The 69,877-nt window shown below is 43.3% G+C and overlaps 1 protein-coding gene, 1 long non-coding RNA gene, 1 other non-coding gene and 1 pseudogene across 3 annotated transcripts; 2 read left to right on the top strand and 2 right to left on the bottom strand.

The window, feature by feature from the left end:
- Positions 1 to 19,137: 19,137 nt before the first annotated feature.
- On the bottom strand, positions 19,138 to 19,991 carry LOC100429801 (adenylate kinase 4, mitochondrial pseudogene; annotated as a pseudogene).
- A 4,794-nt stretch (positions 19,992 to 24,785) lies between these two features.
- LOC114672796 (uncharacterized) lies at positions 24,786 to 36,933 on the bottom strand. Its single transcript, XR_003723282.2, has 4 exons — positions 36,742 to 36,933; positions 34,626 to 34,683; positions 30,499 to 30,599; positions 24,786 to 24,934 (listed from the first exon to the last, which is right to left on the bottom strand). It is a non-coding gene; the product is annotated as an uncharacterized LOC114672796 (long non-coding RNA).
- A 13,694-nt stretch (positions 36,934 to 50,627) lies between these two features.
- LOC114672930 (small nucleolar RNA U13) lies at positions 50,628 to 50,734 on the top strand. The gene has a single exon (XR_003723455.1). It is a non-coding gene; the product is annotated as a small nucleolar RNA U13 (small nucleolar RNA).
- Positions 50,735 to 51,156: 422 nt separating this feature from the next.
- On the top strand, positions 51,157 to 69,520 carry MLANA (melan-A). Its single transcript, XM_015117719.3, has 5 exons — positions 51,157 to 51,208; positions 52,719 to 52,820; positions 57,899 to 57,995; positions 66,594 to 66,707; positions 68,345 to 69,520. Exons 2-5 carry the CDS (start codon positions 52,744 to 52,746, stop codon positions 68,411 to 68,413), a joined length of 357 nt encoding a protein of 118 aa, XP_014973205.1. The 5' UTR covers positions 51,157 to 51,208; positions 52,719 to 52,743; the 3' UTR covers positions 68,414 to 69,520.
- The last annotated feature ends 357 nt before the right edge of the window (positions 69,521 to 69,877 follow it).

Genomic DNA, 69,877 nt, shown 5'->3' with positions numbered 1-69,877 from the left:
GACAGGGTCTAACTATGTTGCCTAGGCTGGACTTGAACTCCTGACCTCAAGCAATTCTCCTGCCTTAGCCTCCCAAGTAGCTGGTGCTATAGGTGTGCCACTGCACCTGGCCAATTGGTTCTTTTGGGGAAAAAAATCAAATTAGAATCTCATACCATATTACACACCCACCCACATACATACACAATATTCAAGTAGAATTCAGAATCAAATATCAACAACTTTTTAACTAGTACAAAAATAAGATGAATGTAATTAAATATTTATAATAATTAAGATGCAAAAGTACAAGGACTCTAATCAAAAGACAAATGGAAGATACCATAAAGGGAAAAATCACATATTGGCTACACAAAATTGAAAACTTCTATACATCAAAAAGAGTCATCAAGAAGATGAAAAGTCAAATGACAAATGGAGGACATAATTTTCAAAAAAATTTTTTTAAAAAGGGGATAATATATGTTATATACATTATTCTCTCTCACTCTCTCTTCGTGTGTGTGTGTATATACTATATATATAGGTGTGTATGTGTATATGCATGTGTGCACAAAAATCAGTAAGAAAAATATCAATGCCTCAATAGAAAAATACGTAAACCATTCACTTTTAGTAGCAAAGGAATGCATGTGAAAATGTGTACCATTTTTATCACATTGAAAAAGCATTTTTTCACTGGGCGCAGTAGCTCAGCCTGTAATCCCAGCACTTTGGGAGGCTGAGACAGGCAGATAACTTGAGGCCAGGAATTCGAGAGCAGCCTGGGAAACATGGTAAAACCCCATCTCTACTAAAAATATTAGCTGAGCATGGTGGCATACACCCGTACTCGGGAGGCTGAGGTGGGAGGCAAGAAAGGGCATTCCAAAAGGCACATAGGCCAGGACTTGCAGTGAGCCAAGGTCATGCACTGCCCTCCAGCCTGGATTACAGAACGAGACTGATCTCCAAAAAAAAGAAAAAAAGCTATTTTTTTAAAATTATAATATGCACTGCTGGCAAACATTTAATTTCTAGGCATTTTTATGTGATGCTGGAGGAATACATTTTGAGAAGACCTTTCTGGAAAGCAATTGTGTAAGATGTACCAGGAGCCTTAAAAGAATTCACAGGTAGGGTGCAGTGACTCATGCCTACAACTCCAGCACTTTGGGAGGTCGAGGTGGGTGAATCGCTTGAGTCCAGGTGTTTGAGACCAGCCTGGGCAACACAGCAAGACCCCATCTCTACAAAAAATACCAAAAAAAATTAGCTGGGTGTGGTGGTGCACATCTATACTCCCATCTACTAGGGAGACTGAGGTGAGAGGATCGCTTGAGTCCAGGAGGTCAAGGCTGCCATAGCGCCACTGCACTCCAGCCTGGGCGACAGGGCAAGAGCCTGTCTCAAGAAAAAAAAAGAAGAATTCATGGTTTTTGACGTAGTAATTTCACATGTAGGCATCTATCAAAGGTGTGATTTCAAAAAATGCAAAAGGATGCTCATCTATAAAAATCAAATATATGGAAATGACTTAACCATATAAAAATAAAAGTTAAATAAATTATAGTACATTCAGAGTTCGGAACGTCATATAGTATTAAACACAACATTACAAAAGTCTCTTTAATAACATGGGGGAAATGCTAACATTATAAATACTAAGAGAAATAAAAAAAAAAGATACAAAATGGAAATAGATAAGAATATACTAGTGAATCATAAATAAATGAAAGGAAAGAACACTGAAGCAATAACAGTGGTTTTCTCTGGGTGATTTTCCCCCTCTATTCATTTCTCTGTTTTCCACCATCTCTGCCATGAGTTCAGTGTTCCCTTTAAGAGCCATGAGTCTGGTGTCAGTCTCCAGCAACCTTGTGCCTAGGAAGGCACTTGTCTGTAGATCACCATCATTTTAAGCCTTAGGAAGGCAGTTTATAAATTGATTCCAACATGGATGTGATCCAGGAGGGGAATGCAATGTCAAAAAGCTGATCTCCAGCCTGTGTTCCTCAAGCACATTCCTAGACTAAAAAGTTTAGGGTCAAGATTCAGTAATTAATCAATTGCTGAACCAATTTAAAAAAAACTTGAGAGAATTTTCACTTAATCATTGTTCTTTAAATTCAGCCTGTGACCTGGGAGAAGAACTGGTGCATATACTTTTTAATGGCTTTGGACTTTGAATTTACTTTTCCCTCCTTCATAGCACATTCCTCATACCATAGGAGAAGAACCCATGAACCCGGAAGTCTCTAGGGATTTATTTGAGGGTCATACACCCAGAGCTCTGTTTGACTTTCTTCACTGGGCTGCACGGGCAGGTGAGTTAGGACACAGGAGGTGACTCAGCAGTTTGGGAACGAGAGTCACTGACTCATGTGAATTTGCTCCATGCTGAAACTCGATTGCTTTAGTGTACTAAAACATTAATGAGAGTTTACATTGCCAGAGCTCAGCACATCTAGGTGTGCGCACCTGGAGACCCCCAGCTCTTCCTGAACCCCCCCTCTAAGTAGCTATCTCCTCCTGCAGACCCCAGAAGCCCTCTTGCAGGCTGTGTCCTGGAACGGTTTCACTTGGCCTTCGGGCTGCATGACCTTCTTCAGGTCTTTACTGGCCTGAAATAGCCTCTGCAGCTGCTGCTTTCCAAGATGCCCAAAGGAGAAAAGAGACAATGGATCTTGTAGGAAAATGGCAAATAACTCTCAAAGTGTGGTCTGAGGACCATGTAATATGAGAATCATGTGGGGACTTGCTAAAAAAAATCATCTTCCTGTGTCCTACCCACCTACCTGGTACATTAGCAATCCATAGCAGAAAATCTAGGCCGGGTGCAGTGGTTCACCCCTGTAATCTCAGCACTTTGGGGGGCCAAGGTGGGCGGATCACTTGAGGTCAGGAGTTTATGACCAGCCTGGCCAGCATAGTGAAACCCCGTCTCTACTAAAAATACAAAAATTAGCCAGGCATGGTGGCACATGCCTGTAATTCCAGCTACTCAAGAGGCTGAGGCAGGAGAATCACTCGAAGCTGGGAGGCAGAGGTTGCAGCGAGCTGTGATCGTGCCACTGCATTCCAGCCTGGGTGACAGAGTGAGACTTTCTCAAAAAAGAAAGAAAGAGAGAGAGAGGAGAGAGAAAGGAAGGAAGGGAGGGAGGAAGGGAAGGAGGAAGAGTTTACTGCATCCAACTCTTTAGAGGTAGGATCCTGTAATCTGTGATTCCTACATAAGCTAAAATGGTAAACTATGCCATAGCCAAGGGTTCACATGTCCAAGAGGGATGTAGGCCAACTGTGATGATCCTGGGCCAGATCACCCCTTCTGCAGCTTTATGAATGTCAGATCTGCATTGCCATCTTCTCCCTCCCTGCCCATGCCCACTGCCCCTCCCCGGCCCCCAGGGCCAGAAGGACTGTGTAGCACCTTGCCACACCACACTGGAAAACAGGGATGCAAGAGGCTGTACGATGCCGCAGTTCAGAGCATGGGTGTTGCGCTGAAAGCACTCCAGTATTTACTTCTCTACCTCTAACCTGCGGTGTATCCTCCAATCAATGACTTAATTTTGTTATGCCTGTTTCTTCATCTGAGAAGTGGGGTTAATAAGGTTGTTGTGAGGCCCTAGATCAGGAGACCTGTGTCAGCTGTTGCTATTATTCTGTGGTTGGAACCTTCATTTGCATGGCATTAAAACCTTCATTTGCGTGGCATTATAGAGGCCAGTCACTCCTCCGCTCTGTAGCTGGCTAGGTGGATGAAAGGCAATAGAAAATGCTTGGCCAAGTTCTTTCATAGCAACCTAATTTAAAGTTGATGAAAGGCAACTTGTGACATGAGCCTGAGGCGAACTTGATTTATATTTTACTTAAAGGGCAACTTTTTAATTGTTAAGTGTTACTGTTCTGCTCTCCCTACCCCTAGGAATGTAACATTCATACCCTTGCAGGTATGTACCTCTTTATTAGTTCCTTCTTGGTGAAAGGTGGTGTAAAAAAACCTGTTATCCTTTCTCATCTCAAGTCTTTAGTTCCCCTTGGTACATTAGTCATCCATAAGCAGAAAGCCAGAAGTACCAAGAATAGGTTATTCTAAAAAATTATAAAAACTTGTTCGCAATATGATTCAGCTATAAAAAGGAATGAAGTACTGATACATACTACAATGGGATGAGCCTTGAAAACATTGTGCTAAGTGGAAGACACCAGACACAACAGGTCACATATTATCTGATTCCACTCATTTAAAATATCCAGAATAGGTAACTCCATAGAGGCAGAACACAGGTTGGTGGTTACCATGGACAAGGCAGAGAGGAGAATGGAATCAACTGCTTAAAAGGTATGGGGTTTCCTTTTGGGGTGAAGAAAATGTTTTGGGGCCAGGTGTGGTGGCTCACGCCTGTAATCCCAACACTTTGGGAGGCTGAGGCCGGTGGGTCACTTGAGGTCAGGAGTTGGAGACCAGCCTGGCCAACACAGTGAAATCTGTCTCCACTAAAACACACAAAAAATTAGCTGGGCATCGTGGCATGTGCTTGTAATCCCAGCTACTCAGGAGGCTGATGCACAAGAATCACTTGAATCCAGGAAGCAGAGGCTGCAGTGAGCCAAGATTGTGCCACTATATATCCAAAATTAGTTCCTTCAGGTGGGTTCTTGGTCTCACTGACTTCAAGAATGAAGCCCTGGACCCTCGTGGTGAGTGTTATAGTTCTTAAAGATGGTGTGTCCGGAGTTTCTTCCTTGTGGTGGGTTTGTGGTCTCGCTTGACTTCAGGAGTGAAGCCACAGACCTTCGCAGTGAGTGCTACAGCTCCTAAGGGTGGTGCATCTGGAGTTGTGTGTTCTTCCCGGTGGGTTCCTGGTCTCACTGACTTCAGGAGTGAAGCCGCAAACGCAGACCTTCACAGTGAGCGTTACAGCTTATAAAGGTAGTGCAGACCCCTCATAAACGTAGTGCAGACCCAAAAAGTGAGCAGCAGCAAGATGCATTGCAAAAAGCGAAAGAACAAGGCTTTCAAAGTGCGGAAGCTGACCCAAGCAGGTTGCAGCTGCTGGCTCGGGAGGCCAGCTTTTAATCCCTTACTTGGCCCTGCCCACGTCCTGCTGATTGATGCATTTTACAGAGTGCTGATTGGTCCATTTTACAGAGTACTGATTGGTCCGTTTTTACAGAGTACTGATTGGTGCGTTTACAAACCTTCAGCTAGACAGAGCACTGATTGGTGTGTTTACAATTCTTCAACTAGGCAGAAAAGTTCTCCAAGTCCCCACCAGACCCAGAAGCCCAGCCGGCTTCACCTCTCAACTGCAGTCCAGCCTGGGTGACAGACAGAATGAGACTCTGTCTCAAAAAAAAAAAAAAAAAGAAAAGAGAAAAAAGAAAATGTTTTGGAACTAGATAGCTGTGGTTTGCACAACATTGTAAAGTACTAAGTGCCACTAAGTTGTTCACTTTTTTTTTTTTTTTTTTTTTTTTTGAGACGGAGTCATGCTCTGTCGCCCAGGCTGCAGTGCAGTGGCCGGATCTCAGCTCACTGCAAGCTCCGCCTCCCGGGTTCATGCCATTCTCCTGCCTCAGCCTCCCAAGTAGCTGGGACTACAGGCACCCGCCACTTCGCCCGGCTAGTTTTTTGTATTTTTTAGTAGAGACGGGGTTTCACCGTGTTAGCCAGGATGGTCTCGATCTCCTGACCTCGTGATCCGCCCGTCTCGGCCTCCCAAAGTGCTGGGATTACAGGCTTGAGCCACCGCGCCCGGCCTGTTGTTCACTTTTAAAACAAGTTTATATTATGTAAATTTCACCTCAATCAGAAACAAACATTAATTGTATATTATTCGCAGCTGACTGTAGCAAGTAGCCTATAAAAAGAAGTCTTAATTCCAGAGACAAATGCCTTCCCAAGTTCACTTTTAGTAAGCCATTTGCTACTCTGTTGCTGTTATAAATTGTGATGACATTAATAAGTGCCTTGGATTTCAGTAGTCTCTTACTTCCAAGCAATTCAAAGTACTAAATCAGGATTTCTGATCTCCATTTTTTAAAGAAAATCAATAAACAGATCTGTAGCAGAGATGCTGATTCTTTAGAAAAGGCTAAGGAAATTGCTTAATTCATAGCCTAAAGTTTTAAAAGCCGTTTCCCTCTCAGATTCCTTCATGATTCTAATAGCCAGAGATAAGGCTAATCTTTAAGAAGCTTCACAAAGTTGGGAGCCCAAATTAAGAGATTCAGATACAAAAAGCCAAGTGACAAATCAACTTGTTATTCAAAAATGCTATTATGTCAGCAAGGTAACTGGGACTCATTTAGGGAACAGAACAGAGTATTTACAAACCATTTCCTGACATGGGCAGATAAGGAGATAGAATAAAACAAGTCAGGTTAAGGTTAGAAGGAGTGGTAAGGACTGGCGTGAACTATAACCCTGGCTCCACCTAAATCAGTAACAGTAACCATAGCTCTGTGGAATTTGGGCTCAGCACAGCCAAATCTGCTATTTTTTCAAGAAATGACAGAAACTCAGATATTTATGTGAAACCTTCTGCTCTGTTAATGTTGGAAACAAATTTAAAAAGAGAAGACCATTTTGTGTGCCAACGAAAACAGTTGTGTAAACTGGATTCCACCCACCGGCTGCCAGTTTGAAACCTCTGAGCCCTCACCTTTAAGCCCTCAAGGACATACCTGCTTAAAGATAAAATATTTCCCTGAGCAGGGATCAGGTTATTCGTGGGATTCTTATCTCCTGATTTGGGGGAAAGTTTACAGTGCTAGAATATATCAGATGTAGCTAGCTAGCCAAGTCTCTTTCTTCTCTCCTTCTTAGTTGAGAGGTCAGTCTTGTCAAATGTCCCCCTCCCCGCTTGTAGCCACTGCTCTGTTTATTTTGCAGGAACAGTGAATAAGTAGTAGAATGCTTTCTTAAGTTTTCGCTGATGCAGAGCTGAAGATCTCTGCTACAACAAATGTTCTGAAACGGATTCTTCTCTCTCATCCCCATCCCCTACCAAGGACAGTGTTGAACACATTGGGGTTGTAAAACTCAAAGTCAGAGTTACAGCCCTCCTAGATTTTAGACCAACCCTGGGGATATGCAGCTGTATTTACTCTTCTTGTGTGTCCTGGTGGGAGGAAGGATGGGAAGAGCAGTGCATCCTGGAACTGTGGCTATGGAAAATAACCAGCACTCCTCTACCCGCTGGCCAATACTGGCACAGACTTAATTTGAGGGGTAATCTTCTGTGAAGTATGATGGGATTTCCGGGAGAAGAATCTCAGTCAGACCTACAATCAAACATACATTTCCTTACCAGTGGTAAGGAAAAAAATCTTTCCTCTTAAAATTAGACACCCTGTCCTGGAAAACACTAACTTCCTACATCCTGATACTTCCTTCCTGTAGCCTTCCAGCTCTTTCTGCCCAGACTCAGATATAAGTGGCCAAGTAGCCACAAGCTGCCTAGCAGAGGAGTATTTTTTTTTTTTTTTTTTTTTTGAGACGGAGTCTCGTTCTGTCGCCCAGGCTGGAGTGCAGTGGCCAAGTCTCAGCTCACTGCAAGCTCCGCCTCCTGGGTCCACGCCATTCTCCTGCCTCAGCCTCCTGAGTAGCTGGGACTACAGGCGCCGGCCACCATGCCCGGCTAGTTTTTTGTATTTTTTAGTAGAGATGGGGTTTCACCATGTTAGCCAGGATGGTCTCGATCTCCTGACCTCGCGATCCGCCCGTCTCGGCCTCCCAAAGTGCTGGGATTACAGGCTTGAGCCACCGTGCCCGGCCTCTTTTTTTTTTTTTTAAGACAGAGTCTTGCTCTGTCACCCCAGACTGGAGTGCAGTGATGCGATTTCAGTTCACTGCAACCTCTGTCTCCCAGGTTCAAGTGATTCTTGTGCCTTAGCCTCCCGAGTAGCTCTGATTATAGGCATGTACCACCATGCCTGGCTAATTTTTGTATTTTTAGTAGAGATGGTGTTTTGCCATGTTTCCAGGCTGGTCTCAAACCCCTGGGCTCAAGTGATCTGTCCTGCTTGGCCTCCCAAAGTGCTGGGATTACAGGCGTGAGCCACCACGCCTGGCCCTAGCAGAGACGATGACAGTCAATCTTCGTGAGAGCTAAAGAGAAACTTCTGCTGTCACCTTTGCAGAGACCTGTCAAAGAGCCACTTGGTCAGAAGAGCAGGAACTCCTCTGGAAGAAGCCTGGGCATACTTCCTGCACCCCTCCTCATCCCCTTTTTGTTTATGTATGGGTGGATTTTTCAACTTTATCAGCCTTGCAGGAAACCATAAATATATATCCAGTTGACAGTCATGTTTTCTGGTTGTGAACCTCAGGTCTTCCAAAGTCACCATCTGCTACAGAAACAAAAGTCAACAAATATCACATTCTTCCCAACTGGTCTACCATAAATTATGGCTGCTTTGAGCATGTCAGCCTTGTGGTTTTCTTCAGAGGGCAGGATGTGTCCTGGCCCCACTGGTGGTTTAGCTTGGTTTCCTGCCAAGGCGGACAGGGGAAAATGTCCCCCTACCCCTGCCGGCTCTTCCGGGGCAGTGTAGGGCCTTTGAAACTTAAACTTGCATTTGCCGAGCCTAAAACTTGAATCATCGTGTTTTATTTGTTTTTGTTTGCATCAGGAAACTTTCAGTGTTTTTTTGTTGTGGTGGTGGTGGTGGTTTAATTTTTTTATAAATCATTGTTTCTTCTTAAACTTTTAATGCCCCTGAACTGTGACTCTGAGAGGACTTGACAAATTACCTGTGCTCTTTTTTTTTTTTTCCAAGACCGAGTCTCGCGCTGTCACCCAGGCTGGAGTGCAGTGGTCGGATCTTGGCTCACTGCAAGCTCTGCCTCCCGGGTTTACGCCATTTTCCTGCCTCAGCCTCCTGAGTAGCTGGGACTACAGGTGCCCGCCACCACTCCCGGCTAGTTTTTTTTTTGTATTTTTTAGTAGAGACAGGGTTTCACCATGTTAGCCAGGATGGTCTCGATCTCCTGACCTTGTGATCCGCCCGTCTCAGCCTCCCAAAGTGCTGGGATTACAGGCTTGAGCCACCGCGCCCAGCCTACCTGTGCTCTTAAAAGGAAGTTTCTTGTCAGGTGTTTTTGCTTTTGCATATAATCCCAGCGACTTGGGAGGCCAAGGCAGGAGGACCACTTGAAACCAGGAGTTCAAGACCAGCCTGGGCAACATAGAAAGACCCCATTTCAAAATAATAATAATATTAAAAGTAACTTTCTTAAAGTTTGAGGCAGTGGGGAGGAGGATGAAGAGCGAGAGAGAGTAACTTATTCAAGTTATCTTCTCTCTTTCTCTCACAAAACTAACTCCTGATTGATTGATTGATCGATTGATTATCAGGAGTTCTTCCAGCCTGTGGATTAATTGCACTCCACCTCATCACTCCCTTCCATTTGTTGCCAGTGTCTTTTGTTATTTCTGCCACAGATTCTCTAGTGAAGAAAAGTAAACACTCAAATTTGTTCTCCTTGATTACACCAAGGAGAGGTTGTAGGGTGCCCTCTTAGAGCAGACAGTGGAGTCAGCTGTTGCCTCAGGAGAACACGCCTTGCTGAGGGCTCTTTGGGTATTTTTGTGAGGAGACTGAGGAGAACTGAATAGGCCTGAGGAGTACTTTGGAGGCCACAGAACCTTGGACAGGTGTAAGGGGAAGTTCCAGGAGGGAGGAAATTAGTGTAACTGTTGTTCAGGCCTCAGAGTGTTTGGATCTGGGAGAAGGGCAAAGAAGCTGCTTTGGAGTGTCAGGCAGGCCCTGATGGGCAAATGTGGACGGTCAGTGCTTCTTGAACTTGTTTGTGCTTAGGTACCACCTGGGGATCTGGGTCTGGAGGGATGGGGTGGGGTGAATTCTGCTCCCCTAACATACTCCCTGCTCATGCTTGTGCTGTGCTTTACCTCACTAGGTAACCACACTTTGTGAAGCAAGATGGTAGAATATTCTGGGAGCTAGGGACAGCTTAAAGGTAAGGCCAGGGGCAGGGCCAGGGACGGCAAGCAAAAGCAGCTTGCATCCATATCACCATTAAGGCAACAGATGGACAGTCTTACTGGAAGACTGCCAAAAGTAGAGCAAGACCCCTCTCCCGCCACTCACCCAGTGGCCCACAGATCTGCACTCAAATCCTGGCTCTGCTACTAATTTGCTATGTGACCTTAAGGAAGTCATTTCATTCCTCTAAGCCTCAGTTTCCTCATCTGTAAAAACAGAGATATTAAAACCTCCCTTGGCCATTTCACAGGGTTACCCTGAAAATTAAATGAAATAAGTATGGGGAAACTGTTTGTAGCTGCCAAAGTACTTTGCAATGGAACCTGTGATTATGTCAGATAGATTCCTCTTGGGAACCTTGCATGGTTTCACTCATGTATATGTGATTATCACATCTAACTACATTTCCCAAAGGATTGGGCAAGCACTTACTCCCGTGGGTGTGAAGGAGAAGAGTTCATATTTATTTCACCATGCTTCAAAGTCTTTGCAACTGGTCCATAGCTCAGGTACTTTGTTATCCCTTTGGTTCAACATTAATCACTTGTTTTATGGGGTGGTTATTCCTCTCTGATAGGATGGAGGACTTGTTTGTGTTTATGGACATTTCCCTGTTCTATTTGAGTTATATCACATTCCACCTTGACCTGGGCAGAATAGTTGATTTTCCTGTTCAGCATGGAACTGGAGGCCCTTTAATTAGGAAATTCTGAATGGGTATGCTGCAGAGATGCATGGCAAACAGAGACTGTTTCCTTCAAGTTTCCCACAGCGGTACAACAGCCTCCCGCCACCAGATTCAGTATATTCTCTCCTGCATCCTCTCAGCACCAATGCTCAGCAGCCCATAGGCAGCCCTCAGCTACAAAGAATGCCCAGGGGATGGAGGGAAGAGATGCCGGTAAATTGAATTTGCTGTTTAACTCACTGTTAGATCTAGAAAATATGGGCTTTGTTTTTTTCAATTCTTATAATTACTCAATGTTTTTTGAAGATTAGAATTTTGCATCTATGTTATCAACTCAAATATCATCACTGATTGTGATGCTCGATGTGAATGACTACAAACAGGCCCAGCTTCATTCTGTTGCCCAGGCTGTAGTGCAGTCTGCTCCTCTGCCTCCTGGGCCCAAACGATCCTCCTGACTCAGCCCCCCAAGTAGCCAGGACCACAGGGGCATGTCACCACATCCAGCTAATTTTTGTATTTTTAGTAGAGAAGGGGTTTCACTGTGTTGCCCAGGCTGGTCTTGAACTCCTGAGCTCAAGTGATCACCCACCTTAGCCTCCCAAAGTGCTGGGATTACAGGCATTAGCTACTGCATCCGACCCCCAGATGGCTTTTTCACTAAAACCTCAATTTTGTTCCTTCTCTTAGAAAATAACATGTATTGAGTGTGTGCCATGTACCAGGCAGGCACTATTTACCTTATTTATTCCTCAACAAAACAAAATCGGCCGGGTGCAGTAGCTCATACCTGTAATCCCAGCACTTTGGGAGGCCGAGGGGGTCGGATCACGAGATCAGGAGTTTGAGACCATCCTGGCTAACATGGTGAAACCCCGTCTCTATTAAAAATACAAAAAAGTAGCCAGGTGTGGTGGCGGGTGCCTGTAGTCCCAGCTACTTGGGAGGCTGAGGCCGCAGAATGGCGTGAACCCGGGAGGCGGAGCTTGCAGTGAGTCAAGATGGCACCACTGCACTCCAGCCGGGGAAACAGAGCGAGACTCCATCTCAAAAAAAAAAAAAATCAAAAAAAGCAAAACAAAACAAACCCCATAAGATGGGTTTATTATTATCCTGGTTTTATCAATGAAAAACTGAGGCTCAGAGAAAGGATATCATTTGCTGAAGGTCACACAGACAAAATCACGGAGACTTGTTTTCTTTCTGCCACTCCTTGTATCCAGATGTGTATTAGCTTCCTATGGCTGCTCAGGGGTGTTGGTTTGAGTGCAGGTGGGTACTTGAAAGAGGAGGGACCTATGTGGCTTACTATGGTTAGATGAGGGTTCTGACCTAGCTGAGGAAACCAAGTGGAGAAGCCACTTGGTGCTTTAGTTTCAGTTAGTTTGATTTTTTCACTATTTTTTTTATTTTTTATTTTTTTAGATGGAGCCTCGCTCTGTCGCCAGGCTGGAGTGCAGTGGCACTATCTTGGCTCACTGCTATCTCTGCCTCCTGGGTTCAAGAGAGTCTCCTGTCTGGGCCTCCCGAGTAGCTGGGACTACAGGCATGTGTCACCACGCCCAGCTAATTTTTGTATTTTTAGTAGAGACAGGGTTTCACCATGTTGGCCAGGAGGGTCTCAATCTCTTGACCTCATGATCTTCCCAACTTGGCCTCCCAAAGTGCTGGGATTACAGGCGTTAGCCACTGCGCCCAGCCCAGTTAGTTTGATTTTTACAGCCTGTGGGGGAGAGAAGGGATCTTAGAGATACTAATCTAACACCCTCATTTTACAGATGAGCAACCTGGTCCCGGGGAGAACTGACTTAGCCAAAGCAGACAGGAGGTCCTGGCCAGGACTAGAGCCCGAACCCAGTCCCAGCTCCTTGCCATGCCCACTTCCCTCATCTCTCTTCCCACACCACTTGGTGTGGTTCTATGTACATTAATTGGACATTTCTCATAAACAAGGTCACAGTTTAGTCGCTGTTCAGAAGGTGGTATTTGTAGACTCAGATCACCAAGTGATATCCACACTTCAATAAGTTGTTCTATGATTCTTGGTTAATAAAACCCATGCTGTTATAACAAGTTTATTTCTGAGCCACATGTGTTATTAAAATAAAATATTCTGTTTTAGCACATTTTGGGCATGTTTGGTTCTTATAGAAGAGCTTGTGCTAGCAGTGGTAAGTTTAGCTACCTGCCAGTTGGATCACATATAAATCTACCCAAATCTTGACACAAGACAGTAAAATCTAGGCCAAAGGGCACTCTTCCACTCATGTCCCAAACTCACACATACATGACTGCTCTTAGCAAGCAGACTTGAAATTAATGAACACAGAATAATATCCATGGTGGGAATGTGGATTTCAATCCTGGCCCTGCAGTGTAGGCACCACAGGTTATTTCTTACCAATGAGGAAATAAAGCCAGAGGGTTTAAGGAATAGGTCCAAAAGGTCACAGAGCCTGCTGTTGTCAGAGCAGGCCAGGGCCCAGGTCTCTCCCCTTTACACTCTGTGGACTAGTGTGACTCTGTGGATCATCAGCATCAGAATAACCCCGAGTGCTTGTTAGAAATAGAGAATTCCAGGCTGGGCGTGATGGCTCACACCTGTAATCCCAGCACTTTGAGAGGCTGAGGCGGGTGGATCACGAGGTCAGGAGATCGAGACCATCCTGGCTAACACGGTGAAACCCCATTTCTACTAAAAATACAAAAAATTAGCCAGGCATGGTGGTGGGCACCTGTAGTCCCAGCTACTCGGGAGGCTGAGGCAGGAGAATGGCATGAACCCAGGAGGGAGAGCTTGCAGTGAGCCAAGATTGTGCCACTGTACTCCAGCCTGGGCGACAGAACGAGACTCTGTCTCAAAAAAAAAAAAAATGGAGAATTCCTCGAGACCAGCCTGGCCAACATGGTGAAACCCCATCGCTACAAAAAACACAAAAATTAGTTGGGCATCATGGCGGGCACCTGTAATCCCAGCTACTCAGGAGGCTGAAGCAGGAGAATTGCTTGAACCTTAGAGGTGAAGGTTGCAGTCAGCCAAGACCACACCATTGCACTCCAGCCTGGGCAACAAGAATGAAACTCCGTCTCAAAAAAAAAAAAAAGAAATAGAAAATTCCCTGGTCTTCTGTGGTGGTTGGGGGAATTGGGAGGGAGCGTGTCGCTGAGGAAACTGAATATTTAACAAATTCCTCATGTGACTCTGAGATACCTTCAAGTTCATAAACCTCTGAAAATGCTCACTGTCAGTGGTTCTCTACTCTCACACTACATAAGAACTAGATGAAGCATCAAAAAAAAAAAAAAAAAATCCTGGGCCCAATCCCAGTATTCAGTTAATTTGGATGGTGCCAGGCAATTGTATAATTTTGGAAAATGGCTCAAATGGTTCTAATATGTAGTCAGAGTTAGAAACCCATGGCCATTGTGAACCGTGGTACCAAATGCTATACCTGAAAGGGCAGCCACCCTGTAATTCCGCCCTAGCCTTTGGCCATGTCCTAGCTTGCAGGCTCTGAGGAAATAGGGCAGGACTCTGAAGAATAGAGAATGAATGAGGAACAAGGTTGCATCCTTTGAGAACTCTACAGCTTTGATCAGTTACCTCAACCAAAATCAATTCCCTATCCGGGAACCACCCGTGCCCTGACATCCTCCCTTGACTTATTCCCAAGTATCTCACACTGTGTTCCCTCTTTTAGGCCCTTCAGAACAACATCTCTTTGCTGTGCTGGTATCAAGCAAAGCCTATGAGATGTTTCCAATTTGTGAACATAGTGCATCTTGTAATTGATTTGTTCTTCTCTTTGCTCTATCTACTAGGAAGCTCAGAGCCAAATTTGAGGCGCACCTTTAGCAATCATACAGCACCTTATGGCATACACTTTGCTATACCTTATTTTCCTGTCATAGCTTTTCTTTGATTTGTTTCTGTTTACCTACTTTTTACAGACAAATATCCTTTTTTTGATTTATTCTCACATACTATAAATGAATTAATTACATTATTTAAAGACTTTTCATCAATACATTTCTCTTTCTCTTGGGTCAGACAGAGAAAAGGAAAAGAGCATGCAAGAAAGATGGAGAGAAGAAGCACATGCACACAGATAATATACAGAAGTGGGAGGAGGTAAGGGAGGGTTTGTGATCATATTAGCTTTAACAGGGTGGTGCTCTCCAAGGGGCAAGAGTCAACCTGCTTATTATAACCATTTCACAAGGATCTTAAAGGAACTTCCTTCTATGGTCAAACCCTTTTGTTCTTACTCAGAATCAGTCTAGCTGTTAAGTCTGTGGTAGCTGGAGCTACAAAACCAAGGCCTGAAAGTTGCAATACTAGGTACTGTGACTGTGAGTCACCTTTCCCTTTCAGACACATACACCCCACAAAATTGATTTTAGCACACACAAAAATTGAGAAAACACTATAATACTAAATCTAAGATGATTTGCAAAGGAATATTACTTATCGAATGGCTTGAAGTAGTTTTTTAAAAACTTGGAGAGATTTTGATTTCATAATGAGTCAACAAGTCATTTTTTCTGCCATTAAAAAATCTAATTTTTTAACAAAAACACTTAGTTTTTCATGACCTTATAAACAAAAAGCTCCCATTTCAAAGTAAAAATGAAATCTAAGATTATACAGATTTTTATGGCATTGCTTTTATCTAAGCAACATATGTACATGCTCAAGTAAAGTAAAAGGTTAAGTAAATTTCTGCAATAAATAGGCTGTTTTTGAAATGCAAAGAACATTATAAAGAATGCAGAATCTTAAGGGTAATCAAGTAGTCATTACGTTTTTCTTAAGTCTTCACTTTAGATGTTGTTATTTCTGGCACAGGTAAGCAGCGGAGTGTTTTTTTGTTTTGTTTTGTGTTTTTGTTTTTGTTTTTTTCAGACAGGGTCTCATTCTGTCATCCAGGCTGGAGTGAAATGGCATGATCAAGGCTCACTGTAGCCTTGACCTCCCCAGGCTCAGGTGATCTCCCTCCTCAGCCTCCCTCACAGCTGGGACTACAGGCGTATGCCACCAGCTAATTTTTGTATTTTTGGTAGAGAAGGTCTTTTGCCGTGTTGCCCAGGCTGGTCTTCAACTCCTGGGCCCAAGTAATCCAGCTGCCTCAGCCTTTGAAAGTGCTGGGATTGCAGGTGTGAACCACTGTACCCCGCCATAGCAGCAGCATTTTTTATGTCCTCAAATACTGGAATCTTTGGTTACTGCCATATCAGCAAAGAAGCCAATCGTTTTAAGAATGTTTTAAGTGAACACCTTGCAAATCCTAAGGATATCTACCTATGTTTTTTAACCTTGTTTGTATTTTAATAATCTGCCTCAAACATGCCTTTTGAAATCAGGGACGATATAGAAAAATTAATAACAGCAACTGATAGGATTCAATTCACCACACTGAAACATGTTTTCGTAAATGAGATAAAAATCCTTTCCTGACTACAGGGTTATCTCACCTGTTAGTTCTTTTCACTGCAGGGGAGAAAACAAACAAACAGGCAAAAACCTTTTCCTCTACCCTCTTAGGTTCAGTGTCTGGGGCCTGAGAATTAAACTGGCAAAAGACAGATTAACAGGGGAAAAGGCATCTATTTTATGGATGTTAACATTTTTGCATACATGGGAGCTTCACAGAAAAGAAGAGAAAACCTAAAGAAGCAGTTAGACTTGGGAGCTTATAGATCATTTTAACAAAGGGTGATAAATTGTGGCCAGGTGACTGGACAAAGGAAAGGGGTTTGGGCTTCTAGGGGTGAAAAATTGTAGGAAAGTGACTAGGAAGTATATAGGGAAAGTAATGGAAAGCAAGGGTTGCTTTAGTAAGGTGTCTTTATACCAACTCGTCTCAGTGCCAGCTTTCTGTCTCTAGTGATAAATCACTTTCTTCATTCTGGTACAGGAGAGGGGTGGAAATTTATGCCACCTTCACAAAGGGAAATTTATGTCCTGCTTCTAGGCAGAAAAGGAAAGGGCAGAGAGCCCTTCTTACAACTGCTATTTCTCCATTGCTTTCAGCCCAAAATAATCATATGCCAAGGTGGCATACTTTGGGGTGGTATAACCTGATCCCCTTCACCATGTCACTTCTTTCTTGCCCTGTGGCTGTGCTCAGAGATGCCCTGGGGTTTCAGTGTTGATCTTCCAGAACAGCCATATGTGTCCTGTTAGGAACTATGATCTGTTGGTTAAGAAACAGCCACCTAGATAAAGTTCAAAGAATTCTGCAATCCAGATTGTGTGTGTTCCTAAATGTGGTTTGGCCTGGAGAAACAAGGACCAGGAAACCATGGAAAGCCAGGCAGATGGGAGTTAGAGAGCCTGGCAAGAGTCCTAAGCAAGTGCTCCGTGCCCCCCCTCCCACTTCCCCCTGCCCATCTCTCCAGGAAGTGGCACTCAAACTCAAGCATGTGTGAGAATCACACAGAAGGCTTATGAAAACAGATACCAGGTCTTTGCCCACAGAATTTCAGATTTAGTAGATCTAGAATGCCCAAACATTTGCAATTCTAACAAGCGCTCTAGATGTAGCCTTGCTTCTGGATAGGGACACACTGAGTAGCACTCTCCTAGGGTGGTGAGACTATCTGTCTTCCAGTCAGGCTTTGAACTGACAAAAGACAGATGAACAGAGGACAAGGCATGCATTTTATGGATGTTAATATTTTTACATAAATGGGGGCTTCACAGAAAAGAAGTGAAGAGCCAAAGAAGCAGTTAGACGTGGAGCTTATATGTCATTTTAACAAAGGGAGCTAAATTGTGGCCAGGTGATTAGATGCAAGAAAGGGGTTTGGGCTCCCCACTCTTTCTCCAGTGGGGAGAAAGAAGCTGCTGTGGGTGAAGTTTTCCTGGGGATCTGGAGGAGGAGAAGGGGCCATGCTCATATCTGAATCTAGGTGCTAGAAAGAGAACAGCTCAGATTTTCCATAAACTGTCAGTACTAGTCAGGATGAATCAGAGTGAATCTTTGGAATAGAAAAAAAAAATAAAGATTTTGCTTTCTCATCATCATAACGCTCTTCTATTCAGTCTATGCATAGCTAGTGCAACCTTTTGCTCCACCCAACCAGCTCCATTCCCTTTACCAATTATTTATAATATGCTTGGGTCACTCACGGGAGGAAAACACTGTCAGCATCAAGAGGTAGCAGCATATTCAAAATATATTTTGCTGTCTTGAACAAAAATCTTAACTATTTATTAGTCAGTAGTTCCATATGGTCTTATACTTTTTGTTGAGTCACAGTCTCCCTCTGTCACCCAGGCTGGAGTGCAGTGGTGTGATTTCTGCTCACTGTAACCTTCACCTCCTGGTTTAAGTAATTCTTGTACCTCAGCCTGTAGCTGGGACTATAGGCGTGCGTCACCATGCCCAGCTAATCTTTCGTATTTTTGGTAGATATGGGGTTTTGCCATGTTGCCCAGGCTGGTCTAGAACTCCTGACCTCAGGTGATCCGCCCTCCTCAGCCTCCCAAAGTGCTGGGATTACAGGTGTGAGCCACCATACCTGGCCTGGTCTTATTACTTCTATACATAAGATAGGATCTTTCAATATTTATGTAGGTGAATATTTCCCATGTTTTTTGAGGATTCCCAAAAGACTTTGGGGGTTGCCAAAAAACTTTTAGGGGTTGAATCTTTTCACAGTAACACAAAGGGGAAGCATCAATCCGTGAAAGTTCAGACCAGCAGTTTAATAACACCCTCTCCATAGCTCAGTTCCCAGTACATGAAGAGATTCAAAGCAATCTTCTTGCTCTCAGTTCTTAGAAAGAAAAATTTGAGAGAGATAAAAGCAGTAATTATCTGTATTATTTAATAACTTAAATGTAATAACCTAAGAAAAAACAGATGTCAAAAATATATAGTCTAAAAAAAATAGAAGCCAAATCCTTTCCTCCTAGGATGTCTGAAAAGGATAGATTCTATGGAGTGTGGATGAAGATAAAAAGGATTCCTACTATGAAAGATGAACTGTGGATTCCTACTATGATTCCTACTATGAAAGATGAAACGTGGACATAGTCACTTGAGACCACTGAGAGCAATTAGCCAATTTCATTGTCACCAGGAGGGCACATACCAGAGAATCTGGGAGAAAGCCTGGGCTAGAGCCGTTAGCATTCTCAGGCCTACTGGTGCTGTGATTCAACAGGCTTTGAGGGGATGAGGAGAACCAGAGATCACCACCATCACTTGTAAAAAGCATACTATAGAAACAGCACAACTGTCAAAAATCAGCTAGAGCTTAGACTGTATGCTGTTTGAAATCTAGCCTGAGTTGCTTTCTTGTGGAGGGATTGAGACATGTGCAGAGATACTTTAAATATGTGCAGGTGGCCCTTCTTTTTAAAGGATATTTCATGAGCTCTTTCTACTCATTAGTTTTCCTAAGAGTTCACCGTTTAAGCTAGAAAGATGCTGCAAGCTATCTCAGATAGCTTCTAATTTGGACATAGCACCAATACTATATACAGAATTGAACAAGTGACCATATCTTCCTGATTCTTCTTTGGACTGAATAGGTGTGATCTTGTTAAGAAAAATGTGTAGGCATAGGGCCAGATTTTATCAGTCTCCATCCCAGAAAAATGGTGGAGCATGCCTGGGCTCTTGCATAATTAAATGACTGGCTTTGTCACAACCTTATACTGTCTTATCCTGGCAGCAACTGCTTCGAGTTTACCATTCTCCTGCTGGACTAACGGTTCCCCAGAGATGTCATCAATCTCACGTACACCAGGTGGATTGAAGCCCAGGTTATATACTCTACTGCAAGGAGGGTGAATCCAACATCGGCTGAGACAATCTTTAAGTGTTTCGAATGGAATCTTCAAACTGATCACTAAATCCACTTCATAGATTTTTGTCTTCAAATCAGGGCTTCGGTTTGTCCTAACATCCTCAGAAAACCATCTGGGAGCCAGTGCTAGGCATACCTGTTCTCCAACTCTGACACCATAAGGCATGTGATCACATGGTCTGGAACCAAAAGACCGTTCTCCGTGTATTGTTTTGCCATGTCACTAACTTCGGTGTTGGCCTTGGTGTTCTCCCACAAGAAATGGCCATTGGAGAGATGCTGGAGGCCAAACTTCTGGGCCAAGAGGGGCGGCCAGAGGATGACCATGTGCAGGAGTTCGGAAGTCATTGTCTTTGGGAGGAGTGGCGAGGCCAAAGGTGCAGCCAAGACGACCGAGGGTGCACCGAGAACTTTGTTTCTTGGCCCCGACCTCTGCCACCCTCTGCTGGCTCTGGTACTGTGGTTACTCTCCTACTCAGGCAAGGAGAGACTTTTAAGACAACCCTTACCCTCAGCCCTGTGCAGGGACCAACTCAGCCCTGTGCCAGTATTTACATTCCATAAAGTCACTGCAAACGCTGAGTTAGCAAAGACTGAACCATTGCTCCTAAAGGAAATACAGGGTTAAGTCTGGCGAGTCTCTGATCACATTTTTGCCAATCAATACATAAACTTGCTTTATGTGTGTTTCTGATTTGGGGACACTTTATTTAATATATATTGTTGATTCATTAATTTTGAACTCACACCCAACAGCACTGTAACTCACACCTGAACAAAACTTATACAGGGTATTTTCTTTGCAAGGCACATTACAGCCTTCTTGGGCTTAAGGACACTTCCGTAACTTTATGACCAGTCTTGGGGGCCATTTTAAACATTGAAATCATCAATGAAAACCATGTGGAAAACATGACATTAAATGGACCATGACATTTTTTTTCTTTTTTTTTCATTTGGAGACAGGGTCTTACTCTGTCACCCAAGCTGGAGTGCAGTGGCACAATTATAGCTCACTGCAGCCTTGATTTCCCTGGGCTCAAGCCATCCTCCCATCTCAGACTCCCAAGTAGCCGGGACTACAGACCTGTGCAATCATGCCTGGCTAATTTTTGTTTTTTTTGTAGAGATAGGGTTTTGCTATGTTGCCCAGGCTGGTCTCGAACTCCTAAGCTGAAGGGATCCTCCTGCCTTAGCCTCCCAAAGTGCTGGGATTGCAGGCATGAGCCACTGTGCATGGCCAAAATTTTTTTCAATATGAGAGCTGAAACAAGAAGGCAGAGTCTATGTCACCTTGTTTGCCTCGGCTGGGGATGTGCACAACCAGTGACTCAAAATTTTTACCACTCTGCGCGTGTCTGAATGACCATGAAAGTGCCATGAAAATTGATTTGGGGATTACAAATAGATTTTAGTGAGTAGACAAATTTGCAAATATAGAATCTGCAAATGATGAGGATCTACTATACCTAGACTTCACTCTTCTCCCTACTTATAATCTATTGGTACATCCCATTGACTGAACCCAAGCAGAGGTCAAAATAACCTGTCAATACCATCTTATAAAGGTCAACTTCCTGAGTACCAAACAGGGTAAGCAAGGGTGGACAATGGATCTGCAGGGGCTCTAGAAAATATTCAGCACATCATCCCACATTATCTGTAGCCTTGAATGGGATCCCTAGGGATCTGCCCATTTTATGAGACATGAATTCACTCATTCTTTTGTTCATCAAGCGTTTACTAAGAACCTAGCAATAAGCTATGTTCTGTGAGGTGTCTAGTAGAGGCTTGAAAATATTAGAAGATGTTGACCCCATTATCTAAGGGCTCACCATCCAGAAAGAAGAGCTGATAGTCAACTGACACATATTTGAGCACCTCCTATATTCCAGACTTTTTTAGGTGCTCAGGATATGGCAGGTCCCAAGACAAATCTTTGCCCTGGCATAACTTACAGACCAGAGCAGAAAAAAGGCAAGTGGTTGAAAGACCTCACTGAAGGAGGGTTAGTGCTCTCATAGGAGCATTCACTCATCAGGGGAACAAGTAGGGCAGTGAGGGTGGCCACAGAATAGTAGGCAAGAGCTTTCTGGAGGCAAGAAAGAGTATGGATTGAAGGGCTCTGAGTCAATGCCCGGAACCCAGATTGGGGAAGTAAAAATGATGAGAGATGAAGGCATGTCTTTGCAAAAATATGATTATATTACTAGTCCCAGTGCTGAGAAGTGCCAAAGAGAGGGACAGGTTAAAGCACTGCATGAGACAAAATATTCCAGAACTCCTGGCTCACTGTAATAACTTCCTCAAAGACAGGGGTTCCTATCATCCCTCCCCAGCCTCTGTGCTGCACACGGTGCCCTGCACACCTCCACTTGGTAGCATGCATTCTTCTAGCCCATAGCTGCCCTTAATTGCCCAGGGAGGCCCACCTCCTCCTCAGGAGCACAAGAGTCAGAGTGGTAAAGAGAAGTTCTCCAAAGAGAGACTCAAAAGCTTAAAGAAGGTAAAATTGTGGGGCAAGTGGGATCCTGGGGTACTGCTCAAATCACATCATGCATGGCTCTCTTTTCCCTCATGGTGGTTCTGAGGTCAGGGAAATGTTCAACAACAATGCACACACCCTCCCAGTTCAACATCAAGTAGTCATGCTCCATAGAAGTTGGAAGAATGGATGGATGATGGATGGATGGGGACATAGCAAAACCTAATTCTCTATACTGTGTGGGACCAGGCAGGCTTCAAGCAGTGGTTCCTTTCCCTCACTGAGGCTGGGAGTTCACCAAGTCCCTATATGCCTGGCTCTGCACTAGTCCCTCTCGCAGACATGAACTCATTTCATACTTCCAATTACCTTGAGAGGTGACTATTGTACACTCCATGTAACGCATGGTGGCTTAGTACCCTATTCCAAACATCATAGTTAGCAAGAGGTGAATTTAGACTTGACTCTAATGCCTCTGACTCCAAGTCACGTCCTCTCTCTGTGTTCCTTTTCCATTTGCTTCCTCTTTTCTTTTCCTTTTTCTAATTATTTAGCAGGAAGTCCTTTTGAAATGGGATCTTCTCTGTTCTAAACAGTACTTAATGGAATACTCTCCTTTCAAAGACACTTTAATTTCTGTGAATTATGGGAGCTCTTGCTACTCTCTCGGGAGTGTCTTGTTCTTTTAACCTTTCGAAGCACTTCCCTACCCCTCATAACATTTAAACCTCCCAAGAACCATAGAGGATAATTAGGTGAAGTTATGATCTGTAGTTTCAGATGAGTAAACACAGGCTCTGAGGAATTTAATAACTAATCTGAAAGTCATGCTGTCTTACCTTGAGACAAAACAAGAAAGACTCTCCAGACTTCCAGTCTCTTCCTCCTGGCCTAGAAATGGCAAGTGGGCAACATCTTTTGCTGAGAGAAGCTCCGAGGCGAAGTTCAGGGAATGAGAAAGACCCGTGATCCGTTGACAATGCCTGTCATGGGTGAGAAAAAGGAAAATGGAGGCACATGTGCTTGGTATTTGCTATCCCAACTTACCCATAACTATTTCAAAGCCTTAAGTTGTTTCTCACCTTAATGAGGAATTATGTTAATTCTCTTACAAGTAAGGCCTGGCACATAGTTGATGCTTACTACAGAGACGTACTATAATTTACTGAGTGACTGCTATTTATCAGGCACTGTGCCAGGTTACACAGCTACATTCAAGTTTATCTTACTAAGTATTCAGATTTACTAAATTTAAACACAGCCCTAGATATACTTTGAAAAAACCACACCCCTGTATTACAGAGGTCTTAGTACCAAAATTTTTAATATCTTAATAAAGAATTCTTACATGCTAAATAAGCCCAACTTAAGTTTATTAAGGAAAGTATTGGTCAGGGCACAGTGGCTCATGTCTATAACCTTAGCACTTCGAGAGGCTAAGACTGGAAGATTTCTTGAGCCCAGTTTGAGATCAGCCTGGGCAATATAGCGAGACTTGTCTCTACAAAAAAAAATATTTTTTAATTAGCCAGGTGTGGTAGTGCATGCCCGTAGTCCCAGCTACTTGGGAGGCTGAGTCAGGAGGATTGCTTGAGCCCAGGAAGCAGAGGTTGCAATAAGCTGTAATTATTGTGTCACTGTCTGTAGCCAGAGTCTGTCTCCAGAAAAAAAAAAAAAAAAAAAAAAGGAAGGAAGGAAGCATTTATATTTATATCTGGGATAAAAGCACTGTCAGTATTTTAGGGATGAAGTTTAGTGCCAGCAGGCACAGTTAGGGCAGGAGCTCTGTTCCATTCATCTTCATGTCTCCAGTGTCTGGCCAGATGTACATTAATATAAAAATGGATGGATAAGTGAATAAATCAATGAAGCTCAGAGCCATTTGCTGATAATGCAACCAGTGACATACTATATGTCCTCTCTCTAGTGGTCATGAAAGTTGCAAGGACAATTTTATCAACTTTGGTCCACAATTTTTTTGTAGAGATGGGGGTCTCACTCTGTCGCCCAGGCTGGTCTCAAACTCCTGGCCTCAAGCAATCCTCCTGCCTCAATATCCCAAAGTGCTGGGATTACAGGCATAAGCAACCGTATCTGGCCTCATTAAAAAAAAATTGTAGAGACAGGGTCTCCCTATGTTGCCCAGGCTGGTCTCAAACTCCTCGTCTCAAGTGATCTTCCTGCCTCAGGCTCCTAATAATCATGATAATGGATTATTATGGTGGTGGGTTCCCTATAAAAGGGTCAGTTCACTGCCCCACCTCCACCCTCTCTCACTCTCTCTTCTTCTGTTATGTGATGATGTAGCAAGAAGGCCCTCACAAGATACCAGCACCTTGATATTGGAGTTCCAGCCTCCAGTACTATGAGCCCATAAATTTCTGTTCATTGTAATTTCCCAGTCTGTGGTATTCTGTTATAGCCACACAAAATGGACTGAGACAGGGACCTAGTAAGAAGCTATGCTCTCTGTCAAAATGTTTCTGCATTTCTGAGAGGCAGTGAACCCACAATGGCTTAGCATGTGTGTGTGTGTGTGTGTAAAAGCTAAGAAAAAGTAAAGTACTGGAGAGGGAAAAAAAGTCAGTTAATAACTCAAAGTATTATTCCAGGATGTCATCATTGGCATTAGGGCTGTGCTGAATTTGAGTTTTAAAAAAGTAATATTTAGTGAAATATATTCTACACTCTTTCTATTCAAGGTACAGGGTTGAGTTTTCAAAATCATACTTGCTGAGTTTTGTTTTGTTTTGTTTTTTACTATTTTATTGAGGTATTCAGTACCACCTTTAACAAGGAGAAAGCAGGAGCCATGTGTGTCAATATTAATTAAAGACCTATTTGTCTTCTTTTAGAGATGGCACTAACAGCAGATTCCTTTCTCATTAAGAAGTGGACAGTTAACTGGAGACGCAGATCCACAAGACAGGGCCTCTGGAGACCTGGCAAGAGAAGGAGATGGAAAGTACTAAGCCAGTGAGGGACCCTAGGGCTACACTCTCTTCTCAGTGCAGGCAGAGCTCTAGTGTTGACCCCAGAGAAGAGAGGAAGGGTTTTTTTTTGGTCTGCCCAGAAAAAGAATAGTCCAAGGTTAAAGGATCTCAGCAAGTGCAACAACACCACCAGGGGAGGGGGACTGCTCATTCTGTTTCTCCAGACCACCTGGGGAGATGGCTCCAGGCCCCTCTCTTTTCATGGGACCAGTTGAATGTAGTCCTTCCTGTTACCAAAAGTGGTCAGATAATCAGGGGCTGTCCCTCTAGACACAATCCAGCCACTAGTCCTTTAAAAGTTAGAGATTTTTAAAAATCACATTTTGTTTTTTTTTTTAAAGTATATATGTATGTATGTATTTATTTATTTGTTGAGACAGGGTCTCCTTCTGTCACCCCAGCTGAAGTACAGTGGCACAATCACGGCTCACTGTAGCCTCTACCTCCTGGGCCCAAGTGATCCTCCCACCTCAGCCTCCCAAGTAGCTGGGACCACAGGTGTGTGCCACCATGCTTGGTTAATTTTTAAATTATTTTTGTAGAGATGGGATCCTCCTATGTTGTCCAGGCTGATCTTGAACTCCTGGCCTCAGGTGATCCTCCTGTCTTAGCCTCTCAAAGTCCTGGGATTACAGACATGAGCCACCATGCCTGGCCTACTTATTTATTTATTTTAGAGATAGGGTCTCACTCTGTCATCCACACTGGAGTGCAGTGGTGCAATCATAGCTTATTGCAGCCTCAAACTCCTGGATTCAAGAGATCCTCTCACCTCAGCCTCCCAAGTGGTTAGGACTACAAGTGTGTGCCACCATGCCCAGATAATTTTTTAATTTTTTGTACTTTTTATTTTTTGTAGAGATGGAGTCTCTGTGTTGCCATGGCTGGTCTTAAAGTCCTGGCCTCAGGCTATTCTTTTGCCTAAGCCTCTTAACATGCTGGGATTACAGGCATGAGCCACTGTGTCAGGCTAAAAATCACATTTCTTCATTTTATACATAACATTCAGTGCCTAAAACAAAACTCTTCTATTATCATCAAGGGTCATCCTTGATTATCCAGCTTAATCCTTAAGGCCCACAACTGATCACCAAGGTGGGTTCTCATTCCAAAGGAGTGTCTACTTGTTGGGGCCATGGGTTGGTTCTCAGGTCCTATAAATGGACTTGTCCCAGGGGCCCCAACCAAGACTGTGTGACAATCCAGTAAAATACAATAAGAAAGCCAGAATCGGCTGGGCGCAGTGGCTCATAAATATTTACCTCATAAATATTTATTATATGGTGTCAATAAATATTTACCTATATCATTTTTAGTGACTGAATAATAGTTCAGTAGAATAGATCTACTATACTTTATTTGAAATATCTTATTAGGTATTTAGATCATTTCCAATTTTTTACTTCTATAAACATCACCATAGTGGACATCCTTGTAAAATACATTTCTGTTGTCTATGCCCATTTTAAATAAGCTTTTGATAGATATTGCCAAACTGCCCTCCAGAATTGTACATTTTCACTAGTCGTGAAGCAGCATGTCAATTTGACTATTGGAAATTGGTAGCTGAATGTGGTTTTAGTTTACATTTCATTGATCAATGAAGTTGAACATTTTCCTCATAGACTTGTTGCTTGAGGCCATTTTCAAAAAGAAATAGGATCGCTGGGTGAGCAGTGTTCTGTTCCTCTAGTCTCCCTATCAGTGCAAGCCACTGTTTACTCAGTAAGGGAAAGGGCCAACCTAGAGAAACATCATAAAGCAGGCAAGACTCCTCACTAAGAACCCATCCTCCCAGATGAGATTCCAGTATCCCCCCTCACCCCGCAAAACCCACCGTCAAGGAAGAACTGAAAGCTCATTTATACTAGACTAGAAGTAATTAATAGCACTTTTGCTGAGCTATCCTTCCCAGGGTGTGGGGAGGGCGGGCGGGTATTTAATCCTTCTAAAAGCCTCAAGCGAAGGGAACAAAGCTGTCAAAATTACAGGCTTTCCTCAGGGGGTGGTAGAGATGTTTGGGGCAGGTGGAAGAAGCCAGTTTTTCCAGATCCGTAAGAATTCTAGCACCCTCCTTACCAGGATGTAGGCAGGCCTCCAAGAAGAAGAGGTTGATCACTGGACAGAAGGCTTGTGTTTCAGCATTAACCCCTGTACTCCCTGAGGCTCCATTCTGAACTTTAGTTAGGAGGTGCCTTGCAGAGTTCTTTACAACTATTGGTGCCTAATGTGTGGATGGTGAGTTCCAGTGTGGTGGCATGATATTAAAATATATGAACTAACACCTTTTCTGCAAGATATCAGGCTGCTTCAGATATAACATGAGATCCTAACTTGTGACTCAATATTTCTTTGGAGAGTTGTTTCATGGAAAAAAAATTACTGAAGGAAAAAAGCCTGTATTTATGAAGATGTTTGTTGCAACACAAATGGGGTAGTAAATTATGGTACAATTGCTAGATTAAAAATTACACAATCATTAAAAATAATCATCAGGACATAGGAAAATGTTCCTTTATATAAAAGTAAATGAAAAAATTACATCTATACATATGTATAAAAAATTATGCCCAATCATACTTTAAAATTTACATGTAGGCCGGGCGCAGTGGCTAACGCCTGTAATCCCAGCACTTTGGGAGGCTGAGGTGGGTGGATCACGAGGTCAGGAGATCAAGACCATCCTGGTTAGGCCGGGCGCGGTGGCTCAAGCCTGTAATCCCAGCACTTTGGGAGGCCGAGACGGGCGGATCACGAGGTCAGGAGATCGAGACCATCCTGGCTAACCCGGTGAAACCCCGTCTCTACTAAAAAATACAAAAAACTAGCCGGGCGAGGTGGCGGGCGCCTGTAGTCCCAGCTACTCTGGAGGCTGAGGCAGGAGAATGGCGTGAACCCGGGAGGCGGAGCTTGCAGTGAGCTGAAATCTGGCCACTGCACTCCAGCCTGGGTGACAGAGCGAGACTCCGTCTCAAAAAAAAAAAAAAAAAAAAAGACCATCCTGGTTAACATGGTGAAACCCCATCTCTACTAAAAATACAAAAAAATTAGCTGGGTGTGGTGGTGGGCACCTGTAGTCCCAGCTACTTGGGAGGCTGAGGCAGGAGAATGGTGCGAGCCCAGGAGGCAGAGCTTGCAGTGAGCCGAGATCACGCCACTGTGCTCCCACCTGGGCGACAGAGCAAGACTCCATCTCAAAATAAATAAATAAATAAATAAAAAATAAATGTATATGCAGGCCGGTGCAGTGGCTCACGCCTGTAATCCCAACATTTTGGGAGGCCGAGGCAAGCGGATCACCTGAGGTCAGGAGTTTGAGACCAGCCTGACCAACATGGTAAAACCTGGTCTCTACTAAAATACAAAAATTAGCTGGGCGTGGTGGCACACGCCTGTAATACTAGCTACTCGGGAGGCTGAGTCATGAGAATCGCTTGAACCTGGGAGGAGGAGGTTGCAGTGAGCCAAGATCGTGCCACTGCACTCCAGCTGGGGCGACAGAGTGAGGTTCCATCTCAAAAAAAAAAAAAAAAAAAAAAAAAGATAATATAAATAAATAAACAAATAAATAAAATAAAAATATATAAAATGAGTTCAGAAGAAAATACAGCTAAAAGCAGGATTTATATCTGGCTTCTGACATTAACAGTAATTTAAATTTTCTTCCTCATTCTTTTTGCATTTTCCAAGTTTTTGGCAGTAAGTATGTGTTACTTTTAAAAACAATTTTTAATCAAATAATTGTGAATGCTTATTATGTGATTGTTGTACGGTAGAATATAAATGAATAAAAGCAGATTTTAAACACGTAGGTGTGCTATTACACATATTACACTTCTGTTTTGGGGGGTAAATTGCAGATGAGCCTCTCTCTTACACCAGTTTCCATTGGTGTTGGGATTATATTGTTTATAGAACTATTACTAGTTACCTCTGTGATTTCTAGATCAAACAGGATATATTGTTTGGATAATATTTCTTCTGTTTTGGGGATCAGAACCAATATTACCAAACAATATATCCAAACAATAGGATCCAACAATAGTGGGGAGAGGATAAGTAGGCAGAGGATTGTTGGATCCTATTGTTTGGATTTATACAAACAGAGCTGCTCCTCCACGCAGCCTAGGGGCTGTGTGAGAATGCTATTAATATGCAGATTATGACAAACAGCCCAGAATTGGTAGCTCACTTGATGCTTTTGAAATCACTTTTACACAGATTATCTCACCTCTCTCTCAACCATTCCAAATGACTGATTTAGGTCAAGGACAGATGAACTTGTAATTTCACAGAACTGGAGGCATGGAAAACTAAGGAAACCTGTAATCAAATTTGAACAGAAGGTCTTCAAACCCAAAGTACTTGATTTGAATTAATAGTGTTATAAAAGTTTTTTCAAAAATCTGAGTGGGGACGAGAGGGTCAGGTGATGACCCAGCTGTGGGAAGAGAGGGTGGGGATGGGCCGAGAGCAAGGTACGTGTATATTAGTGCTGTGCTTCCTGTTCCTTTTCTAGTCGTGAGCCCTCAGGCAAGTTACGCAAGCTCCCTGAGCCTCATTGGCCTCATCTGTAAAATGGGACTGGTAATAAGAATGGGTTGTTTGAGGCCAGGTGCAGTGGCTCATGCCTATAATCCCAGCACTTTGGGAGGCTGAGGCAGGAGGATTGCTTGAACCCAGGAGTTTGAGCAACATAGTGAGATCCCATCCCTCACCATGAAAATCTAAAATTTAAAAATTACAAGAAAATTTAAAAATTACCTGAGCATGGTGGTGCACACCTATAGTCCCAGCTACTTGGCAGGCTGATGCAGGAGGACCACTTGAGCCCAGGAGGTCAAGGCTGCAGTGGGCCATGATTACACACCACTGCACTCCAGCCTGGGCAACAGAGCAAGACCCTGTCTTGGAAAAATGAGGGTAGGGGGGTGTTGCTTGAAAACCAAATGAGTTAATTTGTATGTATAACATGTGCAGAGCATGCTCATTAAGTGATAAGTATTGTATTTCTTATTTTCTGAAAAACCAGGAAAACAGTACTTTCTTACTTCTTTGTCAGTAGATGGGGCCAAGAGGGTGGGGAAGCCCACAGCCATTGTCTTGTCCTAGTAGGTCTAGGAGGCAGTGGGAGGGCCTCTGCCATCCTTGCATGCTTGAGAAGAAGGAGAATTATACAGCAGTGACCCCAAAGGTCAACCTTGAGCAGCTAGAGGATAAGGGAGGCGGGCATCACTCACTTTGCAGTTTTGCCAGTGTGTCACTGTGGCTGACTGACCACCTCTGGCCAAGTTTGAAATAAAGACGGGTGAGCTGAAATTCACATCACTGAGAGGCAGTGGAGCAGAGTGGTTCATGGTCTAGATTTAAAATTCAGTTCGGCTGGATTAGAATCCCTGTCTCTCCACATCCTGGCTGTGTGCATCTGGCCATGTTACTGAGTCCCCCTTTGCCTCAGTTTCCTCATCTGATGAAAAAGGAATGATGATGATGATGATGATAACAGTACCTACCTCTCAGCGTTGTTTTGAAGATTAAATGAGTCCATCTGTATAAAGTGTTTAGAACTGCATCTGGCATGTGGCAGGGGTTTGCTCTTATTATTAGGCACACTCTGTGGAATGAATAGGAGAGACAATTTAGGTCAGAAAAGATGTCTGAGATTTTGTTTCCCTGGATCACAGTTTACACTGGTAGACAGGTGGCAGAAAGTTTCAGAAAGGCTTGTTCAAGTTCAGATAGTCAGACGGCAGGAGGGAGGCCGAGAACCTTGGCTCCTCAACCCTTAGTCTCTATGCTCCCTGTGTAGCCACACGTGAATCCAGGCAAAGGTGTGTCATCAATATGAGACATCATCAGCTCTCTCATTGCTATGTCACCTCTGTGGGACCCCAGGAATCTATAGGCTCCCCACCTTAGCTGGAATAAAAGCTGGAATAAAGCAGATAACAGGGTCAGCAGAGTCATTTGGGACTGCAGACAAGTTCATGGGAAAGGAAAGTTACTTGTTTGGTACCAAAAGCCACCCGCCAGCTAAAGAAACAACCCTGCCCTGGGGGTTGGAATGGCAGCTCCCACTGAGCCAACTGGCCCAGCATTCTGGGGATTCAGACAACCAAGAGCATGTACTCTGGAGGGAATATCATGGCAGAAAACAGGTCCTCACGGTTACTACTGGTCACGTGACCCTCTGGTAAAGGCAGAGAAGGAAATCTGAATTTTCCGTAGGAAACAGCAGAGAAGGAAACAGCAGAGAAGGAAATCTGAATTTTCCGTAGGAAGATGTGTTCTAATAAGGTTCTGATCTTTTCAATATCATTCATTACTTAATATAAAATATTATGCCAAAACATAATACCAAATAAATACCAAAGTAAACCATGCAAATCATAAACAATTAGAAAATACAGAAAACATAATGAAGAAAGTAGAATTATCATTTTTTGTGTGGTTCTTTTTGGCTGTTTATGTATATATAACTTGATATAATTTAGGTTATAAAGTACATTAAATTGTATATTCTGAATTTGGTATATTATTTCTTTTATTTATTATTTATTTATTCTTGAGACAGGGTCTCACTCTGACACCAAGGCTGGAGTGCAGCGGTACGATCATGGCTCACTGCCTTGACCTCCTGGGCTTGAGCAATCCTCCCACCTCAGCCTCCTGAGTCACAGAGATAACAGGTGTGTGCCATCATGCTCGGCTAATTTTTGAAATTTTTTGTAGAGCTAGGATCTCATTATCTTGCCCAGGCTGATCTTGAACTCCTGGGGGCAAGCACTCCACCTGCCTTGGCCTCCCAAAGTGCTGGAATTACAAGGGTGAGCCACTGTTCCTGGCCTGCTTTTGGTATATTATATCATAAGCATTTTTCATGTCATTAAATATTCCTTAAAAATATCATTTTTAATAGCTGCAAAGCATTCTGTTGGATGGATGGACCATAATTCTTTGAACTATTGTTAGGTTATTTTCCATTGTTTTTACAGCTACAGGAATGCAGCCCTAGATCACCGAACTTTAATATGTGTGCACACCTCTGATTATGTCCTGAGGTTAAAATCCTGACATAGACTGGCTACTGAGGTTTTGCTTCTGCCCTTAGGAAGGACTCAAAACTCCCCTTTCAGGGCCCCTTGGGAATGAGGAGGAGAAGGGGTGAAGACAGTGGTTCAGATGCAAAATCATTCTCAGGACATGGTGGTAAAAGGTGAGGGTGTCAGTGATAGTAGGTTGGAAATGCTAGTGTCCACATGGGGGCCTCTCTCTCTAGCTTCCCACTTTTGGGGATCTGTTCTCTAGTCTCCTGACTTGCCATCTTAGAAACCTGTCTCAAATGACTTTAGCAAAAGGGAGAGTCAATTGCAAGAATCCTGAAATATCTTCTGTAATCAAAAGAAGGGCATTTGACCAAACCATGGGAAGGGCAGGGATACAGCTGGCCCTGGACCAACCAAATAACCCCCTAGGAGGGCAGGTTCTCAAAGAATATGAAACTTCCACTTTGACCTAAAGGAGTTGGGGCAGGGCAGTGCTCTCAGAAAAAGGAGATACTAGTTTCTAGAGAAAGGGAAGGCTCATGGCCTTTTGGGTGTTGTTTTCTAAGAAGCTGAGGTGGCAAGATGGACCTGGGGCTGCTGCCTCCCACTAGGGGCACTACCTGCCCATGCGGTGGAAAAGTCTAGGTGTGGGAGCCTTTGTTCTGGTTTTGCTCGAGGCCTTAGGGAGGAACATTCTTTTCTTTTAGGTTGTCTCACTGTTTCTTCCTGCTTTCAGGTTGGTGAGTCCTCTAGGACAAAGAGATTCAAGTATGGATCTTGGGGACAAGAGTGAAGGCAGCCAGTAGAGGGTCTAAGTCTTCACTCAAAGGTATACAGTTAGCACTGTGGGCTTCCACAAGGTGCAGTCCGGCTCAACAACCTGAAGCTTTCACACAGAGATGTGGGGCCAAAATGAGTCAATAACAAATGCTGTGCTTTTGCCTAGAGTGTCCCTAGTGCATATCTTCCTCCTGTACCTGTGGTAGAAGAAGGCTGGGAGTCCTAGCCAAATATCTGTCCAGCTCTTCAACACTATCCAGAAGGGAAGAACATGTTTAGGGCTTTTGAGACACATTGCCAAATTGCTCTGTTAAAAATGGAATATTTTGGTATCAAGCGAGAAGTCCAAACCAGGGGGCTCCTGCCAGTCCTGGGCACGTCATCCTCTCAATCAGCTCTAAGTAGCATGCCAGCATTCTGCACAGGATAGAGTTCTCCTTAGAATTGGTTGATCAGACATGACAGTCACAATCATACCAAAGTTATTTGACAAAATATCATATTGCTTTCTTCAATATAATGTTCTTATATCATTTTAAAAAACAGTTCCTGCTTTTTTTTTTAAGTAAAAAGTTGCTAGGGGAATGGAGTACTTTCAAATGGTGTCGAATTCAGAAGAGCTTCATTGGGACACTGTTTTGCTGTGCTTTTTGTTGCCACTGAAGTTTCCTTCTCAAGCACAGGCATTAGCATTCTGGTTGTAGGCTTTCTGCTTTCTCAGGGGTTGGTATTTTTTTGAAGACTGGCCAAACATAGATGAACACCTCATTGCAAGGACTGCCTACCATGACCTCTCTAAGCAGCAACGTGCTGTGATTCGCAGTGAGCCAGGAGGGCATGTGACAAGCTCACACCAGTAGCCACAGACTGGTATTAGCTGAAACATCAAACCCTGTGTGGTTGTTGTATAGTTGCATGATTGAATCAAAGAATGTTAGAGCTGGAAGGACCCTTGGAGACCATAGACTTCAACCCTTTCCACCAGATCTACCCACCTTACAAATAAAGGAACTGAGACCCAGGGAGAGGAAAAGGCTTGTCCATGGTTACACAAGCAGAATAATCAGAATCAAGAATAAGGTGAGGCCAGGCATGGTGGCTCATGCCTGTAATCCCAGCACTTTGGGAGGCTGAGGCAAGTGGATCATCTGAGTTCAGGAGTTGGAGATCAGCCGGTCAACATGGTGAAACCCCATCTCTACTAAAAATACAAAAATCAGCTGGGCATGTTGGTGGGTACCTGGAATCCCAGCTACCCGGGAGGCTGAGGCAGGAGAATCTCTTGAACTCAGGAGGCAGAGGTTGCAGTGAGCCGAGATTGTGCCACTGCACTCCAACCTGGGTGACAAGAGCGAGACTCCGTCTCAAAAAAAAAGAATTGGGTGAAATTTTTACAGTGTTAAAAAACAAGAACCATCAGCCTAGGATCCTGTACCGAGTGAAATTATCCTTCCAAAGAGGAGAGGCTTTCAGTTTTCAGTCTGGCAGGTAAGGGGCATGGAAGTCATCGCTTCATCCTGGCAACAAGTAAAAAGCTAAACAAACTGAAAAGCTAACTCGTTCTAGATCTGTCAAGGAAGTGAGGTCACAGGACAAACTACTGCCCCCCAAATTAGAGACAGCCAGGCAGATAATGAGAATCCAAACTTACTGGAGCAGAAACCCACAAGCAGAAACCTCTGAGAGCCAGTGTCGCTGCAGGAAAAAACTGCTCTATGATTAACGAACGAATGGCTGGAGGCTTGGTAATGACAAGTCTGACAGTTAAGAGCCCCAGGGACCCAGTTACAGGTAAGACACTTTTATGAGTTTACCTTCTGGAGCTCTACCAGGTTCTCAGAGTGACGACTGAAGGAAAATCCCTTTATGTTCCTGGAGGAGGAAGGGAAAAGGAACCATTTTGAAATATACCAGAGCATTCTGGTCCCACTTAACAAGGCCTACCCCAAGAGAAACTATTATATCAGGATCTGCCCTATTGGGGTTTAATTAGAGCTGACCCAGGGAAGGGAAATATCCAACTCCAGCCTCTTTTCCCATTCTGTCTCATGTCAAGGGGTGCAGGGGAAATGAGGAACCCTTATAAAGTTCTCAGCCCTGATGCACAGGCTCCCTAAAAGACTGTGACCCAATCATAGGACTATAGAATGCTACCCCCACACCTCACATCACACCACTAAAGGTCTGTCTACCTAGTGCATCATGCCTGCCTTTCAATAAAAAATTATAAGGCATAAATTACAAGGCAAATTACAAGGCAAAAAGTTACAAGGCAAAAAACACTGTTCAAAGGGACAGGGCAAGCATCAAAACTAGACTCAGATATGGCAAAAATGTTGAAATTATAAGACAACATTATTTCACCAGGAATATTATCAGGCCAGGAATTTAGAACATTGTGAGGTCAGGAATTTAAAACAACTATGACGAATATGCTAAGAGTTCAAATGGAATAAGTAAACAACATGCAAGAGCAGATGAGTGCTATAAGAAGATAGATGGAAAATCTAAGACAGAATAAAAAAATCAATGCTAGAGCTCAAAAACACTGCAACAGAAATTAAGAATGCCTTTGATAGGCTGGGCATGGCTGAAGAAAGAATCTCTGAGCTTGAGGATTATGTCCATAGAAGCGCCTAAAACTGAAAAGCAAAGAGAAAAAGGAAGGAAGAAACAAAACAAAAACAAAAACCCAGGACAGAATCGTGGGACAACTATAAAACATATAATATACATTTAATGGGAATACCAGAAGAAAAGGAAAGGAAGAAAGGAATAGAAGAAATATTTAAAACAATAATAACCGAGGCCAGGCATGGTGGCTCACACCTGTAACCTCAGTGCTTTAGGAGGCTGAGGTGGGTAGATCACTTCAGGTCAGGAGTTCAAGACCAGCCTGGCCAGCATGGCGTTTCCTCATTCAGTCTATTCCTGTGAGATCCTACCCTTTTGGTCTAATCACATTTCTACATGGTGGCCAATCATGCCTTTCCAAGCTCTACTAAACATACAAAAACAATTAGCTGGGCATGGTGACACACGCCTGCAATCCCCGCCACTTGGGTGGCTGAGGCACAAGAGAGAATTGCTTGAACTTGGGAGGCAGAGGTTGCAATGAGCCGAGATCACGCCATTGCATTCCAGCCTGGGCAACAGAGAAAAACCCTGTCTAGAAAAACAAAACAAAAACAAAAACAAACAAACAAAAGATAATAACTGATAATTTCCCTCAAATTAATATCAGACACCAAACCACAGATCCAGGAAGCTCAGAGAACATCAAGCAAGATAAATGCCAAGAAACTCCCGCATTTAGCATAAAATATTCAAACTGTAGAAAATAAAAGATAAAGAAAAAATCTTGAAAGAAGCCATAGGAGAAAACAACTTAGTACATGGAGGAGCAAAGATAAGAATTACATCTGACTTCTCTTTAGACACCACACAATTGACCAGGTGTGGTGGCTCATGCCTGTATTCCCAGTACTTTGGGAGGCCGAGATGGGAGGATCACTTGAGCCAAGGAGTTTGAGACCAGCCTAGCCAACATAGTGAGATCCCATCTCTACAAAAAATTTAAAAATTAGCTGGGCTTGGTGGTGCATACCTGTAGACCCAGCTACTCTGGAAGCTGAGGTAGGAGGATTGCTTAAGCCCAAGACTTCAAGGATGCAGTGAGCTATGATGGTGCCACTGCACTCCAACTTGGGGACGGAGTAAGACTTTGTCTCTAAAAAAGTTAGGAGACAAAAAGAAAAGAAACCATGCAATTAAGAATAGAATGGCTTGAAACGGTGTTGAGTTGAGGGGAGGAAAAAAAAGACCCAACACCAACCTAGAAGTTTATAACCTGTGAAATTATCCTTCGAAAGTAAAAAAGACTTTTTCAGACAAACAAAAATTCAGGGAATATGTCACCAGCAGACCTACCTTGCAAGAAATGTTAAAAGAAGTTCTTCTGAGAGAGGAAATGACATGGGTAAGTGTGATCATATGATAGATACATATTGGTCTTCGTCCACAGTTCCTGGTGCGTAACTCCCATAGCCCTTGTTACAGTCTTTTGTTATAATATTGGGACACTACAGGTCTCTGAAGCAGGCCTCAGGAAACAGAATCTCTCTCTCTGACCTTTTCCTGCCCTCCCTTCATCTGCCAGAGAGGGTCCTGTCACCTACCCTGGAGGAAGGAATGCTACACAGATAGACCAAAAAGAATCTGGACAGGCCTTGCTGAGTTTCCCCACTCAGTCTATTCCTATGAGATCCTACCCTTTTGGTCCAATCACATTTCTACATGGTGGTCAATCATGCCTTTCCAGTGACGTCTCCCTAAAAGGCCCAAGATAAGTTGTGTGCTTGGCATGCACCCATAATCCCAACTACTTGGGAGCTTGGGTGACTGAGGCAGTTGTTCAAGGCGAGCCTGGGTAACATAGCAAGACCCCCTCTCTAAAAAAAGCAAAACCAAAACCAAAACAAAATGCCCAGGAGGACAAAATTTGGGGAGCTTCCTGGTAGCTGAAGACCTGGAGATTCCTGGAGGGCAGTGGGTCCAGGGAGGGCATGGAGGGTCCATGCTCCTTTTTCCATACTTCACCCTATACGTCTCTTCATCTGTAATATCCTTTATAATCAGCTGGTGTCTGGCAGTGGTAGGGGCCAGCCTTGGGGACAGAGCCCTCAACCTGTGGGATCTGATGCTATCTCCAGGTAGATAGTGTTGGAGTTGAATTGGAGGCCACTCATTGGGTGTCCACTGCAGACTTGATTGCTTGCTTGGTGGTGGAGAGAAACACTTCTCACATCTGGTCACAGAAGTCTTCTGTGTTGATGACTTCTGTTTTGAGTGAGAGAACAGAAAAAGCATGTTGAGGGTTACACTCTCTCTCTCTCTCTCTCTCTCTCTCTCTCTCTTACAGTAAGGTATGCAGATCCACATGAAGAAAAGAAGAGCATTAAATGAAAAATTTCCCATCTCTGCAGTAAAACATCCAAACAAAACAAATACATTCCCAAAACATCTGCTTCTGGACTGAGTGTATGTAGTTGGAAGAGGGAAAGGAAAGATGACCCAGAGTCTTTGGGGGAAAGACGTTGCCCTGAAGGAAAAGGGAAGGAAGGAGCCCCCAAGGCTAAAGGAAGGGGCTCAGTGACCTGGTTGAGCCTGGACTGGCAGGGGTTACTTCTGCTTGAGAGTGGGGCCTGGAACACTGCTACCCCAGGTGGGGAGAGGAGTTAGAGGAGGGCAAAACGTGCATGGGGAGGTCTGTGACGAGAAAAAGCCCATGAAATGGCATCTCATCTAGCCACAAGCCAAGTATGGATCTCAGGGAAGGGCTGGGTATGTGGCTCATGCCTGTGACTCCAACACTTTGAGAGACCAAGACAAGAGGGTTGCTTGAGCCAAAGGAGTTTGACACCAGCCTGGACAACATAGCGAGACCCCCTCTCTGCAAAATTTTAAAAAACAATAGGCCCAGCGTGGTGGTGCATACCTGTAGTCACAGAGACTCAGCAGGCTGAGGCCAGAGGGATTGCTTGAGCCCACAAGTTTGAGGTTGCAGTGAGCTATAATCACACCACTGCACTCCAGCCTGGGTGACAGAGTGAAACCTTTTTTCTGGGTGACAGAGTGAGACCTTATCTCTAAAAATTTTTAAATTAAAAAACAGATTTCTTAATAAGCACTTATTAAATACCTTCTATGCTTCGCAGCCTTTGAGTGTTAAGGGTTCATGCAGTTCTTTAATTTGAGGAGTTATCCTTCTCACCCTTAACCACTAACTCAGTATCCCCCTCCCTAAGCAATCAATATGATTTTTACCATAGAGGAATTCATATAGGAAAGGGCTTTATGCCTAAGGCTGTCCATCTATTGTCTGAAGAAGGCCTGCCTTCAAAAACATGTAATCACGTGATGTAGAATATTAGAGGTTCAGAAAGGGAAACAGCAACTCAATAAGCTTTGGTGACTACTGAATTCAGTCCTTCCATATCATAGGTGCTCAAGAAATTTTATGGACTAGTTGAAAGGATCTGGGCAATGCCTCTGTTAGGAATTGTTTATCACCAGGACCAGTTATAAATCAGTGTCTTCATTTATTTTATTTTTATTCATTCAAGAAATATCTATTGAGTCCCTACTATGTGGCAGCAACTGATAATGGAAAGGTGAATGAGTCAGTCCCTATCCCTGAGAACATTAAGGAATAATCGACACGGAGGGTCCCTGGAACCAATGTTGCTAAATAAATAACCGACCCTGGGAAAGAGTAACCACACTTAAAAGGTGTCTTATGCTGGACTGTGTTTAGTTCCTGGGAAGTGTCCCCCTCGGGGAGGCACCATGTGTAAGAATGGGAGTTGTGCCATTTGCCAGTTACTACTTATATAATCCTAAGTTATCTAAACTCATGAGCCTCAATCTCTTTAAAAGCGGCGTAATAATCACACATACCTGACAGCGCTGCTGTGAGGATTTGAGAATAAAATGAAATAATCCATGTTATTAATCACTTTGCTCAGTTTCTGGCACTCAGTAAGAATACATACATTTAGTAGATATTTATGGGCTGAATTCCTTGTGGAAAGGGATTACATTTTAGTCTCTTTGTTAAATACTTCGAGGAATAGGACAATCAATCACACAAGAGGTGGGATCTAAAATGACTCTTCGTAATGATGTGGCCCAAAGAGTATTTCTTGGAGCACCAAAGCCAACAAGCTCTTTCTTCATAATAAAATAGTTGGAGAAATTCTGCTGGCAATGCAATTGCCTTCTCTTGAAGATTCATAATGTATATCAGTAGATTAAGGATGTTAGAAGAGTTTGTAATGAAGAAACCTGTTTAACTTTATTTAGTTCAATGTTTTCTAATCTTATTGGACCAATAATATAGCCTGGAAAAACCCAAACTCCTGAAGCTTCAACTTGGAAGGAGATTCTGGTCAGAGAGAGATGGTTGATGCCAGAGCCCCTGCCTCTCCTGAGGGTTTCTCCTTCCCCATGGAGTTCTCACTTTACTCTCTGCTGTTGCCATCTATTGACTTCCAGGGTTGTTCAGACGCCTCATTAAAACTCACAGTAGAGCTGATGCTGGCTGAAATATTACAAAGACTTTGCTAAACATCAGAGGGAGTTTAGAAAAGAAACATCAAGAAACACATCAGGCTGGGTGCAGTGGCTCACGCCTGTAATCCCAACACTTTAGGAAGCTGAGGTGGGCAGATCACTTTAGGTCAGGAGTTCAAGACCAGCCTGGCCAACATGGTGAAACCCCATCTCTACTAAAAATACAAAAATTAGCCGGTGTGATGGTGCACTCCAGCCTGGGAAGGGCAACAGAGCAAGACCCTGTCTCAAAAAAAAAAAAACAAAAAAAGACAAAAGACAAAAAAGAAACACATGAAAGCCTGATGGGAGTTGTGGCCCCTACACAGCCAGCTCCTGGTAGGCATTGTCCCCTTGAGACCCTGCCTCCTTTCCATCCCTAACAGGCTGGTTGATCTGTGATCAACCCAATCCCAGTCCCCAATGCCAGCTGCCCCAAAGGAACCCGTCCCTTCCTGACCGCCCACACCGGTCTGGGGGCCACCATTGGCTCTTTAAGATATCACACTTGGGCCTATGAAGCTTCTCTTAATTAACTGACAAGCAGACACTGGGTTGAACCAATTAAATGAGCTCAGGGATGACTCACTGGAAGGAAATGCAGAGATAAGGAACCAGATAATCTGATTCACGTGGTCAGCCTCTCTAGGTTCTAGTTTATTTACCTGCAGAATGTCAGAGATGATGGATTTATCCAACCTCTGACTATGATTCTAAAATATCCTATAGCTTGGATCTCCCTGTCAGATAATAAGTCAGTTCTACTGGATTATTTTTTAATGTAACAAGATAAAAATTCTATGTAGAAGTTACTTCTTTTTGAGACGGAATCTCTCTCTTTCTCCCAAGCTGGAGTGCAGTGGCACGATCTCAGCTCACTGCAATTTCTGCTTCCCGGGTTCCAGGGATTCTCCAACTTCAGCTTCCCAAGTAGCTGGGATTACAGGCGCACAACACCATGCCCAGCTAACTTTTTTTATTTTTAGTAGAGACGGGGTTTCACCATGTTGGCCAGGCTGGTCTCACTCCTGACCTCAAGATATCTGTCCACCTTGGCCTCCCAAAGTGCTGGGATTACAGGTGTGAGCCATCACACCCCACCAGAACTTTCTTTAAAATAAAAACAAACAAACAAACAAAAACAAGCCTGTAAATCCCAGCACTTTGGGAGGATGAGGTGGTAGAATCACAGGGTGAGGAGTTTGAGACCAGCCTGACCAACATGCTGAAACCCCATCTCTACTAAAAACACAAAAATTAGCCGGGCGTCATAGCGTGTGCCTATAATCCCAGCTACTCAGGAGACTGAGGCAGGAGATAATTGCTTCAACCTGGGGGAGACGGAGGTTGCAGTGAGCTGAGATCCTGCCACTACACTCCAACCTGGGTGACAGAGCGAGACTCTGTCTCAAACAAACAAAAAAACACTGGAGTTCTTTAGCTCTTAAAAAGTCTGAATTAGTTTTCCCCACACAGATATGGTCAGGAAGAAATGAGAAAACATGACTCTGACCTTGGGCAATTTCTGTTTCTACCTGATCCCTTTCGCCTTCCCTTTCCTCCAACATTACTCTTTTTTTTTTTTTTTCCCCTGAGATGAAGTCTCACTCTGTCGCCCAGGCTGGAGTGCAGTGGTGCGATCTCAGCTCACTGCAACCTCTGCTTCCCAGGTTCAAGCAATTCTCCTGCCTAAGCCTCCTGAGTAGCTAGGATGACAGGTGTGCACCACCACGCCCAGCTAATTTTTGTATTTTTAGTAGAGATGGGGTTTCACCATGTTGACCAGGCTGGTCTCGAACCCCTGACCTCATGATCCACCCGCCTCGGCCTCCCAAAGTGCTGGGATTACAGACGTGAACCACCATGCTTGGCCCATTACTCTTAAAATTATAAGATCTCACCCAAGGTGGAGGAAATCACTTAACTCATCCAGGGATAAGAACTTTTGTTAAAGGGTTGGTTTATTCCTTCACACACTTTGCACATACACAATCCTTCCCACCCCGATCCCCCCGCCTTTTCAATTGTTTATGGTCTGGTTGCTACTTCCAGGTATTTTGGGGTACCAGCAGGGAGACAGAAATGAGCAGGATGTATGGGAGAGTCAAATGCCCCTCTCCAAACAATTAAAGGCCTTCCTTATAAATGGCCTCTCTCTCTAAATATAAAAACTAACTATAAGAATCTCAAACTATCAGCCCTAAGAAACCAGGTCTTGTAGGATTGTAGAGTTGGCTGCTATGAAGGGAAGACTGGAAAAAGTGCCTCCAGAGACACAGGGGAGGTCCACAGCCTAATAGTTAAAATGCTCATCACTTTCAAGAACTTTCCTAACCCCTTTAGTTCTTTGATGTTAAGCAGGGAAGAGGGAGGCTTGGAGACCAGGGATGTCCTCCCAGGTTGTGCTGGGACCTGGGTAACTCTCAGGGCTGCCCTCAGGAGCCCACTGCCCCTTGAACACTATGCTTGGTAGGAGTTACTGAAGGGCTGTGTATACTGAGTAAGCCCTTTCCTATCAATAAACCTCCATCAAGTCTTCAGAGCAATACCTGTCAAGAAGGATATGATACTTAGGGTGATGGTGACTGGGTAGGGAAAGGCTGATTTCTTTCAAAATCAGAAACAGAAAAATATAATGAAATAGACAATTGTTCTTAGTGTTGAAATATCATCCTGATTTCTCTGATAGTGCTACTTCCTAGGAAGTCACTAGAGATGAGATCTGAGTGATGGTTTAGTTCACTGAGGCTCTACCATGTGGCAGGCTCTGTGCCAGGCACTGGAAATACAGAAAGATGTAATCCCCACCCTCACAGAGCCTAGGAACCAGTGGATGTGTCAGACATGAACAGGTGATGTCACAGTCATGTAGTAAGTGGTAGGATGAGAATATGAACGGGGAGCTCCTGGCAGCCTTCCATAGTCTCCTGCAGGATTTTTAGATGTGCAACCCCATTCCTCCCACAGTGCTTATTAGGAGACAGCAAAGACTAGCAAGACTTCTCAGGGACAAATCCTAGCTCAATGAACCCAGTACTGTGTAACTGTGACGGTCACCATTTGCCAAATGTTGTAGAGGGCATCTCTGTCTTTGTCTCTGTGGGATCCCTTACTTCTTAATTTGGTGACAGCAATCTATATTCTTCCTGAAGAATTAGTCCTTCCCTGTTGCCTTAGCCTTGATGGGGTGTTAAATACTACCCCTTACACCCCACCTCCAGGCAATTTATGCCTGAGCAAGGATTTCGCATGAGACCCAAGCTAGCCAGACAAGTGTGAAAGTAGTCAGAATCAAAATGGAGTCACTAATGTCAAGAAAACCCTGAAAAATTGAACCCTGACAAACGAAAGAGGCTTCTCATGCTTGTATGCCTGATAACAAAAGCCTGCAAAACCACAGCCTTGCACAAAGGCCATCTCAACCTTACACAAAAAATACTGCAAGGACAACAGCCTAATTACTGCCTGTCCAGTATCACACTGAAGTCACCCTTGTTATTGATCTTTGTAGTCCAAAATAATTATTTCAAGACAAGTATGTAATTCTCTTCACTTTTCCTGTAAAAACCCTTGTCTTCCTTTACTTTCTCAAATATGTACATAGTTTGCTATGGCACATTACCATTGCAATGCTTTATTCCTAAATAAACATCTTTTGTTTTAGAGAACCTCTCTCTGTGTATTATTTAGTTTGATGCAAGATTCTCCAAGGAAACTGAACTTATACACAGACAAAGATGACCATGAACAAAGCTGATTTCATTCTGGTGGCAGCAACCTGGAAGGTCATTCATTAATTCTTGCTACCTGTATCCCACAAAACAACTTTGTCCTATTCCTCCTTCTTCTTTTTGTTGAGACAGGGTCTTGCTCTGTCACACCGCTGGAGTGTAGTGCTGCAGTCATAGCTCACTACAACCTCATTCTTGTGGGCTCACGTGATCCTCTCACCTCAGTCTCCTGAGTACCTGTGACCACAGGCACGCACCAACATGCCTGGCTAATTTTATTTTCTTGTACAGACAGGTTCTCACTATCTCTCTATGCAGCCCAGGCTGGTCTCCAACTCCTGGACTCAAGCAATCCTCTCACCTCGGCCTCCCAAAGTGCTGGGATTACAGGCATGAGCCACTGCACCCACCCTCTATTCCTTCTTAAGGACAGGCTTGCTCATATTTTTCTATAGTTTTGGGGACACCTTCATAACCTCCGATTAATTTTCTTAAGTAGCCAGAGTTTCTGTTGCTCACAACTAAAGAACCTGGACTGACACAAGAGTTTGCTCCATGCCAGACACACTAGGTCTCACCCTCTCTGAGAGAAAGAATTATTAGGTTTCCATTTTGCAGATAAAGAGACTGATGCTGACAGTCTTACACACCAAAAACACACGGCCAGTCAATGCTGGAGCAAGCATTTAAATCAAAATCAGAACCCAGAGCGCAGGCTCTCTCCTTTTTGTCCCTTCATATCACCAACCCAGAGCCCTGCCATTCAGGTATAAGCTAGTGCTTCTAGAACTCACCTTGGTATGATTTACAGTTTACACAATGTTTTCACACACAATAACACAGGTAATCCTCATGGCCACCTGGGATATCTTCATGACATGGGAAAATAGATATGCTGAAAGTATGGTCAACCCACTTTTTTCCCTGCTTAAAACCCTTCTGTGACTCAACAGAGCCTGCAAAATCAGTCCAAAGGCTCAGCGTGGTATTCCAGGCCCTGTGGCATCCAGGACTGGGGCCTCAGGCCTGCCACTCCCTTTCTTGCACTTGGAGCTCCAGCCATATGGAACGACTCACAGTTCCCCAAAGCTCACCAGACTGTTCTGGGGCCCTGAGCCCTAACTTACTGGGATGTCACCTTCCCATCCTCACCCCAAGCTACGGTTGGTGAATGCCTACTTAACCTCCACCAGACTGGCCTTCATCTCATGCCTATGAAGGTGACCCCTGCTTACCTTCCAGACACAAACACAGCCCATCTTCCTCTCAAGCCTCTTCTGCTCCCAAGTAGAACCAATACCCCCGTTGTATCCTAGACAAGAATCTGGGGTGGCTCTAGCATTACTGGATATTGTAATGAGCCCTGGTGTTGACTCTTCAATATCTTTCCACCCCGAAGGTAATTTTAATCCGTTCCTGTAATCTCAAACTTCCTGACTGTGACTAATCACAAATGGCCATGGGATATACCGTGTTTCTGATTTACTGGTGCTCTTCTCTGCTCACCTGCGTAGCCTCGGGCCATGTTCTCAAGACTTCAGCCAGCTCTGTGCCTGTGTTCACCTGGAACCCCTTTCCTAATAGAGCCGGGGAACTGATGGAGCCTCCTCTGCTGCTTCCTGAGAGGGAGCCACACTCAAGGCCAGCCCAAGGCCACCAGGCCACAGCTCTTGCTCTCGGATGTCTGAGGGAGGAGGGAGCCCCTGTGGTCCTCTAGTTCCCCCACCCTCCTGGCTGCTGGGGTTTCCCCATTTTGGCCCCTGCCTAGCCATGCCTCGATTTTGTTCCTTTCTCTACCTCATCACTATCGCCCCACCACCAGAATCTCTCTGTCCTGGGTCTCTTTACGTCACAGACAGTCACTTGTTAGCTGATTAACACTTAGCCATGGCCATGAGCTCATAGGCTTACCCCAAGGACTGGGCACCCCTCCGCGTTATTTGCACATTCACAGGGAATTCCCAGAAGCACTAGCCTTTATCAATGAACAACTTGCCAGGCACTGTGCTAGATGAGTTGACATATGTTATCCTTTTTTTTTTTTTTCAGTTTCACTCTGGTTGCCTAGACTAGAGTGCAATGGCACGATCTTGGCTCACGGCAACCTCCACTTCCCAGGTTCAAGCGATTCTCCTGCCTCAGCCTCCTGAGTAGCTGGGATGACAGGCATGCGCCACCATGCCGGCTAATTTTTTGTATTTTTAGTACAGACAGGGTTTCTCCATGTTGGTCAGGCTGTTCTTGAACTCCTGACTTCAGGTGATCTGCCCACCTTGGCCTCCCAAAGTGCTGAGATTACAGGTGTGAGCCACCATGCCCAGCCCATATGTTATCTCATTTAATTCTCACAGCAATTCTGTAATTATTCTCTATTCCCATGTTGCAGGTGAGGACGGTATTGCTCAGAAAGGTTAAGTAACTTGCTTAGGGTCTCACAGATAATAATGAGAGCTGATAATATATGAGCTAATAATAATGAGAGATAATAATAATATAATATTATTATATAATATTATATTATTATATAATATTATTATATAATATTATAATATATTATTATTATTATTATAATCAAGGCACCCGTGAGGCATAGGGAGAGAGGACTTGGTAGTAACTGGGACGTGGCCTTGCCTTCTCTGCCTTCTGAAGAGCCAGTTCTGTTTGTTCAGCTCCTATGAAAGGGCAACAGGACTTTCTGGGATTTTCAGGCATAACCCTGAAGTTCAGGTAGAAGTTGCTGTCCCCAAATCTATTGAGCCAGGGGCTTGTAGCCTTCCCAAAGGGGAACATAGTGGACGCATGGCTAGCGGGGACTGAAAAGGGAAGCCCAAGCAGCTGGATATCAACCCCCATTTATAGCAATACCTCTGTGGGGTATGTGAGAGAGCAAAAGCTCACAATATTATGGGGAGCACTGAAGAGGGCCTAAGCCCCAAGCAGGATGAGTCAAGAGGATTCTGGCTCCTGAGCACTGTAAGCAGATGCCAAAGAGGCATCTCTGGCCCCTTCATGAGGTGGGCCTGCGGTGCCAGGAAGCCAAGCCCACCAGGTGGCAGCAGAGAACCAGTCAGTGGCCAGAGAGGTCTAACAGGTACAAATCCCAACCCTGGGGCTGGTGTGGGGGCCAGGGTAGGGGCCGTGCCATCTGAGCTGCCTCACAGTAACAGTTCACACTTTTGTTGCTAGGCATATTCTGTGCTGGGTGCTGTACCAAGCACTTCCAACAGGATCTCATTTAACTCTGACCATGAACCTATGAAGCAGATGCTGCTATTACCCCTTTCATTTCAGATGCATGCACTGGGGCTTTCACAGGTTTGCGAGTTGCCCAAGGTCACACACACTGAAGAGATGAAGTGCAGGTGGTTTAGACTCTACAGCTCCTGCTGTTAATTTGGGACTATATTGCCAGGGGAGAAAAGGAAGCCACTTGAAGTGTTGAAAGTGAAGGCAGGTAGGGCCTGACTTGGGCTGGCTCTGGTGTGGACTCTGAGGCCCGAGGCCAGCTCATGAACAGACACTAAAAGCCTAGTTAAAGGGACCTTCTAGGGGGCTTCCAGGAAACAGGATGTGGTAGGATTTTCAAGTTGAGGTGCCCAGGGAACCCCTATTTGAAGAAGTGAGAGCCAGGTTATCCTGTTCACATAACCCCAAAAGGGCTGGGCACCTCAGAAGCTGCAAACCACTCGAAGACCCAAACGGATGCCTGTGAAAGAGATGGTCAGGTCTCCCTCGTTGAGCTCATAAAGCAAACAAGGGCCAGGTGTGGTGGCTCACACCTGTAATCCCAGCACTTTGGGAGGCAGAGGGGGGCGGACCACTTGAGGTCAGGAGTTTGAGACCAGCCGGCCAACATAGCAAAATCCTGTCTCTACCAAAAATACAAAAACTAGCTGGGTGTGGTGATGCGTACCTGTGGTCCCAGCTACTTAGGAGGCTGAGGCAGGAGAATCGCCTGAACCCAGCAGGTAGAGATTGCGGTGAGCCGAGATCACACCACTGCACTCCTGCCTGGGCAACAGAACGAGACTGTCCCCCAACCCACCCACCAAAAAACAAACAAAAACCTCAAAGAAGCTCGAGAGCATGTTCCCAGACTGGCCATTGTGTGCCCAACGTGCTGAGTCTGGTCCTGTAGCATCCTCTGGGGGAGGGGATGATGCCAGCTGCCTGTCATCTCCACCCTGGAAGAATGCGAGGGCACACTCAATCCCCAAGTCAGCTCACATCACCAGAGAACTTGAATGAGACCTGGGAACGTCACCTTGCCCTGAGATCCAGGTCAGTACTCCCTCCTCTGTGGTCTTGCCACCAGTCATCCATGGGCCAGGCTATTGTAGAACCTAGTGAGTGCAATGGACTTCAGCTCAGAACTTCATCCCTCTTTGTAGACTAGTACTCACCACTAGGACTTTCTGGGATTTTCAGGCATAACCCTGAAATTCAGGATGAACTTGCTCTCCCCAAATCTATTGACATCAGGGGCTTATATCCTTCCCAATTTTTGTGCAAAATTCCCTGAGACAGCCTCCGCTCTGGGAACCCAGTCTAAGTCATGCTCTATTGTTCTGCCTCAAGATCTCCAACTGGTTGTTCTCTCCTTCTGAAATGCTCTCTCTCCATCTTTTCATGGCTGACTCCTTCTTACCATTTAGGTCTCAGTTTAAATTGTCCCTCCTTTACAGACAGGCTCTCCCTGCTTTGCCTAATAAAGATCAACCCTGCTGTGTTTTCTTTCTCCCTTACCATTTTCAGAGGTGACTATCCAGTATCCAATGGGTTGGTACTGCCCTTACACAGGATAGCCTTTGTTCATAGCTCACAATGGAAAACAGAAAAATCATAGGATCTGAAAGGAATGGGTCCTCAGGTGTTATGGGGAAGGGGACCTTAGTGGTCATTTAATCTAAATCTTGAGCTGCTACGACAGTCATATTCAGGTGGTTTTTTTTTTTTCTTTGTTTTGTTTGGTCACAATGGCTATGGAGAGCTGGTGAGCAAAGGTGACTGTTGTGTCCCACTGAAATGCTTCTGGGCTATCCAAGGTAGATCATGATGTTAAGTAGAATCAGCTATGGGGTCAACTATTAGGTGAGTGCAAAAGTAACTGTGGTTTTTGCACTGTCGGACTTTGCTCTTTGATATTAAATACATTCTTAAATGTGGTTATGTTATATATCATTTTAATGAGAATTTCCTGCTTTATGTATTTTTGCTAATGACTTATTACTTGCTCTTTGTTGTATGTTTATTTTAGGCTATGGAAATGATGTTAGACAAAAAGCAAATTCGAGTGATTTTCTTATTCGAGTTCAAAATGAGTCGGAAAGCAGCAGAGACAACTTGCAACATCGACAACGCATTTGGCCCAGGAACTGCTAACAAATGTACAGTGCAGTAGTGGTTCAAGACGTTTTGCAAAGGAGACAAGAGCCTAGAAGATGAGGAGCATAGTGGCTGGCCATTGGAAGTTGACAACGACCAGCTGAGAGCAATCATCGAAGTTGATCCTCTTTCAACTAAACGAGAAGTTGCCGAAGAACTTAACGTCAGTCATTCTACAGTTGTTCAGCATTTGAAGCAAATTGGAAAGGTGAAAAAGCTCATTTAGTGGGTGCTTCATGAGATGAGGGAAAATTTTAAAAATGGTCTTTTTGAAATGTCTTCTCTTATTCTACACAACAACAAGGAATAATTTCTCAATCGAATTGTGATGCACAATGAAAAGTGGATTTTATATAACTGGCAATGACCAGCTCAGTGGCTAGTCCGAGAAGAAGCTGCAAAGAACTTCCCAAAGCCAAACTTGCACTGAGAAAAGGTCATGGTCACTGTTTGGTGGTCTACTGCTGGTCTGATCTGCTACAGATTTCTGAATCCTGGTGAAACCATTACATCTGAGAAGTATGCTCAGCAAATCAATGAGTTGCACCGAAAAGTGCAACACCTGCAGCCGGCTTTCGTCAACAGAAAAAGCCCAATTCTCCATGACAACACCTGACTACATGACACACAGCCAATGCTTCAAAAGTTGAACAAATTGGACTATGAACTTTTGTCTCATCTGCCATATTCACCGGACCTCTCATCAACCGACTACCACTTCTTCAAGCATCTTAACAACTTTTTGCAGTGAAAATGCTTCCACAACCAGCAAGGTGCAGAAAATGTTTTCTAAGAGTTCATCAAATCCTGAAGCATGAATGTGTATGCTACAGGAATAAACAAATTTATTTCTCATTGGCAAAAATGTCTTCATTGTAATGGTTCCATTTTGATTAATAAAGATGTATTTGAGGCTGGGTGCGGTGGCTCATACCTCTAATCCCAGCACTTTGGGAGGCTGAGGCAGGTGGATCATGAGGTCAGGAGATCAAGACCATCCTGGCCAACATGGTGAAACCCCGTCTCTACTAAAAATACAAAAATTTGCCAGGCGTGGTGGCATACATCTGTGGTCCCAACTACTCAGGAGGCTGAGGCAGGAGAATTGCTTGAACCTGGGAAGTGGAGGTTGCAGTTAGCTGAGACCCCACCACTGCACTCCAGCCTGGGCGACAAAGCGAGACTCAATCTCAATAAATAAATAAATAAATAAATAAATAAATAAATAAATAAATGTGTTTGAGCCTAGTTATAATGATTTAAAATTCATGATCCGAAACCACAATTACTTTTGCACCAACCTAAGAGATGTCTAAGTAGGTCATATTCCACCTGCAAAGAGAAAATTCCATCTATCCCTTGCAGATGCATGGAAACTCACTGTCTCCAGTGGACAGTTAACTCCAAGGGCATCACAGAGAACTCATGGAGCTCAGCTGAGGAGGTTTCAGGGATTTTTCTATTTCCTTTTCTTCATCATGAGAGTCTGGTACTAGATGCTCTCCAGACCTGAGCCTAAAGACTCTTCAATCCTTTGAGATGAAGATGAGGGAGGGAATAGGAAACCCAGTTTAGTTTGGATTTCAGATCCTTTTGTGGTTCATACGTGTGATGATTAGGTTTCCATGTTCATGTGTGAGATCTGCCTCCCTCAAACAGTGTTACAATGACATGGGCGCCTTACCTAGCTGACATGAAAAAAGCAAATGTGGATTTCAGACAAACAAAAAATAACTTTTTTAGTTTATGTCCCATAGAATATGTGGACATATTTATCCTAAAAATATTGTATGGGACATAGTTGTATTAAGAAACTGTTCATTGTTTATCTGAAGTTCAAATTTAACTGGGTATCCTTTATTTTATGTGATGTGGCAGTCTTATGGAGGAGGGGCCAACATTTAAAATAAATGGCTTCCCTAGGATAGAGCACTGGGACTGGGGAAAACAGAGGCCGCAGTCAGCTGTGACTTTTTGAAGGAAGGAATGAAGTTGGTTTCTTTCATGCCAATTAAGCAATTACAGACGACCCTGTCAGAAATCTAAACCTGTGACTATCATGGGACTCAAGACCAGGAAAAAAAATAAGTCAAAAAGATTAAGAGCCAGAGAAGCAGTCTTCACACATGCGGCCAGCCAGCGGACGGAGTACTCTCTCATTCAGGAAGGTAAGAGCATTGCCGTCTTGCTATAATCATAGTCCTTTTCTCCTTTTCTCCCAGAATAGGATTTGGGAAATTCTGGTGAAGTCCTCTGCCTACCCTCATTGCCCCACTGATGTGTGACGTCAACAGAATTTCTCTGCAACGTTTGTCAGTCTCCAACTTCAGAGGGCTCACAAAGTCTCCTCCTGAATCCTCTCTCAGTCCTCTAAGACTACCAAGAAGAAAAGCAATTATTCAGGATGGCAGCTTGCCGGGGAGAAGCAGCCTCCCTGAGGTAGATGTGTTCTCCTGTCACTTAAAGAACCACTTCTTCCGGTCTGAGTAGTAAGAGGCGCGTTTGCTGTTGCTAAACCATTTGCCAAGGTTCTGAGCTTGAGGTATGGGATGTATGAAAACAATTTAATGAAGAATTAAGTTTCCATTCTGTCATTTTGAACACAGGGTTCACTCCTATATTATTCACTTGAGAGGATCAGTGAGTTTGACTTTAATTTCTTTTTTTACAACTGGGAAGGGTAAATTACACATAAAATGTCCCAGTGGAAAGGGGTCATGTGGTGAAATCCCCACTCTTCTCTCCCACCCCTCCCTGCTGTTTTAAACTGGAGCTCATTAATATAATTCTATGGGGATCAGACCTTTGAAATTCCTGAGAACAGTAAGAGAGCAGAAAAATACACAATAACAAGGAAAGGAGCTTCCATTATTGGTTTTTAATGAGCATACTTGAATTACGGCCACTGCAGTTTATGGACAGTTTTTGTTGTTGTTCATTTGTATATGTTCTAGTTAAAAAAAAAAAATGCTAGCCAAGGGACTTGAATCAGAGAGAAGCAGAAATTGACTTAAGTAGAAAGGGAAACACATTGTTAGATAAAGTCAGGTCCTGGGCTTCCTCAGCTTGTTTTGGGTGGAGTGCCTGGTGACAAGCTGAAGCCCCTGTGTGGGGTGGTTTCCTTTGCTGAAAAGCTGGGCTGGAAGATGCTGTGCTCAGCGTTCAACCTCATGCACCCTCGCAAGGCACAGGCAACAGGTGCTCTGGGAAACATACATTATGTATCATAGCCTCTGTCTGTCTGTGGACTGATATCCAATAATAACTTTGGAGAAAAATAACTCCTCTTATTTTATTAGCCACAGCCCTGGGCCAGGGAAGGTGGAGAATCAGTAAAAATGCATTGTTTGTTTGTTTCTCTAGAAGTTTATGGTGCAGAGTCAAATTGAAGGCACATGAAGAACATTTTTTTCACCAAATAATAACTGAGTCTTTTTGCTTTCATTTGTAGTTTCTTCTTTGAACTTTAGTTAGTAGGAGGGGTTAGAAACCTGAGCTATTGTCAAAGCCCTTGATATCAATGAAAGAAGCAGGTGCAAATCTCCTCACAGAGAGAAACCAAAGGGTCCTGACTGTGGATATTGGTCATCTAGTAAGGATGCTGTTGTGGGTCTTTATGAGACGATGAACAGGGTGGCTTTGGATGCATTAATGATGCCCACATGCTTCTTCTGTTAGGTGTCCTGTGCCCTGACCCTACAAGATGCCAAGAGAAGATGCTCACTTCATCTATGGTTACCCCAAGAAGGGGCACGGCCACTCTTACATCACAGCTGAAGAGTAAGTTCAAAACCAGACCCAGCAGGGCTTCCAGTTTGCCATTTGCTGACACAGCCTGCTGACTTCCACCAGCACATGCCTGCTCATAAATCTCCCTAGTGTTTATCTCCCCAGACAGTAACATCCCTGGCAACAAGGGGAGGAGATTCTGTGCTTCTACAAGGGGCTCAGTCAAGCTTCTCTGAGGCCAAATAGGCAGGAAGATGGGAATGGTATAAGGTTGGATCTTGCCATTTTTGGGTGCACTTTGACTATTGGGCCTTATCTGTAGGTTCCCAAGTGGAAAAACATCTGTTCAGAGTCACAATGCCTCTTTCCTCAATCCTTGTTCTGTCTCCTCCACTCAAGCTCCTGAAGGTGGTTTGCAGACAGAATAAAAGTGAGTTGCCAAGGAGCCAGTGAGGATGATGGGCAGGTGCATGTGACTCAGCCCACAGCCAGACTCGAGAGGAAGACTGAAGTCACAGCCTTTGCAGCATAACTTTATCCTAAGGAAAGGTGTTGGATATTATGAGTGAATTAAAAATAACTATTTATATGATTAAGCATTTCTAAATGCTAAGCATTATATACTGGCCTGAGATACTGTTTTTATCTTTGAAAAAACTCACAACCTAGTGGGAGAGTTAGGCATGAGATTAATTTCAGCAAATATAAGTGTGGTGATGAAAACCCAGAGGCTGCAGGGACATACTCTGTACGTGCTGGGAGTGGGAAAGGGACATACTCTGTACATGCTGGGAGTGGGAAAGGGACATACTCTGTACGTGCTGGGAGTGGGAAAGGGACATACTCTGTACGTGCTGGGAGTGGGAAAGGGACATACTCTGTACGTGCTGGGCGGCGGGGGCAGGGGAGGCCCCACCCTCTGTGTGGGACTCCAACAGGACAATACCCTCTTATGTGGTCTGTCCAGAACTCCCTGCGAACCTGCTCTTTCTTTGGAAAGAGCTGTTGAACCATCTTTAACAGTCAACCGCAGGGACCAGCAAGATGTAAGACCCAACAAAGGTACTGAGGAAGAATTCGGCATTTCCTCAGAAGACCCTGGTATAGGATCCTCTAATATCCCTGGCCAGTTGGAGTTGAGGGCAGCGGTATCTTCTCAGAAAATGTCCTGAGAGCAAAAATATACTCTTTAAGGGAGGGGAGCCCATTGGCCATGGTATTAGTTAATCGTTTCAGCTTCCGTATAATCACTCAACAGACTCTTCTTTAAAATAAAGTTTTATGTCTCGTGTAAAAATTCAAGAGTAAAGAGTTCAAGGCCTGTTCCTTTTCTTCTTGCTGGTTACTCCCCTGGGATGTCGCTTTTGTCTCCATGGCTGAAGATGTTGTGCCATCACTTCCACATCTTGCCAACAGAAAGCAGGAGGTGAAGGACAGGCTAGGACCATTCCTTTCAAGGGACACACGTCACTTCTGCTTATTGCTCCACCCCCGCCCACCCCCTCCCCCGTGGCACCTGTGTGTATCATTCTTGCTGTGTTGTAAATGAAGAAAGGTTTAGAGAAATTAGGAAATGTGTGGCCAGACATGGTGGCACTGGGATTTAAATCCAGGTCTGCTTGCCCCCAGAGTCCATGCTCTTAAGTGTTATGCTGCAGGCCAGCAGAGGCAAATATTTGCACAATCCCATCCAACAAGAGGCTAGGGCAGAGGTCAGTATTTCTCAGTGTGAAGCTGGAGGCTGATGCTTGTCAGCTCAGTAGGCTGAAAGTGGAGTTGTCCTTTGCCATGTAGGGCCATCACGCCCAGCTGGGGAACCTCATAGCCAGGTGTACCCACAACCTGAACAAGGTAACTTTCAGGTTCTAGTCAGGAAGAAACCAACCAGGTGGTTCAACATACAGACTTTAATATAAGAAGCTGGTTAAACAGGCATGGGACTGAGACTGAGGAGGCAAAGAAGGCACAGGGGTAACCAAGGCTGTACCCACAGAATGCTGCTTCTACCCCTATGTCTAGGGGAACAAAGGGAAGGGTGAGGCCATCAGGACCTAGAATTGGGAGGAGGGAACCCACAGAAATGGGACCCAGATCTCTAAGGAGAGATTTCTGTTTGGCTGGTTCTGGTGTCTCCGGAGCTTAGAAGTGAGGGGCATGAATCAAATACTCATGCCTCTGAGGTGGGAGCACTGGTCAGCCAGTGCTCTGCTGGGGAGGGGCATAATGAAGCTGGCTCTGAGAATGCCAGAAAACGAGCTGGTGCTTGGCATGTACAGACAATGTCAGCATTGCTGGGGTGATGATGACGGGAGCAGGAAGCACACTGGAAGGAGCTGCTCCTTCCTGACCTCCTAGGTTTGCAGGCCCTCTCTAGAGTACTCCAATGGGAGCCAGTGGGCAAAGGAGAAGTGGCATTTGCAGAGTCCAGTTCCAGCATCAGAGAGCAGAGCATAGAAAGGTAGGTTTGGAGTTAAGGGACAATGTCTTAATAAAGGGCAAAGGGGGTTATGACCATTATCATGTGAAGGAATCCCTTGACTGAAGGCACAAGCTTTCTGTGTCTTGCAACTTGAATGATGTGCATAAGCAGGGTCAGGTGGGTTATCTGACATTTTCCTTGAGAACAGGAGGGAACTTCTGGATTCCAGCACAAAAGAAAAATACCCACTCAACCCATATGTGTGGGAGCCATCCCTCTATAAAGAGAAAGTAATTCCTTTTGACATTTTGCTGTCTGTAGAAGGGTCAGATAGCCAAAGCTTCCAGCACATTGAAACACTTAACTTCAGACTGTGAGTGAAGGAACCCCTGAATACATGGAACATCATGATCTTGTGCAGGTACTGAAGGAGATCCGTCCAGAAAATAAGTAACTGCACACGGCACCAATGTCAAAACTCATTCCTCTCATGAAAAGTCCCTGCCCCCGTTGCTGTTTGTTTAAATAGGTGGGATGGAGGTAGGGGAATGGGGCCATCTTCTTTTTTTTTAAAATTTTTTTGCATAAAATCAGGATCCTGCACAACAGGGCCAACTTCATTAAAGCAATGCATCCCTAAGATATGAGACTATTTATCCTTCTCACAATTGTGCCAGCAGGTGGAATGAGGAAGAATGATGCAAATTAAGTTTCCACATCCAGCCAGGAAGGACTACATATCTGCTTTGAGTATTATCAATCTCTTTGAAACCTCAGTGGAGAGCAGTTCTCACAGTTGAGTGGACACAAGTCATCCATGGAACTTGTTAAAATGCAGATTCCTAGGTGCTGCCACCTAAGAGGCTGATTGGCTAGGCCAGGGGTGGAGTCCTATGATCTGCACCTCAGCGTGCATCTCAGGTGATTCTGCTGCAGGTGACATTTGGAAGACACTCTGAGGAGCCCTGCCAAACTGGGCAGTGGGTTCTTCCAATGTGTGTGGCATACCCTGGTGCTTTTCACTGTCAGTCACTTGGGCATGTTGTGAGCACCATGTGACGATGCATAAAGTGCTGGAACAGAGCTCTGTCTGTGTCAAGATGTTCAAGCGGATGCCACAGGGTGAAATGAGAGCACAGGCATGTTGGGAGTTGAATCAGCTGCCTTCAGTCATGAGAACACACTTGTGACAGCTTCAATTCAGGAAAGAGTGACTCTGCAGGAAAAGCACTGGCCTGGGAGACCTGGATCTGGCCCAAATTCTGGTGCTCACTTGCTAAGTTTCCAGTGCCAGTTGCTGTGAATGTTGGTTCTGCCACTTACTGGTTGTGCAGCCCTGGGCATTTGACCAGCATAACATCAGTTATAAAATGAACACCATTCCTACCTCAGAGGACTGTGGTTAGGATGAAATAAAAGCATATATGTGGGGCTGTCTAGCCCAGTGCCTGGCACAAATTGGTGCTCAATGAATGGTAGTCACTATGGTGATGGTAATGTTGATGAATCTTCATAGGTCTCAGCTTCCTGATCTATAAAGTGGGTGGACTGACCTACATAAGTCAGAGTTTCCATCTAGCACTGTCATCCCATGGTTCTCTCCATCCCGTTTGCAGACGGACAGGATAAGCTTGATGTCTCCTCAGCCTTGAGACAGAAGTTGTCCAGTAGATGGTACTGAGCAAAAGTCTCTCCAGGAGAAGCCTTAAACTTTGCTTCTCCTGTAGCTGCTCAGTCTCTTATAAGTCACTCAGCTCAGCAGAAACTTTCTTAGCGAGTTGACAACCACAGATAACAGTCAGTTCTGTCGATTTTGATCATGCTGTGATCAAGTAGATGTTAGCTAACTGAAGATGCTTGCCAGGAGTGAACAGCTCCAGGCCCTGTTTTCAGGGTCTCTGTGGTAACTGTAATGCTTCCCAGGGGTCACTGAACACAGGGCCCAAGAGGCTGGTGTAGACCCCCAGATTGGCACCCTGCTGCTTAGACAAGATCCTTCTCAATAAGTAATGCTACGGCTTTGCTGTAGGTTCAGCCCAGACACTTCTCCCTAGGGCTGCAAGGAGCAAAGCGGGGAGTTTAGGGAAGGGAGGGCACGAACATAATTGAGACGGATTCAGGTTCAGATCCAAGCTCTGTTTTGTGCTAGCTCTGTATGATCACCAGTGAGTCATGTATCCTCGGCCTTTTATTTCCTCATCTGTGAAAATAGGGGATGATAAATGGTGTCTACCCTCCAGTGTTGATGTGAGAATTGAATAAGCTAATGAATGTTTAGTACAGCACCTGGCTTTTAGTAGATGAGTCAGTGTTCATTTCTATTTTCTTTTTGTGGGCTGAATTAGAGAAAATGTTCTAAAACAGCCTGATGAGAAGAAAAGATAATTTAGCCCCACTAAATACACTGTCCACATAAAGACCAATTACTATGGCTCTTCTTGTACCTGGAACTTGGGTGCCTGGGCCATGTCAATTAGCAGTGCTCCTGTGGGCACACACTTGAGAGGCTCCTAGATAAAGACCTGCACTAGATCCAGGTGCTGGAGGCCTGGTGGGGTGCCCAGTGTGGGAGGTGGGAAACTACCTGGACACTGGGAGATGCTGCTCTGGGCAGTCAAAGCCCACATGAAGAGAAAGATTGATTTATGCTTCATCATAATGTAGAACAATGTTTCAATGACAAAGCGGATTTGTCTATCTCTTGGGCCAGGGCCGCTGGGATTGGCATCCTGACAGTGATCCTGGGAATCTTACTGCTCATCGGCTGTTGGTATTGTAGAAGACGAAATGGATACAGAGCCTTGATGGTTGGTATAGTTCCCACAGCTGAAATCCCTCCAGGTCCAGGGCCCTCTTTCCAGTTCTTTCCTCTGAGTCTCTGCAGAGTCAGATAATTGCCTCGTTACAACCTCTAGCTCTGATTCCACCTTCTGATGCCTCTTTTGCTACATTGTACTTTGGCAACTCTTCCTTTGCTTCTGCTCAGGCATGAACCCCAACCAGGAACTTGCCCTGTGCCTTAGTCTGTGACTATAATAGAATACCAGAGACTGCAATTTATAAATAAATGAAATTCATTTGATTTACAGTTGTGGAGGCTGGGAACTCCAAGATCTAGGGGCCACACCTGGTGAGGCCTTCCTGCTGTGTCACATCATAGTGGAAGGCATCACATGGGCAAGAGAGTGACAGCAAGAGGGAGCTGAACTCATTTTTTTTTTTTTGAAACAGGAAATCTTGGGATGGAACACAGTGGTGATCATGAGTCACTGTAGCCTTGACCTCCTGGGCTCAAGCCATCCTCCTGTCTCAGCCTCCAGAGCAGCTGGGACCACAGGCATGTGCCACCACACCCGGCTAATTAAAAAAACTTTTTTTTTTTTTTTTTTTTGTAGAGACGAGGTCCCACTATGTTGCCCAGGCTGGTCTCAAACTCCTGGGCTAAAGGGATCTTCCTGCCTCGGCCTCCCAAAATGTTGAGACTACAAGTGCGAAACACTCCACACACAGCCCAAACTCACTTTTATAACAAACCTACTTTTGCAATAACAAACACACTCCTGCAATAACATTAATCGATTCATGAGGACAGAGTCCTCATGACTTAATCACCTCTTAAAAGTCCTACCTCTCACCATTGTTCCACTGGGGATTAAATTTCCAATACATGAATTTTGGGGGACACATTCAAACTATAGCGCCTGTCTTTTTGGTTCTACTCACAGCAAACTTGGGTACCTGGATGTTGTGTACAGCTAAGCACTGACGGTTTATAGGGCACAGGGGAAGGGGGTTGAGGTTCCCTTATAGCAAACAGGAGTATTCTTACACACCTAAGGTTTTATCACTTCTGAGAATTCTTGCTGGTTCTGTTACTCCACTTTGTGACCTGGTCTTCCTACCTTGCTTCTTTACCCCTTTCCTCACTGGTTACCTGTGAATTCCAAATTCTTCTGACTCTACACTAAGCATCCCAGGATATCATCAGTGCAATGAGGAAACCATCCTCCCTGCATCAGCACAAAAGGTCACTGTGTGTTTTTTAACAGGCTGCATCCTTCTTAGATGGCCAAAGGTTTTAATAGTATTTTCTTTCTTTTTTACCCAAATATGCAGTAAGCGAACACAATTACACAATCCAGTCTTCTGGTACCAGTATCCTCCATGAATGGGGAACATCAACTGAGTTTATAAGCTATAAAAACTACAGATTTCAGCAATCTTGCTTCAAAGCTAGGTAGCACTTTAGCACTTCAACACCCAAAAGCATTCTCCATAGATCTCAATCTCTCTCTCTCTCTCGTTATTACAGATCTGAGAGCTTTTTCAGGTTGATGCAAAATGGAAAAAAATTATCTTTACAAAAGATGTTGGAAAGTCCCATTCCTCATTCAGCAAGCACTTCATTTAGAGGAAAAGGTCCTGTGAAAGAGAGGAGGGTTGGTGTGGGGTAGGGATTGAAGCTTGGCAAGCTGATGAGGAGAAGGTGAGAGATGCAACTCTGGATTCTTTCCCTCTTTGCCAAGAAACTTGGGCAGTCTCATGTCTCCTGTTCCCCAATGTCTGTCTTTCCAGAGCATAAATACAAATACAAACCATAAAAGGCAGGGCAAGTTTGGGGGCTGACACACCCACCGAGCATAGCCCTCTAGTGTGCTGACATTTAGAGGGAAGGAGGAGGAGGAGTTGATGAATCTGAACAAGACTCCAATATTGGAGGAAATACTTGAGGAAAGCCTTGGGTTAGAAAGTTAGGTATAGAATTCCTGCTCATATGGCTGTCCACAACAGGTTAGTAGGGGAGGACTTTAATCTCTGCCATATAATTCCATTTGTAACTCTAGCATGGGGTTATGACATTGCCTTGTAATTGGCTATTTACTGTTTGCCTCTTCTACCCTTCCACCTTCCCCATGTATGAACCAGAACAGAGAATATTTCTTACTCATCTTCATATCTCCAATGCCCAGCACAGTGCCTGGCACATAGTAGTCACTTAATTGTGTGGCATTAGGACTTGGTCCCATTGTCTGCCATTGAGTTGCTTGGAGACTAGAATGCAACTTCTCCAAGACTCACTAGCTCTATCGTACACCCACACACTTTGGAAATCTGTGATGTAACACAATGTATATCCATTTTTATTTAATACATATTTTCTTCTATATTTTGATTTCATTATATATTTGTATATCAAAAACATGTTTAGTCTTTCAAGAACTAAAGCTATACAAACTCAGTATATTGGTACTCATTTCCTAACTAACTATAATTATTAGCTTGATCCTACTGAACACAAATGCAATAATTTTTCTTTTCTGCTTCAATGCTCTCATCTTAAACTCATTCAACTGAAAAATAACAGAGAGTCTTAATGTCATGTGCTCAGACACTGTGAACATTTTGCTTGGTAAGTTTCAAATTCAAACTCTATGCCTCCATTCCTCTAGGATTAGATCAGTGGTTTGTAGTTTCTGAGACTTTTTGAGAGGGAAACGTGTTTAAATTTCTTGGTTTATTTAATTTCCATATTTATTTTTAAAATTAATATTAAAATCTTATTTTGAGATTTTCATATATCTAGAAAAGCCAGTTTGGAGATCAGAAGTCTAAGTTTAGGCAAAATTATGTAAAATAGTATATTAAGTATTGCATTTAATTACATAATTACCTCCCTTTCTGTCTTCAGTGATTCTATTTTCATTTTAAAGTAAAGGGCTATAAATGACATTAAATATAAGCTTTGGGCATGTGAATTACTTCATCTTTAACAATCTTCATTAAGCTTGAAATGTCTACTTTTCAATTTCCATTTGACCACAGAATAGTAGAGAGGCTGGCTGGAATTTAGATCTCTTAAAATTTCTCCTTTGGTTAACAATTCCCCTGAGCCCTGGAAAACATCTTTTGAAAGGAAAGGCTGCTTTTTGTAGCAACCTGTTTCTGCAAGAGGAAGTGGGAAATGATTTGTAATAAACTGGACAGTGGTTTTTATATTAAGCAGTTTTACATCTTTACTTGGAAGTTCAAGACAAAATACTTTTGATTCTTGGAGAATTTCATAGCCCTTGCTCTCAGCTCAGTTTACACTCATGTGTCAAGGCACTGTGTTTCTCAATGCATGGTCAGTGGTCACCTGCACTGGAATACTTTGGAGTCCTTGCTAAAAGGCAGATTCTGGGATCATCTCTGGTGGTGGGATTCGGGAATCCGTATTTTAAAATGTACACCCAGTTTTAATGTAAATACAGAAAACTGGCAGTGAACTGGTAGAGTGGATCATACTCTTATCCTATGGTCAGTGAGAGGCTTTAAAAAAAAGAAAAAGAAAAATTGACAAGGGCAGTTTTATTTTTTTCTTCCCAATCAGTACACCTTTTAAATCCTTTTCCAGTTTATTGCATTAGTTAGGACTTCCAGTATGATGTTGAAAAGGTGTGGTGAGACAGGACATCCTTGCCTTGTTCCTGATCTTAGCAGAAAAGCTTCAAGTATGATGTTAACTGTTAATTTTTTGTACCTAGATATTCTTCAACAAACTTGGGTAAGTTTCCCTCTATCCCTAATTTATTGAGAGTTTTAAATTATGAATGGGTGTTTGATTTTTCAAATGCTTTTTCTACATCTATTGATACAATCTTGCGAATTTCTTCTTTAGTCTATTGATGTATCAGAATAATTCATTTCTCTCTTCTTCTTCTTTTTTTTCTTTTTTTTGACATGGGGTCTCATTCTGTCCCCTAGGCTGGAGTGCAGTGGTGTAATCTCAGCTTACTGCAACCTTCACCTCCCAGGCTCAGGTGATCCTCCCATCCCAAACTTCCAAGTAGCCGGGACCACAGATGCAAGCCACCACCGCCTGGCTAAATTTTTTTGTATTTTCTGTAGAGATGGGGTTTCACCATATTGCCCAGGCTGGTCTCGAACTTCTGACCACAAGCGATCCACCTGCCTCGGCCTCCCAAAGTGCTGGGATTACAGGCGTGAGCCACCACACCTGGCCTGATTTCTCAATATTGAACCAGGTTTACATACCTGGGATAAATCCCACTTTGTCATGGTGTGTAATTCCTTTTATACATTTTTAGTTTAACTTGATAATATTTTGTTGAGATTTTTTGCATCTATATTCATGAGAGATATTGAGCTGTAGTTTTCTTGTTTTGCAATATCTGTCTGGTATTAGGGTAATGCTGGCCTCATAGCAATGAGTTACAAATTATTCCCTTTGCTTCAATCTTGTGAAAGAGGTTATAGAGGACTGGTATAATTTCTTTCTTAAATGTTTGGTGGAACTCACCACTGAACTCATCTGGGTCTGGTGCTTTCTGTTTTAGAAAGTTATTATTGATCAGTTTTTATAATAGATATAAATCTCTTCAGATGGTCTAGTTCTTGTGTGGATTTTGACAGATTGTGTCTTTCAAAGAACTGTTACATTCACCTACGTTTTCAGATTTGTGAGCATAGTTGTTCATAGTATTTCTTGCTTATCCTTCTAATGTCCATTACTATTTCTGATAATAGCAGTTTGTGCCTTCTTTTTTCTTCTTAGCGTGGCTAAAGGCTTATCAATTTTATTGATCTTTTCCCAGAATCGGCATTTGGTTTCATTGATTTACTCTACTGACTTTCTTTTTTTTTCTAGAGACAGGGTCTCATTCTGTCACCCAGACTGGAGTGCAGTGGCAAAATCATAGCTCACTGTTACCTTGAACTCCTGGGCTCACGCAATCCTCCTGGCTCAGCCTCCTGAGTAGCTAGGACTACAGCTAGCTACCGTAGTAGCTAGGACTATAGCATGTGCCACCACATCTGACTAATTTTCTTTTTTTTTTTTTTAATTTGTAGAGACAGTCTCACTATGTTGCTCTGGTTGGTCTCAAACTCCTGGCTTCAAGCAGTCCTCCTGCCTTGTCCTCCCAAAGTGCTGGCATTATAGGCATGAGTCATTGTGCTCTGCTGATTTCTTGTTTCCAATTTCATGGATTTCTTCTCTAATTTTTATTTTTCTGCTTACTTTGGATTTAATTTGCTGTCCTCTTTATTTTCTTAAGGTGAAAGCTTAGATTGATTTTAGACCTTTCTCATTCTCTAATATACACATTCAATGTTATACATTTCCCTCTAAATACTGCTTGCACTGCCAAGCAGTATCCCACAAATTCTGACATCATATTTTAATTTCATTTAATTCAAAATATATTTAAATTTCTCCTGAGATTTCTCCTTTGACCCATGTGTTACATATAAGTGTGTTGTTTAATCTCCAAGTGTTTGGGAATTTTTCAGTTATCTTTCTGTATTGATTTCTACTTTAATTCTATTATAGTCTAAGTGCAAACATTGTATAATTTCTATTCTTTTAAATTTGTTAAGATGTGTTGTGTGGCCCAGAATTTGGTTTATCCTGGTGAATGTTCTGAGCTTGAAAAGAAAGTGTATTCTGTTGTCATTGGATGAAGTAGCCTATAGATGTCTATTATATCTAATCGAAGATTTTGTTGAGTTCCACTTTTATACATTGCTAGATTTGATTTGCTAATATTTTGTTCAGATTTTTTTGCATCTATATTTATGAGAGATAATGAATTGTAGTTTTCTTTTCTTGTAATATCTTTGTTTTTGATGTTAGGGTAATGCTAGCCTCACACAATGAGTTAGTCCTTACTGATTTTTAACCTGCTGGCTTTGTCTATTTCTGATAGAGAGATGTTGAAGCCTCCAACTATAACTCCAACTTCATAGTGGATGCAACTACTTTTTCTTGCAGTTCTATCAGTTTTTGTTTCATGTATTTTGATGCTGTGTTCTTAGGTACATGCATGTTAAGTGTTGTTATGTCTTCTTGGAGAATGAACACCTTTATCATTATGTAATATCCCTCTTTATTCCTGATGACTTTCCTTGAAATCTTCTCCTTCTGAAACTAATATAGGAACTCCTACTTTCTTTTCATTAGTGTTAGCATGGTATATCTTTCTCTATGCACTTACTTTTTTTTTTTTTTTGAGACAGAGTCTCGCTCTGTCACCTAGACTGGAATGCAGTGGTGTGATCTCGGCTCACTGCAACCTCCACTTCCTGGGTTCAAGTGATTCTCCTGCCTCAGCCTCCCAAGTAGCTGGGATTACAGGTGTGCGCCACCATGCCTGGCTAATTTTTGTATTTTTAGTAGAGATGGGGTTTCACCGTGTTGGCCAGGCTGGTCTCGAACTCCTGAGCTCAGGCCATCCGCCCGCCTCAGCCTCCCAAAGTGCTTGAGATTACAGGCGTGAGCCACCATGCCCAGTCCAGTTATACTTCTTTTGTTTTTTTTTTTGAGACAGAGTCTCGCTCTGTTGCCCAGGCTGGAGGGCAGTGGCGCGATCTTGGCTCACTGCAAGCTCCGCCTCCTGGGTTCATGCCATTCTCCTGACTCAGCCTCCTGAGTAACTGGGACTACAGGTACCTGCCATCACGCCTGGCTAATTATTTATATTTTTAATAGAGACGGGGTTTCACTGTGTTAGCCAGGATGGTCTCAATCTCCTGACCTCGTGATCCGCCCGTCTCGGCCTCCCAAAGTGCTGGGATTATAGGCATGAGCCATCATGCCCCGCCTTACACTTCTTTTTTACTTTTTTTCAGTGGTTTCCCTAGAGTTTGCAACAAACATTTACAACTAATTCAAGCCCACTTTCAAATAACACTATACCATTTCATAGGCATTATGAGCATCTTAAAATAAAATAATCCTAATTCCTTCCTCCTGTAAACTAAAAACAAAACCTACATCCTCCAACCAACTGAATGGACCCCCTCTTGGCCAAGGGGACCCCAGGGAAACCTGAAAAACTGAGTCTTGGCCATGATGGGAAGGGAGATGAGAGATGCCTCATTATACACCCTCCCTTTTAGAGTTTTAGTTACAACTGACTAGCATTAATTTTAAAATAGAGATTATAGGACTGACAGAATTAACTCTTTGTGGCAATATCAAATTAGGAACAAGACAATGCAAGGAAAGGGTTAAATCACGCCCTTCAAACCATAAAATGTTGTTTTTTAAAAAAATTAACCCTGTATAATGTGGTTTACTTTCCAAATTGACTCTGGTATAGCATCACGTGACAGACTGCAGACTCCCTTATCTTAAGCATTCCTTTATACTGACTTCAAGTCTTAAGACAGAGCTGAACTTTCAACCAACTGCCAACTAAAGAATCCCTAAAACTCACCTGTGACTTGTAAGCCTCTGCTTTGAGATGTCCTGCCTTTTCAGGCTGACCCAAAATATACCTTCTGTGTATGGATTTATGATTTTTACCTACAATTCCTGCCTTCCTGAAATGTATAAAACCAAATCATAACCCAACCACCTCAGGCACACTTTCTCAGGACCTCTTGAGACTGTTCTCCTGGCCATGGTCATTCATATTGGCACAGAATAAACCTCTTTAAAATATTTTGCAGTTTTTTTCTTTCTGTTAACATTCCTTTCCCTTGTATCATTGCTGTTATTCATTTCAAGTGTATATAAGCATACACAATTAAATACACTGTAGCTATTATTCATTTTTGAACAAACTATTATCTGTTAAATCAACTAAGATGAATATGTTGGGTACAGTGGTGCATGCCTGTAGTCTCAGCTACTCAGAGGCTTAGGCAGGAGGATTGCTTGAGTTTAGGAGTTTAAGACCAGCCTGGGCAGCTTAGCAAGATCATGTCTCCTAAAAAAAAAAAAAAAAAAAAAAAGAGAAAGAAAGAAAAAGGAAGTTTTGGGAGGCTGAGGCAGGAGAATTGCTTGAACCCAGGAGGCAGAGGTTGCAGTGAGCTGAGATCACGCCATTACACTCCAGCCTGGGCAACAGAGTGAGACGCTGTCTCAAAAAAAAAAAAAAAGTTTTTATTTTACCTTCACTTATTCATTCTTGGATGTTCTTCCTTTATGTAGATACAAGGTTCTGACCTATGTTATTTTCTTTTTCTCTAAAGAACTTCAAATGTTTCTTGCAAGGCAGGTCTACTGGCAACGAATTCCCTCAATTTTTGTTTGACAAAGTCTTTATTTCTGCTTCACTACTGATGGATAATTTCATAAGAGTGTTCCTTTTGTAGATTCAGTCTTCTTATCCTTCCCTTCAGAAATATTCTTTGACCACCTATTGGGTCCCAGGCACTGCACTAGAGCTTTACCTCTAGTTAATTCCCACAACAATTTTGAGAGGTAGGTGGGTATTATCTTCCTAGATGCAAACTCAGAATTCAGAGAGGCAAAGTGATAAGACTGAAGGCACACAGCAAGTAAGTGGCAGAACCTAGATTAAAACTCATTCTTAAAACTTTGGCTTCCCTTCTCTTTTCTAAAATGGATTCAGTTACTTCTTCTTCCCACTCACCTTTATCAATTTACATTTCAGGATAAAAGTCTTCATGTTGGCACTCAATGCGCCTTAACAAGAAGATGCCCACAAGAAGGGTTTGATCATCAGGACAGCAAACTGTCTCTTCAAGAGAAAAATTGTGAACCTGTGGTAGGTTGAGATCCTTCATAAGGGTATTTTCATGAATGGCTGTTTTTAACTCAAGTGAATACAATGATTTCCATTTAAAAAGCAAGAACAATGTGAATGTACTCGTTGCCACTGAACTATATATACCTAAAAATGGTTAAAATGGCAACTTTTTTGTGTATTTTATGAGAATAAAAAATAAATAATAATAAAAACAAAAAACAAGGGAAGCACAGGGATTTTCTTAAATTGTGTTGTCACATACCCAGAGTTTCCAGGGTCAATAATGAGAGCCCTACATGTAAGATCCAAAGGAAGAACTTAGTCCTGGATACAATATTCTTTTATGTTTTTAGTCATACTTGCCTTTTTAATGGATGTAGATATATGCAGAGGGGAGGGATAAAGTACCTATTATTTATTGTATAGAGCTGTGCTGTCTGATGGCTTAGCCACTAGTCACGTGGTGCAACTGAACACTTATAGGAGTTTAAAATAAGATGTATTATAATACATACCATATTTCAAAGATATTAGTATGTGGAAAAGAAGATAAATGGTTCATTAATTATTTTTATATTGATTCATTTTGAAATAAATATTCTGATAATATTAGGTTAAATAAAACATTTTAAGATTAATTTTACATGTTTCTTTTTTTAAATGTAGCTACTAGAAATTTTAAAATTACATATGGCCGGACATGGTGGCTCACACCTGTAATCCCAGCACTTTGGGAGGCCGAGGTGGGTGGATCACCTGATCTCAGGAGTTCAAGACCAGCCTGGCAAACATGGTGAAATCCTGTCTCTACTAAAAATACAAAAATTAGCCAAGCGTGGTGGTGCACACCTGTAATCCTAGCTACTCTGGAGGCTGAGGCAGGAGAATCACTTGAACTCAGGAGGTGGAGGTTGCAGTGAACCGAGATAGTGCCACTGCACTACAGCCTGGGCAACAAGAGTGAAACTCCATCTCAAAAATAAATTAATAAAATAAAATTAAATTACGTACCATATTTCTATTGGACAGCACTAGTACATATACAACACAGTATAATGGTTGAGAGCACTGACTCTGGAGCCAGATTACTGTGTTTGATTCTTACCTCAACAACTTACTAGTTGTGTGACAATGGGCAAGCGAGTTAACCTCTCTGTGCTCTGGTTTCCCATTCTGTAACATGAAAACAATAAAAACACTCCCAGAATTGTTGTGAGCATTAAATGAAGCCCTGACACATTTATTCTGGATACAATATCCTCTTGTTTTATATTTGGTAGTGTCAATGTGCCTTTAGACACAATTACAAGGATCTCTGTGGTAAAGATGCAATGTATATAGTGTCGGTAAATAGCATTCAGTGATTTGTTTGTTAGGGCTTGAGATTTTTACTGTCATGGAAAATCCAGGTATAGCTAAGCTTTTGAGATTTTGGGAACCCCTTAACCCTATTTTTCTCTACTCTTGCCCCCAACAATCAGCATATAAACTTGTGAAATTTAACAATTACTTCACTGGGCAGAAATTATATGTGAACACTTAGAAATTTCAGTCCACAGGGAAACTATAAATATGTTAACTATTTTAACTTAACCCTTTCCTAGAAACATATACACTGTTACCAAGACCAAATTCTCCCTTTCTTGTTCTCACAGGTTCCCAATGCTCCACCTGCTTATGAGAAACTCTCTGCAGAACAGTCACCACCACCTTATTCACCTTAAGAGCCAGCAAGACACCTGAGACATGCTGAAATTATTTCTCTCACACTTTTGCTTGAATTTAATATAGACATTTAATGTTCTCCTTTGGAATGGTGTAGGAAAAATGCACGCCATCTCTAATGATAAGTCAGTGTTAAATTTTTAGTAGGTCAGCTAGCAGTACTAATCATGTGAGGAAACAATGAGAAATATTAAATTGGGAAAACTCCATCAATAAATGTTGCAATGCATGATACTATCTGTGCCAGAGGTAATGTTAGTAAATCCATGGTGTTATTTTCTGAGAGAGAGAATTCAAGTGGGTATTCCTGGGCCATCCCATTTCTCTTTACTTGAAATTTGGCTAACAACAAACTAGTCAGGTTTTGAAACCTTGACCAACATGAACTGTACACAGAATTGTTCCAGGTGAGTCTTTACTATGGGGTGCTCACAAAGGATACTTCTATAGGTTTAAGACAAAGAGCTGACTGGCCTATTTATCTGATCAAGAACATGTCAGCAATGTCTCTTTGTGCTCTAAAATTCTATTACACTATAATAATATATTGTAAAGATCCTACAGCTTTCTTTTTTTTTTGCGTAGTGGGAGGGAGTTTTGCTCTTGTTGCCCAGGCTGGAGTGCAATGGCACGATCTTGGCTCACCGTAACCTCCGCCTCCCAGGTTCAAGCAATTCTCCTGTCTTAGCCTCCCGAGTAGATGGGATTACAGGCATGCACCACCATGCCCGGCTAATTTTGTATTTTAAGTAGAGATGGGGTTTCTGCATGTTGGTCAGGCTGGTCTCAAACTCCTGACCTCAGGTGATCCGCCCACCTCAGCCTCCCAAAGTGCAGGGATTACAGACATGAGCCACCACACCTGGCCAGACCCTATATCATAGGTAAGACATATAATGCAGTCTAATTACATTTCACTTCAAGGCTCAATGCTATCCTAACTAATGACAAGCATTTTCTATTAAACCAGAAATTGGTAGAAGGATTTAAATAAGTAAAAGCTACTATGTACTGCCTTAAATGTACCTATGGCAATTTAGCTCTCTTGGGTTCCCAAATCCCTCTCACGAGAATGTGCAGAAGAAATAATAAAGGATCAGATATTCTGGAATGGTGTCATTATTTGCATAGCAACATTGCAATTTGTTTTCCTTTGGCCACATCAACATATCACCTACACTATTATTTATCTAATATTTATCTTTCAGGCAGCTCGTTTAAACTTCTTTTTGGCTTTAATTTCTATTGCCATACTAAGTGGAAAACCAGTATCATTTTCCATAGTAGAGGATAACTATAAAAATGAAGATAATGAAAGTAATTTTTTTTAAAATTATACTTTAAGTTCTAGGGTACATGTGCACAACGTGCAGGTTTGTTACATACATATACATGTGCCATGTTGGTGTGCTGCACCCATTAACTTTTGTATAAGGAGTAAGCAAAGGATCCAGTTTCAGCTT

The sequence above is a fragment of the Macaca mulatta genome, chromosome 15 (genome assembly GCF_049350105.2).
Source record: "Macaca mulatta isolate MMU2019108-1 chromosome 15, T2T-MMU8v2.0, whole genome shotgun sequence".
In the NCBI taxonomy this organism is placed as follows: Eukaryota; Metazoa; Chordata; class Mammalia; order Primates; family Cercopithecidae; genus Macaca; species Macaca mulatta.
The sequence above is the reverse complement of the archived record's forward strand: the minus strand, read 5'-3'. Positions and strand labels throughout refer to the sequence as shown.

Bases quoted from the DNA above. Each gene is read 5' to 3' on its own strand.
- MLANA (XM_015117719.3), top strand. From the start codon at position 52,744: ATGCCAAGAGAAGATGCTCACTTCATCTATGGTTACCCCAAGAAGGGG. The intron at 52,821-57,898 runs GTAAGTTCAAAA...CTCTTGGGCCAG, and splicing joins TCTTACATCACAGCTGAAGA to GGCCGCTGGGATTGGCATCC. The intron at 57,996-66,593 runs GTTGGTATAGTT...TTTACATTTCAG, and splicing joins ATGGATACAGAGCCTTGATG to GATAAAAGTCTTCATGTTGG.